This window comes from Cricetulus griseus, chromosome 6, assembly GCF_003668045.3.
Source record: "Cricetulus griseus strain 17A/GY chromosome 6, alternate assembly CriGri-PICRH-1.0, whole genome shotgun sequence".
NCBI classification, from domain to species: domain Eukaryota; kingdom Metazoa; phylum Chordata; class Mammalia; order Rodentia; family Cricetidae; genus Cricetulus; species Cricetulus griseus.
Window position 1 is genome coordinate 116,778,308 of NC_048599.1, and position 72,089 is coordinate 116,850,396.

Below are 72,089 nucleotides of genomic sequence, written 5' to 3' on the forward strand. Positions count from 1 at the left end.
GCTGCATGATTGCTTATTTTGTGCCTAGAAGCTGAATGTATGATATGTCTAAAACTGAGAGGAGACACATGGGTGGACCAACTGGACTGAACATCACCCCCATGCCTCACCCTAGTTTCTGTCATCATTATTCCTCTAAAAAGCCCCAAGATTAGTAGCTTGATGGTACTCCATTTCCTGGGTTCAGCTCCAGCTACACAGGACCTCTGCCTCCTTTCTTTCTCTTAAGTTCCCCATTGGTAAACTTCCTTCCAAAATTCACCCTCTGCGATCCATTAATCTCCTTCTTCAAATTCTCTAGATTAAATGTGGAGCTACTGACTCAGAAATCTTTCTGTGATTGTGAGATTCTGAGTTAGCTTCCTAAGTCCTGAATGAAACTCTTCCTGATGTGAGAAAGCCTCTACTGAACTTAGAGTCTCCCACCATCACATCCTTTCATCTGAGGGCTTACCAGCTATGTAACATCCTAGCCATCTAACAAATAGTCAGTGTGCTAGAATGACAACAAGTGATGGAGTCTCAGTCTCTGCTGGAGATGTCTCTCTGGGACAGGATTGAGTATATGCCATCACAGTAACATGTGTTTGCTGTCCCTAATAAAAAAATCATGTGGACTCATCCTTATGCAAATTACTAAATTTTTAAATCTTTTAAATTTCAGTTTATGTATATGGGTGTTTTTCCTGTTGGTGTATCTGTGCAGCACTTGTATGGCTGGTTCCAGCAAAGGCCAGAAGAGGTCATTGGATCATCTAATATTGGAATGACATGTTTGTGAATGAAGATATAGGAGCTAGGAAATGAATTCAGGTCCTCTGGCAAAGCAGCCAGTGTTTGTAATCACTGAACTCTCTATCCATCCTCTGAGACACAATTTTAAAGGAGATAAATTTACAAGCACATCTCAATCTCTATTCTTGATTTCTCATAAAAATGTTCTCAAGTGTATTTTCTTGGAGGCATAAATTTACTCATTTCTTCAAACACACAAATATTTTAAAATTTTAAATAGAATTTGTGTTGAGCTTTTAGAAAAGTTTAATGATAGAGTAACTTTGAAGGTTAATTAAGGAAAATCTGGTAACCCTCATAGGCTGAAAAACAGAATCTACTTCTAGGTAGAGACATGTCATTGTCTCCTCATCATAAGTTAATCCATTTGGGCCAGCAAACCAAGTGGCCAAGGTACCACCCACAGGAAGATGGGCTCACACTAATCCACTCTACAAAGTTAGGAGGAATAATTATGCTTTTAAAGAGATAATGGACTTTTCTTCCCCAGATTCCATAGTGCAGTGCCTTCATGCTTTAGAGGCTTTAGAGAAGTTCTGTTATGTTTGACTCTTTTTCTGAGTCCTAGCTCAGAATTGTGTAACTTTTCCCTTTTCTCCCCTTCTCACCCTTTTGGGTGTTGGCCTGAATCTAAGTATGCTTTTTTTGGGCAACTTGGGCTTCCTTATCATTTCTCCAAAGCTTTCCTCTGTGCTGTGTGGTTGCTTGCCTATCACATGGCCGACTTCCCCACAGGCAAAGGGTCCAGTTTCCTCTCTTCCTCTTCTGAGTCTTTCTTTCACAGGCAGGTGTAGGGATTTAGAGCTTGTTTGCCTTGGGGATTTTCTTTTAAACTAGTAAGATTGTCTTTGCGCTTCCTTTTGAGTCCATTATTAAATCATTTATAAATGATACCAAGAACCCCAAGTGGTCTGATTTGCTAAGTAGCATATGGTCATGTGATCATGAGAAGGCAGCCACAATTTCTGGTAGCACTAACAAAGTCGGCTTGGCTACACATTATCAGTGGTCCAACTGAAGAGTCCGATGCAGCCAAGCACAGAGAACTGAGTTGTTCAGTATGGAAGATCTAGTCATGAACTCAAGTTCATCATGGGGTGCTGACATGAGCTTTTGGTTTAATGGACCGAAAGAGCTATGCCTAACTGTTAAGTAGTCTTGGCCAACTTGTGGTTTTGCTCATCTTGGACATAGTTCCACCCCCTGCTGCAAGGTGTCTGATAACATTACAGACATGAATGAAAAGTCTTCCTGGGATACGAGTGTCTTCTCTAGCTGGCACCAGGCTTCATCTTATTTCTTCTCCCAGCATGAAATGCTTAAGGAAGTTCCAATTCCCTGAGAACTACTGTTCAGTAGTCTGATAGCTGAAGGAGGGGCACGAGTGTTTCTCTTTAGAATGTCTTCATTTCTTCCAGGATGGTTTCTTAGTGCATGATAAGTACAAGAGCAAGTGAATTCCCTTAATCCTGCTCTGGTGAAGTTTAGATTCGAGTTGGCAAAGAGTCATCATTTTGGAATTACCTAGTAAATCAAAATCAATTAAACTCTGAAGAGAAAAGTGTGGGTGAGGGAAAGAGTCATTAAAGGACTGATATGTTAGCCTGGAACTGAGGGCTCAGAAGAGGTCTTCGGTCCAATGGTTTGGCCTTGAGGAAGGGCTGAGAAATCCTGAAAAGAGAAAGAATGTATTCCTTTAAAAGGGAAAGGGAAGTGAGCCTCTTGCCTAGTTTCAACCAATCACCGCAGGGCAGACTGCATCAAAAATACCAGTATAGAAGGCTAAGGAGAATTCTGGTTGCAGCAAGGGAAAATTTCATGGGAAAATTATACTAGGGTTTTATTAGATAAGGTATAAATATACCACAGATATAAAGAAGCTGGAAAATTGGAAGCCCAAGACAAGATGAATTACACCAAGACTGTGAAATTCTTGCTCTTAGCACATCAGGAGAATTTGCTTGTTTTTCCCTTAGGTCCCCTCTCAGCTTCCTGAAGGCATACCATGAAATCTGTTGCCAAAGGCATTTACAATCAAGTTGTCATGTTTACAGGTCCTTGAAAGGCTGGTTTTATTTTTTAATAAATGAGAAACGATGCCTTTGTTTCCTACAAAATAGCTGAGGGTTTACTTGAACCAAATCTGTTTGGAAATGTTAAGCTGGTTACACAGAACTAATGTGCCTCAAGGTGGTCATTCTCTCTGGATTAAAGCCTGGGAACAATTGTGGCTCCTGTTACAAGGAAAATTACAATGGGCCATTATGGAAAAGGACAAAAATCTCTGTTCCCAGAGGGGGACTGACAAGCTGCAAGTCCCCCTCTGCATGCCAACACAAAAGCGTGATTGCTTCAGATTGTTTGTTTATGCAAATTGAAGGGCAACATTAATTCTAAGAGTGGGGCTGTCAGGTGGTGGGGAGGCTGCTGATTGGCTGGTTTTTGCTCCTGGGCTGGCAACCAAACTGACAAGCCCTATCACATTCCTTCTGAGCCCCAAAAACCTTCAGAAGGAATCTTGTTTTTAGATTTCAGAGTGAAAGTTTATGTTTTTAGGCTAGGTTTTGGAACTGTAGGACCTGCAACATTAGATCTTATCAAAGACAACTTCCTTACTTCCTCCATTGCTTTCCCTAAATCAGACCTCAGTGATCATCATGACAGATGTTCCTGTGACACCAAGTGGGACAGAGTGTAACGGGGACAGACCGCCTGAGAATGACCAACAGCATATCACTCAAACCAGCAAGGGCACAGATGATGCAGATGAGACTCAGCCATACTACAGGGATGAGCCCAGTGTTGAAGATTTACCTGCAAGAGGAAATCAAGAAGAGCGTGGAAACACTATAGAAAACATACTGCCCAAAGAGTCTGCAGATGAGAAGATTCTCCATGGTAAAGTATTTCCTCTTCTCAGTTGAATTGTTTTGATTTGCAAACCAACTTGGTTCCCCCACACTTTTTTAATATAAACTAGTATTATATAAGTAAGATAGACTGCAGAAATAAAGTCCTGTGTCCCAATAGGGGCTTCCTATCATGAGGACTCATAGTCTAGGTTTTGCTGGTAACTCTGTACCTGTTCTTTCTCTTCTGAACCCTCAGCACTTTCACTCAGAATAAAGCAGAATAATAGTAACCACCTTTATTGAGTTGTTAGAATAATTTCTAAATGTTAATTCAATGTTAAGTTCTGCTATTTATTGTTAAACCCACAGGACCATTGTTGTTTGAAACAAGAGAACTCAGAATTTTAAAATCTCCTTCTGTGCATGTCTAAAGAGCTCTGAATTATAGTTCTGTATATAATAAATAAATATATATACAGGATTTGTAATATGTATATTATAATGATATATAATCTATGTATATATGCAGGATTTGAGCATATATGTACATATATATATATATATATATATTATATATATATATATATGAGAGACTCTCATTGTGGAAGCAAATTATTAAATATACACAATCAAATTTTAAAAGAATCAGAAAAGTAGAATGATAATTTTTACTAATCATAATTTAAAGACATTACCTAGAATCAGAATTAATCGCCCATGAACCTTTATCCATATATGTTGTCAATGTTACAATACTTGTGTTTCCCCCAGAAAACCCAGAAGATGACGTCTTTGTTGTTCACAAGGCCATCAAAGATCTTTCTCTCCAAGAAGCAAGTGCTGAGGACATTGCATTCAGAGAAGGTAACAGGAATTCTAGTTTCCTAACAACTGTTCAGCCACATAGGATGACAGCACTACTTGTGGTGCTTGGTGTGTGTGCTCTTGGGAAGCAGTTCCAAGAAATGACTTCAAAATCTTCAAGCTGCTTTGGGTAGATATGAGTCTTGTCTTCTGCAAGTTCCACCTTCCCCAGCTTTCCAGACGACTCAAGCCCCAAATTGTATGGACTGGTCTGACTAGTTCAAATGGCAACATGATAGCCATGTCTTGATAGGCGAGCACCCTAAATCACACTTTTTTCATTGTGGTGCTCCAGATAGGTGTGGGGCAGCTTTCACGATGGTTCAGAAACAGGCTTAGTATCAACTCTCCTTTTGAAGTACAGTCTAAAGTAACTTTATGAAACGAGCTCCTCAGTGGGAAAATTATGTCTGAAAGAGGTGCAGAATCGTTAACTATTTCTTGTCAAAGAAACATGCCCCAGAGTGATGAGATTGATTTTGTGTTCTTTACACAACTGTGAGAAAAAAAGGTACATGGAAGTGTCTAGGTTACATTTCAAGGTGAGTCAGTAGACAAGGCTACAAAATCTTCTAAACATTTTCTTCTAAGGAGATATTTATGTTCAAATTGTTTCTGAGTGCAGTGCAGAATAGAATCTGTTAATTAATCACTAGTTCCCCCCTTTGAAGCTGCAAACAGCTTATCTCCAAATTGAAATCAGCATGTAGTGCCTAACCAATTTAGTTTAGGACCAACCCGCGAAAGCATAGGGGAGCCACCAATGGGACATTAGAACGCCGTGCAAATAGCAGATGCCAAGGAAACAGGGACGTGCCTGGGGATTTCAGAGTTTCTCTTTGCTTTGCCTAGACTGCTCCCACACTCTGCTGGCCAATATTTAAACAGTCACAGGAAAGTGTGGCTAGCAGCATCTGGTATTACAGAGATAGCAAGAGATGCTATCTCACCTGAGAGTAGTCTGTAAAAGTTAAGACACCCCCAGAGGAGATTACATAGCTTTTTGTTTTCTGCTCCAATCCTACTTTTAATGTGGCAAGTCTATCAAGGCAGGGCTCACCATTGTCCATTGTTTATCTGTCAGGGGACCCACTGCAAAAAAAGTTTCCTAGGATCTTGCCTTTCAGTCTGGTGGAGAGTAAGGGAACCTCTCTCTTTATGGTACATGGTGTCACCACTGAATTTGCCTCTGCTTAAATCCTTTCCTTCTTTTTCCTTTTTAAATTTATTTATTTATTTTACATCCTGGCTGCACTTTCCCTCCCTCCTCTCCTTCCAGTCCCTTCTTCCCACCTCTTACCCCCCTCATGGGAACAGTTCCCTCCACTCCTCCAGTGTTCAGGAAAGGGTAAGTCTCCCATGGATATTAACAAAACATGGCATATCAAGTTGCAGTATGACTAAGCACCTCCCCATGTATTAAGATGGGCAAGGTGACCCAGTATGAGGAGTAGGGTCCTGAAAGCCAGCAAATCCTGGAGTCAGATCCTGTTCCTGCTGTTAGGAGTCCCACAAGAGGACCAAGCTACACAAGTCTAACATATATGCAAAGTTTCCAGGTCATTTCCATGCAGGCTTTTGGTTATGAGGTCAGTCTCTGTGAGGCCCTGTGAGCCCAGGCTAGTTGATTCTGTGGATTTTCTTGTGGTTTCCTTGACCCCTCTGGCTCCTACCATCCTTTCTCCCCCTATTCTGCAGGATTCCCTGACCTCCACCTAATGTTAGGCTGTGAGTCTGCATCTGTTTCCATAAGTTGCTAGATGAAGCCTCTCTGATGACCATTGGGCTAGACACCAATCTAATGAGTGTAGCAGAATGTTGTTAGGCACCATTGCATTGACATTTTCCCCCTCCAGTCATATTTGGTTCTATCCCAGGGCTCTGGGTCATCCAGCCTATAGGTCCTGATACAGCACATTTCTACTCTGTGACAGAGGTACTGGTTTCAGTGCCCTTTAATTTCAAGATGGCAAACAGCTATAAAGTCTCTAAGAAGAATATGCCTGTTAAGCATATAAAGATTCCAAAATATTGAGGAAAAACACAATCAATTTTAAATTGAAGGATGAATTTTATTCTTGACAGTGTTAGGCCTGAGTCATATATATGAACAAAAAGATCATGATCATGCGTGTGTGTGTGTGTGTGTGTGTGTGTGTTATTTTAGTTTTTGGTGGGGGCATACAAAACAAAACAAAGCCTACTATGGTAGCAAATATCCAATGTACACTTGTTTACAGTGTGAAGAATATCAAGTGGAGGATTGACAGCAGCTGTTTAGGACTAGCGTGTTGGTAATTCATGCTTAGTTCTCTCTTTACAGTATGTGGATACTTGGACTCAGAGAAAAACAACAAAAGCCTTTGATGAAAGCAGATTTCTAGGGAGAACTGTGAAGGGAGAACAAAGCTGACAACTGTTTTTTGTTTGTTTGTTTGTTTTTTGCCTAGTTTGTAGGCTGTTCTTGCATAGAAAATGGATGGTGAAGCCATACACTCTAGCCATGTTCACTGTGGGTAGGTGGTTTTGCACAGAAGCCTGTCATGAGTGCATGATCAGAGAAAAGTATGCTCCCTTACAATTCATTCTCCTACAACAAGAAGTACGAGTGCAGTGTGTAAATATGTTCCAACTGTTTGGAAACCAGTGACTAGAAAGCTTTAAGCCTTCTAAAAGCCACAACATGGCATTGATCCTCTGGAAATAGAGTGCAGAGAGGGGTAGGCTGTCATGTGGGTGTTGGAACCGAACCTGGGTCCTCTGCAAGAACAAGTACTTGTAACAACTAAGCCATCTCTCCAACCTGCCTTTAGTCTTTTCATACTTGTTAATTTTTTGCATGTGAATATTTTCCAGCATGTATGTCTATGCATCATGTGCATGCCTAGTACTTGCAGGGGCCGAAGAGTGTGTGGAATTGCTTAGAACTGGAGTTAGGATGGTTGGGAGCCACCATGTGGATGCTGGGACTCGAACCAAGCTTCTCTGGAAGAGCAGCCAGTGCTCTTAACCACTGAGCCATCTTTCCAGCCCAAGCTGTTCCTCTTCTTTACCAATCAAGAGACAGGCTCAAATGTCAAAGCTACTACTCTGAGTGTAAGTAGACATGGGCAGTCATCATTTTCACATTGGAATAAAGCTTTTTCCCTCTGAGATACTGTTTGCATTCCCTGTAGGATGTATTTGTGGATGTGAGGTTAAATCCAAATATTTTACTGAGTGTGTACATGTACACACATATAAAATATATACATGTACACACATGCATGGTACAAATACATACATGCATACATACATACATACATACATACATACATACATAGCACACACTCACATATATATGCATATTTAGTTTTGGCAAGGGAAGCATTTTAAGTGTGCCTCAGAGAACAGTAATCCTACTAAATACACTAATCTCTGACAATAGAATTCCAGTCAAACGAGGTTGGGTTGCAGACATTCCTGAAGACATACAATACTTATTAGCATTTTAAAAACTTAAGTTTTGAGATATTAATGCAATTATATGAAATGCAGTGTTTTGACTGTGAAGCCTTTTTGATTGTTATCAGGCAGCCCAGAGTCACAGTCCATAAGGCACAAGTTGGAATCTGATTGTCCAGAAGAATGAGTTAGGGTATTACACAATAGCATCCCATCTGCTCTGAAACCCCAACACATCTCACCACTAATCCATTTTGCTACAGGGCATCCATGGAAGAAGATTCCTCTGAGCAGCAGTGACCTGGAAATGAGTACACAGAAGGAAAACATTTTCCACCAACCTCAGGAGCATAGAGAAGACGAGAACACGGTCTACCAGGCAACTGAAATTGAATGGCTGGGGTTCCGAAAAGCTAGTCAAGTTGACATACTGCATTCTAAATGTGATGAGGAACCAGAAGTTTGGAATGAAGAAATTAATGAGGAAGATGTTGACGATTGCAATGATGATGAAGATGAAGTTCGAGTAATAGAATTTAAGAGGAAACACAGTGAAGGTTCTCAATTAAAAGAGGAAAACCATGTAAGGCAAGACTCCCCACTAAGCACTCCCAGTTCCCAGCCGGGGACTCCCGAAGAGCAGCCCGTGTTAGGAAAGAAGGGAGATATCTCCAGGAATGCTTATTCCAGATATAATACGATATCCTATCGGAAAATCAGGAAAGGGAACACCAAACAAAGAATCGATGAATTTGAGTCGATGATGCACTTATAAACTAAGTGAAACTGAGAAACATCATGAGTTATAGAAAAGCTAACTCGGTTGTGCTGAGATATCTTCCTTGGCCATATTTGCAAGATGTGCAAGCTTAATGTCTTTTTCACCATAAAACAGCGTGGAAATAACCATATACAAAATTCATTCTGGTAACCTCAAATCAAAAAACTTTTGACTCATTCCTGGTTGTCTGCTCTTTAAGTATTAACTAATATAGCATTATGTGGTAAGCATTGCCCCAGAAGCAGATCTGGCATGGTTTGGCTTTAAAAGTAGCAATAGTAAGAGAGGCAGTCAAGGGAAAGAGAAGTTTTGACGTTAATTGTTTTGGTGTCTTTCTTATTTTTCAGGCCAATAGGAAGCCTGGAATTAAACCCCTCCTCCACTAAACATGGTTTTTATAAATTCTGCCAATGATGTTTTGCCTTTCTATTTATCTTTTAAAAAAATAATGTATCCTAAGTGGTTTTCGTTGGCATCTACTGAGTGAAAACTCAACAGATCGCCTTTCTAGGTGTCACCATTCAGTGAATTTCCTCACTAAAAGGCTGAGAAATTGTCAGTAAGAATTCTGTGTGCTAAGTGCTGGCTTTATGCTTTCAAAACGAATTCAATGCATTGTTAAGTTGATCCAGGGGGACGGGCTAGATGACTGGAGAGCTAGTAATAGACCAGAGAATTGTACTGGATAATTTTATTTTTGTTGCTGAAAACAAAATCTTGTCTAGCACAATGAAAATAATTAAAAATAAAAATGGCAATTTTAGCACAATTTTAAGGAAATGCCTTTCTCCAATACCACACTTTCTTGCATTAACAGTATTTCAAAGCCAATGTCTCTGCTTAGAAATGAGAGACAATGGCAGTCATAACTGTACTAGCTACTATGAAGATGGAAATAATTATCTTCGGCTATTTTACAAGCAGGGTGTGAGCGTGTATTTTTAGCGAAAACGCTGATAGCTGTGGGGAATATATACTTTATTGGACCAAAGCCCAAATCAAGAAGCTTAAAATTGCACGTGTAGAGCTTCACTCGAACCAACATGTCAAATAATGCCTTGAATATTTATGAAAAGTGTGTATTTATACTCTTGGATAGTTTATTCCACAAATTTTCATTTTATGCTTCTGTATATATTGCTCTGAACTTTCTGCTACCACAGATAAAAATATCTTTTGGCTCCAAATAAAAGACAATTCTTTATTGTCTGAATGTAATACAGTCTTCATTGTGCTATTCAACCCTTTGTTTGTTTCTTTCTCCATTTGGTGCAAAAGCCTGGGCTAGTCCTACTTAGATGATTGCTTATTTATGTGTAACAAATCCCACGCATTCTCATGTCAGGTTCCTTAATTCTTCCTGGTCACATAATATATTTCCATAGTATCATATACTATTATGAAGTGTTTAAAAGATTCAATTTTGAATTTGATGGAAGTGCTTCTTTTAGTCTTCAAACCGATTCTTTACAGCCTGCCCACATAAGATCTCTTGCCCTTAATATGTTGAGCCTGCTAATTTCATTTGGAAAAAAATGTGAGTTTTCCAAATAAAATGAGAAAATTCATTATTTATTGATAAAGTTGGGTAGGGGATTGATGGGCTAGGACAATTTTCTGTTTACATCCTTTGATCACTCCACAGAGATAACCAGTTTGATTTCCTGGGTTCCCAATGAGCCCTACCATTTTCTACTCAATTTCGAAGTACAGTTTTATGTCACAGGACTACATTATTAACCTACTCACATGAAAACTTGTTTGTTAGACATAATTGACAAGTTACCATGGAGTTGAAGTAGAATTAGTAGTATATGGCTAAAAGGCATGACAAACGTATTAGTATCTATGGTACTCCATAACCTCAGACTTCTTAGCTGTATTCTCTCACCACATAATTCATCAATTATAAAACATTCTATCCACAGACTGTTATAAGGTATGTTCAACTTGGAAACCATTCACGCTTACAAACAAGGTCATGAAGTAGCAGGACAGCATTGGTAACGTTCTTTGGTATTCTTCTACATTGCCATCTCCTATTACACACAGCAGGGCTACAGTTAACATCTGGATAAAGTGATGGTGGTAGGTACATATTTGGATCATGGTAATCTGGAGATAGCAAAAGTCTTGTTCCTATTTCATGGAGTACATATTTATATATTTTAAGTTCATGAGTATAACCATTACTTGATAACCATGCATGAAGATTTAGCGGAGATTTTCTAAAGTTCAGGGGTGGTAGAACTCTGGTACCTGATACCCAATAGGGATTATGTGAATGCTGGAATTTCTTAAATGACTTAATTCTTTTCTGTTGCCAGATGAATGGGGATTAAAGACAGCTTTACTTCTTTGTAAAAATTAAATTTAACTTACTGAACCCCAACTAACAATCTAAGCAATAGTCAAGAGACTACCTTAAATGCCCTTCTCTCGTAATGAGAGTGATGACTAACTTATATGCTATCCTAGTGCCTTCATCCGGTAGCTGATGGAAGCAGACACAGACACCCACAGCTAAACACTGAGCTGAACTCTGGAATCCAGTTGCAGAGAGGGAGGAGTGATGAGCAAAGGGGTCAAGTCTAGGCTGGAGAAACCCACAGAAACAGCTGACCTGAACAAGGGGTTGCTCATGGACCCCAGACTGATAGCTGGGAAACCAGCATAAGACTGTTTCAGACCCCTGAAGGAGGTCAGTGTGGAGGTCTGGACAATCTATGGGGCCACTGGAAGTGGGTCAGTATTTACCCCTAGTACACAAATGAACTTTAGGAACCCTCTCCAAATAGAGGGATACTCTCTCAGCCTAGACACACTGGGTAAGGTCTAGGCCCTGCTGCAAATGATATGACAGACTTTGAAGATTCCCCCATGGAAGGCCTCACCCTACCTGGGGAGCAGAAAGGCATTAGGATAGGGGATTGGTGGGGGGCAGGGGAGGAGAGGAGGAAGAAGAAACTGAAATTGACATGTAAAAAAGCTTGTTTCTAATTTAAATAAAAAAGAAAAAATTAAATTTACCTTTCATTTAATACTATATTTAAAGACATGGAATTTGCCAGGCTTTATTGGTATCTATCTATCTGTCTATCTATCTATCTATCCATCCAACATCTACCAACCTACCTGCTGTTAAATAAAGAATTACCTGGTCTGATTTGCTTTCAGTACAAGTGTGTGTTCCTTTTTTCAGGTTCCCAAACTTTTTTATTTTAGAATTTAGTGATTTTTTTAATGTAAGCAGCTATTTAGACCATTAGGAATGCCACTTCATAAAAAATTAACAGAACACCTAATTACTGTTAATGTTTATTATTTATTTTTAAAAATTTTAAATGCTTAATATGAAAGTGTGAGAACTTCTGGTGGTTTGATATATATTCATGCCTTTAATCCCAGCACTCGGGAGGCAGAGGCAGGTGGATATTTGTGAGTTCGAGGCCAGTCTGGTCTCCAAAGCGAGTGCCAGGACAGGCTCCAAAGCTACACAGAGAAACCCTGTCTCAAAAAACAAAAAGAAAGAAAGAAAGGAAGAAAGGAAGAAAGGAGGAAAGAAAGAAAGAAAGAAAGAAAGAAAGAAAGAAAGAAAGAAAGAAAGAAAGAAAGTGAAAGACCCCAAACCCCTAAGGGCCTCAAGATCCCAAGGAGCCCCCGAGACTCAGAAACCAGACCAAGAGCTGCAAAAGCAAGAGGGTTTATTGAACCAATGCACATTCGGGTGTCAGCAATATCGGGAAAGCTGCACACCACAGCATGGGGTGCAAGCTCCTTATATAGGAAAAAACCGCAGATCAGCATACAGGCAAGGAGCACAAAGTGATTGATTACAAAGTATGATCTCATGTTAAAGTGGTCACCCAGGTGTGACCTGCTTTTCTACAAAGGAAAAGTCACAGAACGTACCCTGGAAAGTCCTTGATTGTCTGTTGGCCAGCCAGGTGTGACCCATAGGGGGTTGTCTTGGCGATTGCCCCCGTCTAAACCATAGGATGTGCCCGGGGTTGGGGCCAGCTTCCTTGCAATGGGCCAAGCCTGTGGGAAACTTTTTGTCTCTGTGAACTAAAATCTTTCAAAACTTTTTCTCTCAGCAAACTAAAATCTTTCAAAAGAAAGAAAGAAAAAATAAGATTTTGCTTTAGATGCATAATGGCTCCAACAGTATGAAGAATACCTGTTTTTCTTTGTAGTAACTGAGGTCATGCCCTTAAGCTTTCCTGACAGATTGATAGTGTAATTTCTGCATTTTCACATGGGGTGCTACTTGTGGCATATTTTCTATTGAAGAACAGACATTAAGTTTTTCAAAGTGACCAAGGAAAACATTTAAGATAAGTAATTCTAGGAAAGTATGGAATTCTAGAGTATAACAAATAAGAAATGTGTTTAATGATATGAGAAAAGCAACCATTTCTCTTGAAGTCCAAGCTTTCATTGTTTTATAATAACAAGAAGGTTATAAAACCCAATGTCAAAAGTTATACTTTCCAATATTGAAATGGCATATCATGACATAATAGAAGAGCAAAATGTGTCTCCAACTCTTGAGGCACATGGGAAGGCAAAGCCAAACAATCGACACCACACACACACACACACACACACACACACACACACACACACACACACACACACACCAGAAGTCAATCACCCAGATAACTGGGAAAACACAATACAAACTTGTGACACTTCTATTTTTATTTTTCCATAGAAATTTAAAGTTATGCATTTAATTCTTGCTCTATAAATAACCTTAGCTGGTCAGAAGGAAAAGAGGTCACTATTTAGAATTATTAATTTCAATATTCTTCTTCTATAAGTTTGCCCTCCCATTAACAAACTTGTTAGGGAGATCAATAGAAAACCAACTCTCTTGATCTTTGCCTTGTCTGTCTGTCTGTCTTTAATGACCATTTCCTACAGTTAATTTGTATAAAACTAGAAAAATCTTGTCAGTTTTTAAAAGAATTAAGGTGTATGTGGAATCCTATAAACTTCCATAAGTGTCAGAGAAACTGTGATCATGGCAAGTCCACTTGAAATACTTCTTGAAGAGGATTCAGAGTAGAAAATGCTGTCCAACTCAGAAAGTTCCATCTGTCCCTTGCCATTGCTTTATTTCTTTATGTTGTCACAGATACTTAGGGTTTTTATCCCCTGCCAGTTTAAAGAAACACATGCACACACATGTGTCCATACACAAGGCATATATTTTCACAACTGCTGGTTTCAAACAGTTGAATGAATCTTAAAATGTATTTTTATTATGTTGACAAAAAATTAATTACAATATATAATACAAGGCTCTATCTGTGTACTTATTTATAACCAATATGTTTGAGCAGGCAAGTAGCCTTTAATATAAACAAATTAGTTTTCACTCATTGGAATGTGATTATTAGTAGTAGTACTGTTAGTAGTATTTTGGTTTTGAATTTTCAAGACAGGGTTTAGAAGCCTTAGTAGCTTTAGAGCCTGACCTGGAACTCACTCTGTAGACCTGGCTGGCCTTGAACTCATGTTCATGGCCTGCCTCTGCCTCCCGAGTGCTGGGACTAAACGTGTGTGCAGGAGCTCCACATATTCAAAATTGGTCTGCATGTTGGAAAATGGGAACTTTCACATTGGTTTGTGTTTTTATAAGAGAGGACTCACATAAACTTGCAGAGGGTCCCTGATAGATGAAAGAAATGTCAGCTATCATCTCACATTAAAACAGACATTAAATTTTCACTGTCGAGTCGTTTTTACTGTCTTTCATTCACAGGCACCAACATCTGAAACAACATCCACCAAGCCTCACAGAGAAACATATGCAGGCATTCCAACATCTGAACCACTACCCACCAAGTCTCACAGAGTAACATAACACTTTGTGTGACTTAAGCAAAAGGTCCATGGAATGAGTATTTGTCAAAAATACAATAGCTTTGGTTAGCATATCTCTTTTCCTAGGTAACTGGCTTGCAGCAATCACTGAAGACCCCATGTGGCAGCTGTAAAATCTCTACGACAGGATCTGTAAAGTGAGTTGAAGTTAAGATCTGTAGCTTGTGTTTTAAAGTGAAGGGTTTTCAATTTAAAATTTTATTTCCCATCTCTGTTAAAAATGAACTGTCAGTTTTGCTTAAAGGTTGGAAGAGATAAAGATTGTAAGAGAGTTGGGTACTGTGATTCACAGTGAAGAAGCTCTCTGGATTCCTGTTTGTTAGTTTGATCCAGCAGGTGGAGAAGTCCTACGTCATATGAAGGCTGCAGATCACTACAAGATCTATGAGGGTTGTCACAGACATGTATACTTCAGCTGCTCAATTGAGAGGCCTAATGTTGATTCCCCCTTTATGAAATGTTCAAGAGAAACTAAAAGGTTTTTACCCAACCTCATTTCCTTATCTTTAATGCAGCCATGTGCAACCCAGGGGCCTCACCAGAGCTCACCTACATGGATAACCCTGTTGCCTTAAAATGGAATGCTCCTGGCATTCAGTAGTGGAAATATTTTGGGAGCACCAAATAGAATGTTCCCTGAAATTTATCTATTGTTGATGGGATGATCACATCCTTCCTCAGTGTAAGGAAGAGACAGACACCTTCCTTATCATATGGAGGGAAGAAAACTGTATACAAGCCAATAAGATGAACACTTACAAAATCTAGCAGGGTGTGGACACTCAATGATAATTAGCTTCTTTTTTCCTTCATTTCTTATAGTTTTGTGGGTTTTTACATGAGCTATTGAGGCCTTTGCATACAATCTGACTTCTTGGCTGTGTTCTACATAAAAGAAGTATTTGAACAACAAGAAACAAGCTGGTGCTACCTCAACCCCATTATTTTGCCTGAGAGTTCCTTGAAAATCACTGTAAATGAAATTAGGACAAGCTAGGAATGTTGAAGTCTGCTCTAAGTGATGCCCATGACCTGTTGCAATCTTTAAGCCAACACTAGAAAGAAGGTTTTCTAATTTCTAGAAGAATGCTTCCAATGTAGCAGGGGAAGATAATGATGCATTTCATTTCGATCATGGCACGGGTGGTTTTGCAGTCCTGTGAATGACAGATAATTGAATGTCAGCAAGCAGAACTGAGCAAATTTGACGCTCATGATAAAACAGCACTGTAGCAACAACAGCTGTGTCATCCCACGGGAGAAGAGCAGGGAGCCTACACAACTGTTGAAAAGAGAAAGCCACTGTACATGCTGAAGGGTGAGGCAGCACTTCCAGTACTCAGGATGTTAGTGTTTTGATCGAATTAGCTCTGTAAATTACTAGCAAGGCTATTCCATGTTCAAGTTTTCAAGGTGTATAGGCATGTTTCTCAGAAAAGGCAACAACCTAAGGAAGTCAAGGGAGGGATAACCTACCCTCCTGCCAAAGAATTCAATTGGACCACAAAGTGTTCCATCAAGGATTTGTCATTACATGTAAAAGATGCTTAGTGGACTTTATATACTAGTTCTTGTCTTCTAAAAATAAATTTTGAGGACAATGCTTTAAAAAAATTTGGCAGTAGATCTGAGGATCAGTCAGTATTTCCAAGGCTAGGCCTACAGATTCCTAACTCATGACTAATTCTTTGCATTTAAGGGTAAGTGGGAAAAAGTATGGTAGAGAGTTTGTTAAAATTTGACCCCTATCTAAATATATCATGTTACAAACAAAGCCTTTGTTCTACTGACAGTACTCAGATGTAGCTGTATATAAGAAGTATGTCAAAGTGAAGTTGCTATAAGAAGTATGTCAAGGTGAAGTTGCATACATTGAGCAGACTACACAGAAGGTTATCTTGGGAAAAAATTACTTTCTTCACTTACAAAGGTGGGTCTATTCAGAGCACAACTCATCTGTTGCTAAAGGACTATTCTTTAAAGACTATCCTTGGATAAAATAGACACTCCACAGACCAGTAATGGGGGGAGGGTGTTCAAGGTATCTCAGTCACTTGAAAATAACATAGGTCACTCAGTGTTCTGTTTGGTCACTAACTCAATTAGTTCATTGGCAAAAGACTTGTGGCATTTTTTTTTCTTTCCCATATGGCTGTTTTGGAAAGAATTATCTCATTTTCAAATTATTCTCTTATCTCATCTCTAATTATCAGTTACTGGAATGAAACATCTTAAATATACAGTATATGCTGTAAATGTGTAAAGAAAATATGTTTCCTTTCCCATTATTCATTGTTAGTCATGCTTTTTTGTAACTAATTGGAAGATAAAACTAAGTGTCAAATAGGAACCCAGAACTAAAATTATCAGTTTTACCATAATATCCTGTGAACAAAGATTGGAATTCACTGGCAAGAATAAGCATGGCTGACCTGCAGGGGTGAAGTGAAACTTCAGTAAGGACGTTGGCTTATCTCCTTTGAAGGACCAGACTGGGCACTCTCAGAAGGCTGATGGAAACAACAGAGTGAGTCACATCTGGAGATCTGAATCTTTACCCTGTTCACCCCAATTGCCTATATAAGTTTTTATATAGGCAATTTTTCCCAATACCAATTTTCTTACCAAATGGATTACAGTAGACACTGACCCCTAAGCTTTCTTCTGCAATGCCTAAGGATTGGTCACATGAAAACTCAGTTTAGATGAGGAAACATTTAGCTTTCCATGGCTGGCCTGTGTTATCTGCAGGTGCATCTGAGGGTTTTGCTTGGTCTTTCCCAATCATAAGCATCACATTCCCTTTCTTATTGCTCCAGGTCTGTGACAAGTCTTCACTCAACTGTCTCCTCAAATTGCTTATCTTGTTTTCTTCCTTTTTAAAGTCCAGGTCTACTTTTAGCATATTTCATCCAAGTGAATATTGCTAAATCTAAAGTAGTGATTTTATTGTTTTCATGTTTAAATGTTTTATTATTCTGTATCATTTGTAATTTTACCAGCTCCTCTCACTTCACTGTGTGTTGCAATGTTCAATGATCAAGGACAGGTGTTAGTAACACAGTGTGTTGTGACCCAACCTCATTTCTTTATTTATCTTAAAAAATAAAAAAATCTAAGAAATTATTGCTATGGCCAGCTTTTTAAAATGTAGCATTATTAAAGAGCATAAAATGAAGGGAAAGAATAATACACAGAATTAATTACATTAAAGCTTCTTCTTTTCACTTAATTTTCCCCCTACTGCTTCATATTTAAAAGAAAACTTCCTGGTTACCAAGATCAACACCCCCATTAGGAAGGGATGTGGAGGGTTGATCAGTACTATACATTGTCAGGTAAACATAGAGATGTTTCAACAGGGTAGTGTCTCTGTGAGGCTAGCTGTGTCTTCCGGGTATCAGAATTCACACAGATGTATTTGATGAAATCAGAATCCAGTTGGTTTAACCTCTATTTGTGGCCCAGAAGAACTACTTGATTGAAGTCATGGTCATGACATCATTATGTGTCTTCAATTCTAGTTACTGGTGAGAGTACACAAGGAAGACTTACAGTATGCTCTACAGCACAGGGTGAAGCCACAGACACTTCCAAGGCCACCCATAGCTGAAGATTCCAGTCCAGTGGTGGCCTGTTTCCCTGAGTTATTATTTGGTGTTTCAAGAAAAATCTTCCACTTAAATGCTATTAAAATGGAAAATTTAAACTACCACAGAGAGAAATGCAGTCACCAACTTTGGTCTTATTTTCACAGAATCTGGTGGGTTAACCAGATAAAACATCCCTCTTTAGCCTTCATAGTAGTTTTCAAATTTCCACTTTTGGTATGGTTTCACTGGGTTACAAGTGGCCACTTTAAGGGTCTTCTGAGAAAAATCCCCTTCCATGCATAACAATTGCTGATAGTTTTCAAAAACAATGTGATCCACCTGAAGAAAAAGAGGATATGGGAATGAGCTAGTGACTAAACTTGACATATGAAGATATAATAAGCAAATTCTATTTTCATTCCCCCAGGAACTCTGAATTAAATTAGTGACATAAGCACAAGGTTTGGAAAACATCAAATTTGTCTCTGTCTCAAACTAATGGATCTAGCTTTTCTAGCTTTAAGATTTAATTCTGCAAGAAGAAAACAGTCATCTTTTTCCTAGTGATATGGCTGATAACTATATTATTTAAATGAAAAATCCAGTTGGCATTTAATACATTAGGTGAATACTTCACTGATGATGGCAAAGCAAAAGTCATGTAGTATGACAGGAAGCAAGTTTGTTAACTTATTAACCCAGCTCACATCTGAGAATGTTCATGTACATTAGCAAATGTTAGAAATGGCATATTTAGTTTGTGATCAGTCTACCTAATTTCTGAAAATATAGAATGCAAAATATCCATATTTAGTTAAAACAAGACAAAGGTATTTTAGATGACCTTAATGTTGTTCATTATTTGTTAAAAGTGAGAGATAATCTACTTAGAACCAAGCATGGCTTTATAATTTTTAATCATAAATCTCAATTTTCCATAGATGTTATCATGACCATTTTAGTTATTGATGATCTATTTTAATAGTTATTTTTTAACCCAAACAGGGGATACTGCCATGCTATTATGACCATTACAGAACCTTGGAAATATGATGCTTGCATATTTAAGGTCATTCAAAGTAGGTTTCCTGGAAACAAATCATTGAGCATTGTCTTCAATATTCTGTGATGAATGACAGAGGTGACTAAACCACTTCCTCCCCAACTGAAGAGACATAGGGACCAGCGATAGAGGCTTCCTATGCTTTGCTCCAACTCCAACACTTAGAGGCAAAGTCCAGAGTATCAGGGGAGGACTGACTTAGGGAGCACTTTACAATGCAAATTTAGCAGTATGGCATTGTTATCTAGAGTCAAATGCTAAAAAGAAAGAGATTCCCTTTATGCATAGTCTCTCTCCATTTTTCTTCTTTAAGACTTAGATATCCCAGGAACTGCTAGAGTTGTGTCTTGAATGCCACCCCTCCCCTGACAACTGATGTGTTACTTGGTCCCCAGGGTGAAAGGGGTTGGTGAAATCTTTGAGAGGTAAGGCTTACTAGGGACCCATTGGTAAAATGTCTGTGATAAGGACTTTGTGTTTTTACTACTCTCCTTTACTTCCAGGCCATGAACTGAGCCATGTTCAAACCTGTGTTCTTTCTGTGATGTGTTGCCTCACCAAAGGCCCCAAACAACAAGGCCAAACTATGATGGATTTAGACATCTTAATTATCTAAAGTAGTGGTTTCCAACCTTATTAATGCTGTGACCCTTTAATATAGTTTCTCATGTTGTGGTGACCCCAGCCTTAAAATTATTTTGTTGCTACTTGATAACTGTGATTTTGCTACTGTTATGAATCATAATGTAAATATCCATGTTTTCTGATGGTCTTGGGTTCAAGGGGAGAAGACCCATAGGTTGAGAACTTTTGTTTTAAGGTCTTTTTCTAAAATGATAGTCAGTTAATCCAGGGACTTAAGAGGATTTGTATAAGAATTGTCAAAAGAAAAAGGAAAAAGAAAAGAGAGAAAGAGACAGAAAGAAAGTCAGTATAGGCTACCCACATCTGTGACCATCAAGACACATCTATCTCAAGAAGACTGAAAGGCATAAGGCCTTGGCACTTAAGGCTTCCTGCTGAAGAGGCTGATAATCAAAGTTTTATGTCCCCTTTGACTGAAAGTTGACTCTGTGGTAAAGGGATTGCACAAATCTTTTGCTTACCAGTTCTAGGTGAAAGCCTGATGTGGATTTGTGCAGCCACTTGAGCCTGTTGTCTCTGTTATCACATGGGTGGAATCTCAGGGATCCTTTATCAGGGATGGCTGCCATGCACCAGTCTCCATGCTTAATAAGTCTTATCCAGGTATAATTAAACTGTTGAAGCTGTAGAGAATAGGCACAGGAAAGGGCATTCAGATAGCAAGCAGAGGCAGGGGATTTGGCAAAGACTTTTATTGGCAATAGGTGATACCATGATCTTATGAGTGTGTCTATTATTTAACCTGTCCACTGTCATATTTCTCATTGTTACATTGGATAACAAGACTATCTCTATTGGCTTCAGTAATGATTTTCAGGTGTCTAGTTCTGGAGCCCAGGGAAGCACTAAAATTGTGGTTCTCTTGCCTCATCCTCCCTGACATCTAGAATTACAGGGCTGTGTCATCATGGCTGGCTTTAAGTTGGGATTTAATTTAGATTTTTATGTTATATTAAAGAAATGGTGGCAAATCTTGCCACTTGAAGTGCAGTCCCTGAACCAATGTCGTGTCACCCAGAAATGCTGGATCTCAGCCCCATCATGGACCCAGTGAGTCAGAGTCTACCCTAACAAACTCCCAAGGTGATTTGTAGGCATATCAATGTCTGAGAACCAAGGACAGACAACAGAAAGGGAGGCCATGCAGTTACTAAGATAAGCTGAGTATCACCTTAGGTTGGGTTTAAAAGTAAAACCTAAGACTTCTAGGTGAAGTAAGGGACAGGGATTGAGGGTAAAGATTACTATTTCATTTCTTCTGAGTGTCTTAGATGAATACAAGTCAGGTAATAAACCTTATTGGTTCTGCCACTACCAAATTAACTTTGTCTACATTCCTGTCCTTGTTATCATCCAAGCAAACCACTAGTAAGAGAAACCCAGAAGGAGCAACAGGGCCAAAGTGTGATGGAGGTTCTTGGAAGGCAGTGACTCCATTACTCATATTTTGGTCTTGCCTTCCCAACTCATTGGTATTTAAGCTTGAGTTTCTGGTGAAATACTGATTTTACAGGTATGCTAATTTCCTACAGTGATAGTTTTACAAGATTAGATTATTGAATATTTTCATAAATTTTAGACTAATTCTGCAGTTGTTTTCTATGCTTTATGGCTATCTTCATTGAGAATTGTTAACAAGCAAATGCCATTCCTTTCAGTTGACTCCTTAAGCTTATCATTTCATCTCTTTCCTAATTTTAAACATGTTTTCTTGGCTCCAGATTCACAATACACAGAAGAATTATACTGACAGACCTGTCTTCTATTCTAGGGCCAGTTTGGGACTAAGATGTAGAAATGGGATGCACTTGAAAGTACAAGCCACAGTGCTTAAGTCAGGTCAAAGAAGTAAGACAGCAAGCTGAGACCACCATCACAAAATGATCTTTCTACAAATGTGTGATCTGCAATCCGGGGGCTGGTTTGTGCACATGAATAAGTCTTCTTGTCAGTCCTATTTAGCATCCAAAGCAGGTACCATTCTTATCTGGGGTGCAGATGCTGGAGAGGGAGGTATAGTCACTTGGATTTTCCTGGCCCAACTCCCTCTCCTATCCTCTGTCCTCTGATTTTGTGGTTATGTTGTTAAAATATTTTTCATCAAGGATTGTAGTTTAGGGGATGTCTATCAGTCCCTTAAGATATCAGAGGAAGAAAAAAGTTGGGGAGAGGAATGTAATTAGAGAATAAACTGGGTTCCTTAGGATGGCTGTTTGGAAACATGGTTTCTACTTTATCTCTTGATAAACTCTAAGATCTATCTATCTATCTATCTATCTATCTATCATCTATCTATTTATTTACATGTTTTCAAGACAGGGTTCCTCTGGGTAACAGTCCAGAACAGCTGTTCTGGAATTAGCTCTATAGACCAGGCTGGCTTCAAACTCACAGAGATCTGCCTGTCTCTACCTCCCGAGTGGTGATATTAAAGGCATGTGTCACCTCCGCCCGGGTAAACTTCATTACCATTGTTGTGTGCATGTGCATGTGTGATACTTATATGTAGGCATCCATGTCACAGATGCTCTGTAGAGGTCAGAGGAGTAATGTGGAAGTTCTTTCTGTACACCTTCATGTGGGTTTTGGGGATTGAACTCACATTGACAGGCTTGTGTAGTAAGCACCCTTACCCACTGATCCATGTTGCCAGCTATACATTAGGCATTTTGTCTTTATCAGTATAACCACCATTTACAGAGTACCAAGCATTAGGTAGTGCTTACCAGCCTCTAGAGTGTTGCCAATTCATTTCAGTTTTAGAGATAAACAACATCTTCGCTGCCACTTGCAAAGGTTTAAGATTTTGTGTAAGTTAAGCCAGTTTTGCAAGTCAAGACTAAATCCATCTTGGAGCAATGACTTCAACGCCAACAGTTCCTTCCCTTATGTTGCTTCTCTGTTTAGTGGCACTTCCTTACACTAGACCATTGACATTTAGAGATCTATGCTTTCTCCTGGACAGAGGTCATTTGTCAAGTAAGCAACAGCATTTCAGTCACTATTCCTGTCCACTAACTACTGAGAGACGGAGAACCCAAGCAGAGCCTACCTGGCTGCTCCCATCACAGTCTTCCAGTGTGGCTGTGGTATTTTCAATGGAAACGCACTTGCCCAAGGCCACATTAACAAGCTAAGAAGCAGAATACAAAATGCTCATTAACAACAAATACATCTTAATGCATAACAGAGCATTCAGACACATTTAGAAAACAGAGGGTAGACAGCCATAAGGTTGGCTAATTCATAGATTAGCCAAAGTTTGCAGTAGATGACTGTCTTGGTCGAAGCTCTAGAAGAGACACAGTGATCCTGTCACAGCACAGCTTCAATCTGTCAACCTAAGCCTGTGATTCAGCCACAGTGGCAATGAACATTCGCTTCTTATTAACTCTTTCCTGGAATGTTGAATGAAAGGGAGCAAAAGTTGATATAGGAAAACGGTGGTATAGGAAGATGGGGATTTGTTTTGTCCCACTTGAATTTATTTCAGTGTATATTTTAAAAGTCAGTACACACACCTCCAGTGTCAAGAGTGATGGGCTGTGCTCCTTGGCTGACCCCCCCCATACACACACACACACAGTGATCTGATCGCTTAGGCACTGACTCCTAGATAAATTGAGTCCTTCGGAGAACAGTAGACTCTAGCCAGCCTATTCCCTGTCACACTCTTCCTAATGACTCAGTCAAGCTACAACTCATTACAGGGAAGTCACGGAAAACTAAAGCAGAGCCAAGCATAAAGGCCCTTCCTGGCAGACTCCGGTTTTGAATGAATTTACAGGGTCAAATATAGAGGAAACTTTGTGTCAGTCACCGTCTACTGCAGAGACTGTTGATTCCCTTGACCTCTGACATTCAGGGCAAGGCTAACAGGATGGTAGGTTAATAATCCAATTTAGGCTTTTCAATTTGCTGGAGGTGCTGTGTAGAGGAGAAATTATACATGTTCCATGAAAACCTGCTAAGCTTGGGAGGTGGTGATGATGTTTGTGCTCCTTCAGTTTTTATGGGGCCCAATACAGAACTCCTGTTGCAGGGTGCTGTTAACAACGGAGGGCATGTTGGCCACAGGATCACCAGATTTTGTAACAGGCTCTGTAGTGGGTTAGTGTCTTCTTGTGGATGTGCGCCTTAGCTTGAAGATAAGTAGGCAGGAGTTCAAGGAGTCAGAGAATGCAGAAGGAAGCCTGGAGAAGGATAACTACAATCTGTTAAGTAGGAGGAATGCCCTCACCGAAACATGGGGCGGGGGGAGTGTGAGACGTGGGCATGTACCAGTCAGAGAGTTGGGACTGAGCTCTTCTAAACCTAAACTGACCCGTGGCCAGTGGGTACTAAGAAAAAGAGTTTATCTACTAGAACAGGGACATAACAAAGCTGCTAGATTCTCTCTGAGAATCTGAAGCCACATTTGGATTTGAAATAAAAATATACCTACATGCTTGAGCTAGGAACCCTCACTGACCTTCAGGGAATATAAGCAAACGTCCGCCGTTGGTTGGTTATTTCTAAGGTGTCTGACTCGGGGCTGGGGGCTGCGGGGGGCACACAAAGCAATTCTAGAAGGACAGATCTCCGAAAAACAAACAAACAAACAAACTCCCACATGCTCCATTTACAGCTTCAAACGGCAAATATGGGCACATCCACCATCAGCAGGTCTGAGCAGTGGCAGCTTGAAGAAAAGACGCAATAGCCCTCTAAGTTCAGGGAGCATGAACAGACTCGCAGAGGGTAGAGCGATTCTGGAGTTCTCAGAAAGAAACGGAAACCCTCATTGATCTTTGGATTCTATCAGGGAAGCAAGTCCCATGTCCTCATGGATCATTCAGAAATTATCCCACTATAAAATAAGTCTGGCCAACTCTGGCTCCAGCACAACTGAGCAAGTTGCCTTCCCCTGGAACTCCTGCGAGCCTTCCATGCCAGAGCACACAGCCTGCACTCAGGACATACAGTGTTTCCTTTCCCAGGTCTACATCTAACATTACCCGGACAGTGTTTAGGAAAGCTTAGTTAAGATGATTTTCTTGTTGTTGTTTTATTTTATTTATGTTGTTTCATTTTATTTTATTTCAAACAGTTCCTTCCTGCAAGCGTTGGAAGGCACTGGAGCATGAGCAAAAATTTCTTCTCCTGGATCCTTCATGCAAATCATTTCTATGTAATAATAATAATAATAAATAGTAATGTATTGTAATACTTTCTGTGCTGAATTATTTCATTTTCCCAATGTCAAAGGTGGAGATCTCCCACATTTAATTACTTAATTGTTAAATCTTAGGTGTATTATTGAGGCTATTTATTGATTATAAATATTGTTGACTATGAGAAATTGCCTACAACCAAAAGCTTTCATTGGACTTAAATTTCTAATGTGAAGGTTGAATGATGAGAAATTATGAAGCAAGAAAAAAAAAGGATTTTATGGTCTTGCAACTTTTCCTAACTATCATGGTCTATTGAATTATATTTGGTATTAATCAGAAAAAAAAAACAAAATTCAGTGATGTCTATATGAGGCAGCAAAGAATGGAAATAGAAGAAAAGGGTTTGCTGAGGTCGCTTTGAAATGCATGCGAAACATTTTGATTTATTACTGCGCAGGCATTTGTGTTCGCTTTTCTTTTCTTTTCTTTTCTTTTCTTTTCTTTCTTTTTTTTTTGAGGCGAGCTTTGCAAAAGATAGTGGCAACTAATAGGGGACTCAAAAGGTTGTTTGATTGCGCCCTCTGGTGGCTAGAGTTCAGTAATGCGGCCGCTGAGATTCTAGAGAGAAATTCAAGGATCCTTCTGTGGCCACCCTTGTTGGGAGGATGGAATTTAAACATGTCAGTGGCATGTTTAATGTGTCTAAGGTCAAGTTGCTCTTCCTGGTTAGTTATCTAAAATACCTGAGATCTACTTTGACCTACCCCAAATCCTGCTGTTCTCCTGTGAACTATACACAACACTTTGCTACACATAAACCAGGTCTAGTGTATTTATCAATTAAATTTTATAAAATCAGAACAAATGTTCAGACTGCTTTCCTGTTTTTTGCTACCCTCCTTTGATTTCCCTGGTGAAAATAACAGCATCGTTTTTATTAAGTCTTTTTATCTGGGGATATGGCACTCTGGGAGAGGGACTGTTTTATACATCTGTTTCCTAGAAAGATCCAGAGATGGATGTTCTGAAAAAACAGACATACTGAAAGGCAAGTTAGAGATGTTCCTGTACCCAAAGGGGCAGGGGCTATGAGTGGGAATAAAAGACCACTGGGAATATTTATAAATAAATATGAAAAGTGGCATAAGGGACTAAGCAAAAATGTTTGAATGAGCTCCAATCAGAGGCCACCACAGGAAGCTGCACTCCTGGGTGGACTCAAGGCCTTGACCCAGAGTCTCAACTTCTCAAAGTTTCTTGCACCAGGCCACATTCAAACTATTTGTCCTTTGTGAGACCTCCCTCAGTGCCTTAAATGTTTTTTATTATTTTCAACCTCTCAAGAAACCTTTTCAAAAACCCAAATTAAAGCTGGTATTATCATTAGCTAACCCCATTTATGAAAGAAGGAAGTAAAGGAAGAGAACTACCCACAAGGACCCACATGAACCAACTCTCGATTCTCTACCTACAATTCTCCACCTACATTTCTCCATTTATACCCTGACAATAACATTCACCTCTCCATATCTTGGCTGTCTCCAGCCTGCCCTGAGTTGTGTAGGAGCTGAGCCTCCACCTCAGGGCTAAGTAGGCACTGTGTCTCAGGCCTTGCTTCAAATATTCTAGAGGATTTCTTGATAGCATGTATTTCAAAGGAGTCCACACTCCTGGCCTGTTCCTTTACAAAAGCCAGCATATTCTTTATTCATACTTTACATACTTAGCGTCCCTGTCCTCCGTTCAATGTCAGCTTCCAAAATAAGAATGATGCCTATATCCTAAAGTGATATTTAGTTATGTCAGCATGACAGCCATATACTAGACTTTCTCAGATTCACCTCTAAAAACTCCCATTTATATTTTGCCTCAGTGACATTCATGCCTGTTGCTTAAAGTATATTACTTCATTCTTTTCTAAACGCTTTGACAGAGTTTATGTGTTGTTTTTGCAAAGGAAGATTTTTGAGTGACCACGTTGACTTACCACCCCACTAGCTCTCACAACTGGAGCCTTCAAATCAGGAAAGACATTTTCCAAGTACCATTTGAAACTTTTGCATTTCAGTCTCTTCCGCAACTCCCTTTGCTGGGTGAGGTTGCCCACATCCAACCCTTGGTCTATGAGGTGATCCCCATGGCCATAGAAGAGTTCTTTGTACTCATCAAGCCAGACCTCAGCTACCCGCACCAGATTCCGTTCCACTGTCTTCATGCGGTCTTTGGGGAAGGAATATGGATTGTCATTTCGGAATATGTGGCCCACTCTGGAGCAGGGAATGATCTCGATTTCACCACCACACATCCAGACCTGGGAATGAGTCAGTGAAAAGCACCAATTATCAAATGGTCATTCACAAATCATAGGCAAGTAATAATGCCACAGTTCTATCTGAAGACACTCATCTTCCTGCTAAAAGTAGTATTTATTTCCAACTTAGAAACATTTAGACAATAGAAAAGAAAACTCAGTAGGTTTATTTAGTCTCATGTATGGTGGACCACTTTCATTTCCTCTTCCAAGCCATCTATGTAAAATTTCTCTTTATCTCTTTTCCAAAGAACTCTTTATAGAATGCCAGTATATACAATATGTCACATATGTTCTTTTTTGGGTTGGATCAGGAGGAGGTTATGGATGTCCATTTGTTTACCTCCTTCTTTGGGAGACCTGTAGGTTTGTGGTATCCAACTCAAAACTATTCTTGGCCAGATTCTCCAAACTTATACCCATTTGAACACAGACCAGCCAGCCACATAAGGAAGCAGGTATTGGTGTTCTATTGTTCTTTCTAAGGCTTTCTTGGGCATGAGTCAATGATAACTAAGTCACTGCACACAGTCTTCAAAGATGTTACATTGTGCCACACAGTTGGCTTGATGGTGGCTGCACTGGAGAGATATTTTTGTTATTTGTATTCTCAAGATCACCACTTTGCAGATATTTGCACTGCTTCCAATGCATCAGAGAGCTATTCCAAGAGAGTCACTGTATGTCACAGATGAATCCCAAAGCAATTTGTAGTAAGTATGAATTCCATAGCTTTTGTGAAGAAAAGAAAAAAAGTAACTTCCCCATAATTAGACATAGAAACACTGTCGTTAAATATTAATTCTAATAGTTTTACAACAGTGGCCGATTCTCCCAAATTAAGTCTGGGAAATGAAACACTCAATCCATCGAAACTGTGCTATGGTGAAGTTTCTTCTTGGTTGCAGTCACATATGTGATTGTATTTGTAAAGTGAAGCCACTTGGGAATGATAAACACTTACGTGTATTTTTGTGTCTATATGTTGTGATGCTCGTATAAGAGTGTTTACTTGTATGCTGAGGTCAGAGGTCATCAGAAGGTATCTTCCTCAATTGCTCTCCATCTTAACTTTTGAGACAGTTTCTCTCACTGAAAGTGGAACCCACTGAATAAGAGTAGCTGGAATTGCAGATATGCACTGTGGCTTTCTGAACTTAGGCTCTCATGTTTGTGTGACAATCTCTTTAGCAACTGAGCCATCGTCCCTGCCCCTAGAATGATGAACTTTGAACTGTAAAAAAGAAAAAAGAAAGAAAAGAAACAGTATCGAATACCTTGAATGACAGCTCCATATTTTCTCCTCCCCAGACGTCCAGACCAGGATCATAAGTTCCAAGTTCATAAAAGTAACTTTTATCAATGGAAAATAATCCACCTGCCATGACTGGGCACCTACAAAAAGAAGGGATTGTGTTACACTTTTGTCCCATGCAACTTAACTTCTAGAGTGGGTCCTCTGTGTCTGTGTGGTAGTTTAGAGGCATTTCTGGATAGGTTCAGGGAGGTCTTGGGATGAAGCCTGTAGCTTGGCTTTAGAGAAAAGATTCTGGTTGTGGAGAGTGGGGGTAGGGGTGGGATGGTAGGGGGATGGGAGGGGGGAGGGGGAGATCTGAACTTAATTAGAGTTTGTGAAGACATGGGTGGGGTTAGGATTCTTATCTGTCCATTAGGTTCTGAGTTATCATAGATTCCTGTGTCAGGGCTACATCAGGTGCATTTCAAATTGAATTTGGGGGTAGAACATGGCAAGCTAACTTCTCAGGAAACTTTGTTAGCTTTGATAAGGTCTTATATAGAATTATAATCTTTTTGAGACATGTGCTCATTACTGTAGCCTAGGCTGCTCTTAAACGTGCTACCCTCCTGCTTCTGCCTCCTAAATACTGAGATTACACATATGTACCATCATGTCTAGTTGGTACCTATAAGTCTTGCTGGTTTTCAGAAGATAGAGTATAACTTTTTTAAAAAATGTTTTCTGTCTGTACAAAAACTTTTCACTGCTGTCTAGTCTTCGGTTTCACACACTTACCTTATTATGTCAGTTTCTTTAATTCCACTTTTTGCAACAACATCTGGAGGAATTGTTCTCCAGCCAAAGTTCATGGGCCATGTGAAGACACCTCTTTGAAAGTTGTCCACTGTCATGTAACTAATGCAGGACAAACAAAACAAATAAAATTGCAAATGCTACGCTTACCTGTCTCCATGGAATTCACTAACACAGTTTAATGTCAGGTTCGGGTGTGAGGTGGATGCTAATACGTGCGGTTCTACACCACCACCTCTTAGCATCTGTTCAGAGGAGCTTGTGGATATGATTTGCACTGGTGCTTAGCTGGCTCGATTGCTTGTTTTCACCTTACACTCATCTCTCACTCATATAATGGCCATTTTAGAGGAAGAAATGATAACTTTGGAGAACAGACAGAGTTTCCAAAAAGGGTATGACTAGAAACCTGAGAAAAATAAACATTTGGGAGTTCAACTATCAAAGGGGATGAAATTGATAATGATCATTTTGATTTATTAACAGAAAAAATGGTGTACTGACCAAATAGGCTACTGAATTGATAGGTTCTGATTGCAAGCTATCTCTCATGAGTCTCCCCCTACTTGGATAAGAAGGCCACACTTCTTTGGTTTTAACACAGCACATATGAGGACCAGCACTCTCTGCTGCTTTCCAGTGTCAGGATGTGGTGGTGTTACCTCATGTCCTTGTCATTGATGACTTCAATTACTGGACAGGCCACTTTCTTTCTATTTAAATAAACTCTTTCTAGGAGTGGCTCCAACCAGCCCACATTGCATTCCACATGAGAGTCTAGGAATGTCAACACATCACCTGTAGAGAAAAAAAAAAAAAGAAAAAAAAAACAACACTGGAAAATGCAGTGTGATACAGCAAATGCCACATAATACTATGAAACAATTCATTACATAGCTCATGATGGGGATCCAAATCTGCATTCACTCTCCACCTGGCCCAGATCTTACCTCATTAATATTCTCATTCATTTGTTGCCAGGACCTGAGGGAAGAAGCACCTGCTGAAAATGTAGTGTGGAATGTTATATTTTATTTGGGGGAAGAGGAGACTCTCCTACCCACGGATGCCTTTGCTCTACTTTCAGATATTTTGTTTTAAAAGAAAATCTCAGCATTTGCTAGATAAGAAAACAAGCAGCTCCCTACGTAGCTGGCTCCTGGTAGTGTTTCTAATTGTGGTAGGATCATCTATGAAAATTGTGCACCATGCTGATGCATAGAGGCTGAGAGGCAGGAGAAAATGGGGAGCAGACTGAAGTTATACACAAACAAAGTGTGTGCTTTGACCTATGGTATATTTCCAAGGTTCCCCTGATGCTCAATCTTTTAACAAATGGCCTTCTATTTTTACAAACTGTTCAAACTCAAATTTAGAGTAACTTAACCCAATCTTGGTGGTAGCCTGACACAATTTGCTGTTTTCTGGGGCTGAGTACTAGTGTGCTGGATTGTATAGAGATGGGGTTTATGAACAATAGCAGTAAAATAAAAATGGCCAACCTCGAAAAAAGCGAGTACCTTCTCTCCCCACTCTTTTTCTTCCTCCCACCCTTGCTCAGAGGCTGCCTCTGCACCCCTCCACCCTCAATAAACCTCTCATGGGAGCTCTGTTGCATGATGTGACTTTGTGATGCCCCTTGGCTCCAACCTGCCAAGGTACCTTCTGCTGTTAAATCATTAGAGGCATCCCTTAGTACCCACAAGGCGTTGGTTCCAGGCTTCCTCATGACACCATTCTCAGGTGTTGACCTTGCTTATTTGTATATAACAGTGTAGTATTTTCTGTATACTTTAAACCATCCCTGTGTTACTTATGATACCTAATCTTATGAAATAGTTGTCAGACTAGACTATTTGGGGAATAATGAGAAGAAAAAACAGTCTATGTATGTTTAGTACAAATGAATTTTTTCACAATGTTTTTAATCCAAAGTTGGCTGAATCCATGAATGCAGCACCTATACATAAGGAGGCCTGGTTATATACATGTATATGTATATACAATTTTCTTAAGTTTTAAAATGAACCTGATTTTATATACCGCTTACAACATTAATCTTAAATTTGTTTGTATTTGAGTTTCAACGGGGTAGTCCTTCAAAAATTAGAGATGACAAAAGTGTCCTTTTCAGTTTCTTGAGCAAAATTTCTTACTAAGAAGTAGTGAGCAATTAAGATGCACCTAGTTGGGGTTTTCCAGATGGAGATCTATGACCCTCAGGGAAGCATTCAATCACTTTGGTGGGACTTCCCATTAATGCAGGGAGGAAGATAGAATTCACTGCACATGCTGTTTGATGAAATTTCTTCTGTGATTACATATGAATTTACACATGTGACTGGATTGTGATATAAAGTTTATTTCTTTTTAAAAAATGATTTTAATTATTTATTATTTATATAGTATTCTGCCTGCATGTATGCTTGCACACCAGAAGAGGGCAGAAGGTCTCATTGCAGATGGTTGTGAGCCATCATGTGGTTTCTGGAAATTCAACTCAGGACCTCTGGAAGAGCAGTCAGTGCTCTTAACCTCTGAACCATCTCTCCAGCTCCCTAAAGTTTATTTCTTAACAGAAATAAACATTGTCAAAAGGGTTTGACATTTACTACATCAACTCTGAATCAATGTTCTCAGGGGTACTTATGAATATGAGACACAAATTCAATTTTTACATTTTGTTTGCTAAACTCAAAGACAGTATTTTGTGAAGAGAATTGCAAGCAATTGTTATTGTTTCTAACCAATCTCACCTGAAGAGAACCCAACTTCCCACACCACTGCCTAATAGTTGGGCTATTTGGGAGGTCATTGCTTTGCTTTCTGTGTAGGCTGGGAGAAATATCATTGGTAAGGAGCATGATTTTCATGATGTATTCATTAGCTTTCTCCACATGGATGTCTAATTTTCATTTTAAAGTCAACATGAGCTGTGTAAGAACTCAGTTATTCAGTTATGACATCAATATCCATCTGATTCCAGTTCAAGCGTGTGTTTTTTTTATTCCTCTAATTCCCCTCTCATTATTTCTTGTCTGATGGTGTATTCTGTAGCCTCCATGTGCAATGTAAATTATGAATCTGATTGTTCCTCCAACTGGTTTTGATCCTCCCTGGTCCAGAACAAGGTAATAGCCTCCCAACTGAATTCTCTACTTCTCTCATCTCTCTGATATCCATTTTCTATATGGAGGCCATCCTGGGCCTTTAAAATGCAAATCAGACAATTTAGCTCTCTATCCGCTGACCTTCACTGATTTTCTAACAGTTCTTACCTGACACACAGAACTGTACAGAAGTTTCACTTTTTTCTTCTCCTCCAAATGAACTTCTTGCCCCTCTCTTCTCTGGTCAGTTCTCATCAGCACCTATGAACTCCTTCTCTGTTTGAAAGTGCCAGGCTCACATTGCTCTCAAATGCTTGTACATGTGAATAGTCCTCAGCCACATACCAGCTTCCTTTCCTAAATTATTTAACTATGGCAATCTTTCATTATTCATAGGTGTTCTTCACTAAGGAAGTTAAGCTTGGAAAGACACTTAATTTGCAAACATAGTCAGCCAGGTTAGGATGATGGGGGAGTAAGCACAATCAATGTAAATGATATAGATTTATAAAAATTTCATAATGAAACATTATTCTGTCCAATGGACATATGGTAAAAGAAGTAAAGTCACTGCTGGGCACCTAACTCACCAGTAACACATGCGCTAAAGCATGCATAAGGCCCCGACTGTAATGCTTAGCAATATAATTAATAAATGAGAATAAATACAAATTTTAAGAAAAACAGCACGATAATGCCAACTTTGTCGTGATACAATTGTTACTCACTTAAAATTTCTATTAAAAAATGTGATGGTTAATCTTGGATGTCGACTGAATCAGAAACCACCCAAAAGGCAATCTGCTGGGCAACCTGTGAGGCAATTTCTTCAGCAAGTTAACTGAAGTGGGAAGACTGACCCTCACGTGGACATCTGCTTCCAGCGGCAACCAAGATAAAAGTAATGGAAGAAGAGAGCTTTGTTTTATGCCTGATCTCTCCACTCTTGCTGGCAAGTTTATCTACTCTGTGACAGCTACTGCATTTATTTCTTAATACCAAACCCAGATTCTTTGATTTCTGATGTGGACTGTAGGCCAGTCTTGCCTAGTAGTTTCCTCTGAGATTAAAACATTCTGTCTTGAAAGGATATGTGATAGGTAGGGTTTTAGCTAGGGGGAGTGGTAGGGGAGGAGGGGAGGGAGTGGGAACTGGGAGTGACATGTAAAACAATCTTGTTTCTAATTCAAATAAAAAAAGGTGGAAAAAATAAAAAAGTAGAATAAAAAAATAAACCCTTCTGTCTTGAAGGGAAATGTCTAAGGAGAAGATTTTCACAAGGAAGTGAAATAAAAGAGTGTTCTAAAGAGAGGGGAAATACTGCAGGAAAGTTCCCTAAGACAGGAATTAAACAGCTCAAATACCTTCAGGAAGTTCCTGTAACTGATCCAATTCACTAGGCCCTTTCATTATCAAAGTTTACAAATAGTGAAGGCTGCTGAGAGGAGATGCTTAGGCAAGCCCATTTACCAGGAAGGAGCAAAGGCCATAGAACTGTCTAGAGACAAAGACCAGCTGAGGTGCCTTGAAGAGGCTCAGACCAAGGGAGACACCACAAAAGGGCACTCTACAACCTTTTGAACTGCCTGCAGGCTGTGCAGTGCACTCCAAGTTCCTAGCTTTTGTGAGCTCTCACCCATGCTGAGGTGAGCTTTGGTGATGGCAGCTGTCTGTGAGTCATTTCTGCTCCTACAAGTAATCTCTCACCCCCAAACCTGTAAGTAAAACTGTTAAAACTCATTGGTTCACTAAATTGGATTTTGTTGATATCTTTATGGGCTCCCTATCTGAGGTGAGTAGATTCCAGGTTTCATCTCCTTAGGACAGAACAGTAATACAACAAGTTACTCTCTAGGAATTGTCTAGGCCTTCAGTGATGGACTGAGACCACTGGAATGCTCAGCCTCATGGAATGAGCACCTACTGTGTTCTCAGCCTCTTTTGTGTGAGTCAGCCATTGTTGAACTACCCAGACTGTATTGTATAAGGCATTCCAATAAATCTATACTATATATAATCCAGTCTATCACCTCTGTTCTAAAGAATCCTGCCTAATACACAAAGAGATCGAGTTTTATTTTAGCAAGCCTGTGGGATGATAAGAACATTTAGGAGGTCTAGTTACAAGAAAATAAGACTGTAGCAAGCAGCATGAGAATTTACTTTCTCCAAGCTGGTGAGACCAGCAATGCCAGGGCTTCCAGAGTAGAGTGGTGCCTACACATATCAAAGAGTGGTAGCCGGTGAGAATGCAGACTCTGGAGTCTGGTGTCTGTGTGCAGATGCATGCACTACCCTGATTAGTTTGAGAGAATGCTGGTAATTACCCAATGACTGTACCTGTTTCACAGAGGCACTGTAAGGATTAAGTCACTTGGTATGGAGGCTATAGAGTAACATCTGATTTACAAAATCTGCTATTACTGTGGGGCATAGAAAGATGTAAAGTTGATGCTGAATGTTTTATCATTTCTAGAATATTCATTGACATAAAAGATTCACCTTCCAGTCACCCCACAACACTACTACAAAGATACAAGGAAATTGGTGGAGTGCTCTTTGGAACCACAGAAATATCTGGGAAAAAGAGAGGCAGCTTCAGAAAAACAAAGAGTGAGGACCTGAGAATTAAACAATTCTGAAGTCTTCAAATACTTAGGGATACAGTTACAAAAATCTCAGGTTTAAATTAGCCCAGAGTGGTTAAATTCTAAACTATTTGAACACTTAAGAAGAATGATGGTCAGATATTCACATGGAATTTTCACAGAAACAGAGTCACAGGAGAATTTGACGGGGAGAGAAGGTTAGGAAAGGATAGGAAAAGAGAGAGGGTAGGAGAGAAGAAGGGAAGGGGAAAGAGACCTGGTCTTGGAGGGCTCTCTACTACACACAGAAGGCAGCTTAAGAAAGGAAGAATTATAGAAAGGCTGTTTTGTAAGCTCTCATTCTAATTACTGATTCTAGAAAGGTCATCAGTATATTCACAATCACTGTGTAAAATACGTGAGCATTAGGTTAATCTTCAGAAGCAGAGGATTAACCCACAAGTTATTTCCAACCCCCAAAGGAGAGATCTAGTTGTCAATATCATATTATAACCAAGAATGAGACAGCCTGACAGTATAGGAAGAAACAAGAAATGGGCAAATGCTGTGACCTGTCATCATATATTAATCACACTCAAATCATTTATCCTATAGGTAACACTAGGACTGAAAATTCAGAACATGGTCAATTGCACAAAGAACCATGGAGTTGCCTTGGCCTTGCTGCCTTGAGAGGCATGCATCATAGATTTTTCAGGTTAGAGTCCATGGCTTCTAGGGCACAATGAGCCTTCCAGTTCCTGAGAGACTGATGCACTCTCTTAGGCACTGATGCATTCAGGCCACTTTGTGTTTCTCTGTATGTTTTTAGAAGTTAAGGAAGCATGAAAACTTGATAAGACAACTGGTATTAGATTAATGTTGTGTACCCTGTATGACTTGTAAATTTCACCATATCCTGGCAACTACAATTACCATTATATTCTGTTTCTGATAAAGGTATAGAAATTCTGATTGCTCTCAATAAAATTGTCATAGCCTCATTTGTGCTGTGGCCCCTCCAACCAGCCTGATTTAATTCTTCACAGTCATATCAGGTGACCTTGGCCTGGTAAGTAGGTTCAGGCACTTAAAACAATTGCACAAATGTATCTCCTGAAATTTAAAAATAACACAATATGGCAATGCAATGTGTGAGGCTGTGTCAATTGAGAGATGCTTATGTAAGAGAACATCCTTGTTTTTTTTTTTTCAGTAATGCTCAGTGAAAACTCAGGTATGTCATGTCATGGTGTCATAGTGTCTGTGAATTCCTTTTCCAAGGCACAGAACATATGGCTAGTGTATCCATGACTCTGTGTGTGTGTATGTGTGTCTGTGACAAAACATGCTTTTCACAAGCCTAAAAATCAATAGTCATAAGAGATAAACATGTGTGCATTCTGGGTTGTATTAATTCAAATGCTGTATTTTTGAAAATATCATAAATGAAAGGAAACTTGTGATGAAAACAAAAGTGGGGCAGTTTCTTACCTGTTGCATTCTGTGCCCCTGCCAGCCTCGCTCTGATCAAGCCATGCCTCTCTTTGAGGCGAAGAATCCGAACTTTTGGAAACTGAGACATGTATTTATCCAAATTATCTTTTAGGTAGTCTATATCAGGGTAAGAGTGAACACAGAATAATTTAATTAACTACGTTTACCAGCAGTGTCTCCTCAATGTCAAATCCAAAACTATGTCATTCCAGTTATCAAACTGTACCTCTTGGGCCATAATTTTATTTGATGTCATCATATTGAAAATATTCCATGTGGGCTCAGTATTCTAAAATGATTAATTTCTCAAATCCAAGATGGAAGCCTAAATCACATGTACAACTTTGAAAATTTCTAAGAAGGCAGCACAGTTATAGTTGGTTAGGAGTTACCATTCTTGTTCTCACTTTTCTATAATGAATGGTTTATTGAGTATATTAAAGGGGCAGTGGGCAGAGCAACAACTAGAGTGCCATGTTTATACAGGCTGCTAAGGTCTCCATTTTTGGAGAAGGACTTGCTCTGTTTGAGTGAGTATATTTGTGGGCAGTTTCATGGCATAAAATTCTCTCCATGGGAAGGAAAGCAGCCCTGATCGATAGGCATAAAGCTTGAGGAAACCAGCCTGAGATGTGTCTGGGACTTCCAGTTATACAATCCCTGCCATGCAAACAAGGGCATCCCTGGTTATTCTAAGTTCAGTCCTGGTCTCCAGCTTTGGTAATAGGACTTAGGGCTTCAACTGCATGGTATCTGCTTCAAGCACCTTTGCTTTTTGGTTGGCTATAGAGGGATCTAGCCAAAGAACATTTTAGAGATGTTTGAGGATATATTTACTGTTACTTCTGTAGCTATTGACAGCTTGACAGCTATCCTGGGTAGAAATGGCTTTCAGATTTTTTCTTTTTTGAAACTGGATTTCACTATATAGCACAGGCTGAGTTTGAACTCTTGATTCTCTTGCCTCTGTCCCTAGGTATTAAGATTACAGGTATATGTCACCAAATCTGGTTTTTCTGGAATATATTTACAGCTCATTTTCTACTAAATTTATGCATGTGTGTAAGCATTTCTTTTTTATTTGCATGCTTGTTTTGAGACAAGTTTTCTTTTTGTAGCCCTGGTTGTCTTGAAATCACTATGTGGACCATGCAGGCCTTGAACTGAGAAATTTGCCTGCCTCTGCTTCCTGAGTGTTGGGATTAAAGGTGTGTGTGTCACCACCTCCTGGCTGTGTGTGTATGGGTTTCTTAAAGAGGACCCTGAAACTGTATAAGATTCAGGGTTTATACAAAACTCATCAAAAAGAGACCTCATCAATAGTTTCTCCTTGCTTGGTAGATGCCTACTATTTGTGTGCATGCTATCAAGATCACTTATTAGCATTTTCAGTTTTCTTCTGGCATCTTATTGCTGCTTGAGTTCACTATGGTTATGGTAGCAATAACAGAACCAAAAGAATGCATGCACATCACTGTGGTTACAGGTCAAGGTTCAGTTCTTTCTTAACATCACCATTCATTTGCTGTACTTTCTAGTTAAAAATACATGGGTGAAAATTTGGGAATTCACATTGTGGTTTTCAATTGGCCTGTGAGACTTCCTATATAGAAAGGTAATTTGGTAAAGTAAAGGGCAGAATAAAAACAATGGGGCCTTAAAAACTGTGGAGGGTTCTGCTTTCAGATTTCACTAGAACCATTATCTTTCTGATCCTTTGAAAATGTGACTTCTCCATGCTTAACCCACATGGGATCTTCCTTGCTCTTTTGAAGAAGCCAGGGGAGTCTATTTCTTTGCTTTCCATACAGTTTACCTTCAGCTACTGACAGTAGAAAGATGATTATATTAACAGGTGGACTTTATTCATTATAGTTCATCAAATATGACTTGTTCATCACCTTCTGGACTCAAGTGACAATCTTAGGGAGTGATAGCATTAAAATCACTGAAAAACATCCCTACAAGACAGAGGAGTCACAATGGGAATGGCTGAGACATCCAGCACAGTAGACCCCTGGATGACCAGAGATATTCTTAAAGATGCATTTGTGGTGTATATGGGTGTTTTGTCTGCACCTGTGTGTGTGTACCACACACATGTTGTGCCTATTGAGGCCAGAAGAGGATGTTGGATCCCCCTGGAACTACAGTTACAGTTTTGTATTGCCTTGTCAGTGCTAGGAATTGAACCCTGGTCCTGTAGAAGAACAGCTGGTGCTCTTAACTGCTGAGCCATGTCTCTAGCCTCAATTAGTATTATATGATCAATGCTTAGATTTATGTTTTCATGGCTCCACATGAAACAATAATTTGTCATTTACAATTACTTAAGCTTCATCAAATTAACCTCTACACCCAAACTACTGTGGCCTTCCATCAAGCTTTACCTTCGCAGGAGTAGCCCAAGTCAGTTTTCTTACCTTTAGTGCTGAAGTCATCCACCAGCAGAATCTCCTTGATGAGGTGTGGAGGAGAGCGGTTGAGGATGCTGTGCACAGACCTCAGGAGAGCAGACCACACCTCATCTACAAAGCACATGATGATGCTGGTGGTGGGGAGGTCATTGTGAACTAGCTGCTCTGCACACCTGGGCCAGAATATAAGCACAACTCAAGAGATCGACCACTGAGATCACAAAGGGCCCTAAATAATCTGAACACACACACACACATAAATATCTGACACCAGCTTATGTTTGTACTTAGATCATCTTGTATGCTTCAGCAATGGCATTTATTGCAATGACTAACAGACATGATGCCTCCTTTGGAGGTACAAGACTGAAGTGAAAATGATAGGGGCTTTGTGGGAGGTTAGAGTCTACTTTAATCCTGCCACCAAGATATGAATCTCAATAATAACCTACCTTTTCTTTCTGTGCCCCGGTTTTCACATCTGCCAAGCAAGGTGATGGTTCTCTAAGAGTTTCAGAATCCAATGAACTGCCTAGAAACTATCTACCATAGTTCCTGGCACAGGTTCGCTGAACGGTAGCTATTGCTACCATTATTAAATTATATACCAGAAGAGAGCATTCTGAGTTATTTAGTGTTACTAAGGAGTTTATGATTGCCTGTATAAATAGCCATCTGCCAAATGCCAAAAGAGATATCCTTCACGCCACTCAGCATATGAATGTATTTATGGTACAATGTGTATGTGCCAAATAATTGCACTCTTTCCCACTTCTCTATTTGGAAGTCCCTTGCTGTGATTACTGCAGAGTAGCCATACTTGATGTCATTTTTTCTGGCATAGAAATGAGAGCCAGGCTAAGAGGGAGCAGGTGCTTGGTGGGCTGCATCTGGCTGTGGTTTCCTACCGACTCTGCAGCTCAGGCTACCTCATTCTGGCATTTTCTGTTCTGGCCTGTGTCACTGTTACAGGGTAGCTACTAGTGGGACCTTGCAAATTATATCTGCCATTCTACTAACATACCTCCTCTAGGAATGTCATAATTAGTGATTCATGTAAATAAACACTTAAATACTCTGCCTTATTTCAATGTAAGTCTCAGACCTCTTTCCCCTTTTAATAGATGAATAGCTGAAGTCATGGACACACTGGCTCTTGTTTATGTTGTTAGTAAGTCCAAGATCTAGGACTGAAACTCTGGTTCCCCCTAGTTCTAGAAGTAACCATGGAAGCTTAAATCCTTAGAGTAAAAATAGTCAGCAGTCGATGCAGCATTTGTGAGAACCGGAGCTTCTGTTAAGTACTGTGGCTCAGTTTTGTTTATTTAATGAATAAGACACAGATAAAAGCAAATGCTCCATAGTTAAACAAACAACATTTGCTTGTTTTTTGTTTATGGTTGTCAAAGTACTGTTGTGAACGTAATTTAATTCAATACCATGGCAATTGCCTGAGATGCAATTATGTAATGCATTATCACATACTTCTTTAAATGCTGCAAAATGAAGCATGAGAAGATCAATGACTCACCCAGCATCATTTACCTGGTTATAATATACATGGGAAAGTAAAATGATGTAGTTTTCGTTTCATTGGTACCGTGATTTTACACACTAATAGAGTGTGGCTTGGGAAACAAATAAACATATTGTCACATATCACTTATCCCTAATTACTGGCTTGGAGAAATTGCATAACTTCTTTGAACTTTAATTCGACAACTACAAAGCAGGGATTGAAAACCTTTCTTGCTTAAATATATACATGACACAGAGCCTTTTTGAAAACTACAAGCAAAGCCACCATGGACTATAATTTCAGTCTTTTCCTAAATTGATTGGTTAGCAAATAACCAAAAGGCCTTGAAAAAAATATACATCAAGCCTTCAGCCCCAGAAAACAGAGTCAGAAAGTTTGCATAGAAATTGAGAATCTTTGTCATAAACAAAACAAGAGACAAAAGAATGTCTCACATGTCATTGACCCATTAGTGGGGATATAGGTTCTTACATAAAACTAACTCGTACCCTCATAATATTTGATTAAGCTTAAAAAAAACATTGGGGGCTGAAATGAACATTTTCAGGTGCTAGAAAGTCAAAGTACACATTTCAATCAGATGCCTTAATCTGAAGCTATTGTTAATGTAAAATAACAGACTGCCTAAATTAATCTTATTCTGTAAAAATAACACCTGCATTGGAATTTCTATAAAGTATAAGCATTCCTGACTATTACATAAGGATTATATTAATTACCTCTGGTTGCTGTAACACCTCAGATTTCTGCTCCAAGGCTTCACCTAATTTATCTACCCTCTCTTACATTTTGTTTCGAGCAGAAATAAGTTACCAGGGCACACATTCAAATTTGTGCTTGCTGTTCTCCTTAACAAATGTCCAAGTTCATCACCTCCAAGCTCTGCACATTTTTATGTGACACAATTTAGCCAAATTTCCTACCAGTCTGTCACACACATTACCACTTACCCAGTTTCCCATCACTTACTGTAAGCCATGAGGAGAAACACTTCCAGTGCCCATATTTTGACAAATATCTTCTCATGATGACATTATGTTCACACAGGTGATAGAAATGTCCTCTGCAGTGTGCCTCACTTTCTTCTGACCCTCACTGTCATCCTTAGAATCCATGTTGTTTCTATTAACATCTACAAACATTCCAGATGTTTTCTATCATGGTTGCCCAAATTCTGACAGCCTTTGCCTTCTATTTACTAATTGCCAGTTTTGCCACACAGCATTCACTTTTTTTCTTGTGTAAGGAATTGGTGAAGACTATGGATTAGGAAGTAAATATACCTTTGAAGGGCCATTTCCCTCAGTCCACCCCAAGGACTTAAGAAGTTAAAGTAGGAAATAGCTTTTATTTGGGAGGGCCACATTCTTATATATCTTTAAATGTGGGACTTCCTCTCCCACTAGGTAGGTTTACTTATAACTTAAAGAAATACTAAAGTAGCCACTTACTCTCATTTTTTCTTTCCTTTTTTTTTAAACAAAAAAACCTATATTTGGAGCTTCCTTAGTTTATATTTTTTGCAGAAATCCAATAAAATATTAATTGTAATACTTTGTCATGAATTTAATATTAATACTCAAATTTAGGGAAGAATTAGGATAAAGAAAGACACCAATTTCAGGCTTGCCAAGTATTAGTAAAAAATGTAGTAGGATGTGTAATCACCAACAGTTGAAGGACAATTTTGGAAACAAAATTAAATTCTGAAATTTATTTTCTAAGGGTAGCTTATATCTCTAAGGTGAGGTTTCAGTTCTCAGAAGCCAAGCTGGTGAGCAGCAAAAATTGGAGTGATGAGAGGGTAATTCACTGAAGAGGGAATGGGTGGGGCTAGAGTTCAATGGTTAGTCCAAGCCAGATGTAGGAACAGGCAGGGCTGTGTAGACTATTTTGTAAGAAATCTTTTAAATAGGAGACAGAGAGCTGCAAGGTGGAATAGGGGCTAATTTGTCATCCTTTTTCTCTCCCTTTCCTGAAGGATGAAGCCATATATTTATGGATGTGAGGGATGGTACAGATAGAATTAAGAGCTGACAAAATATATCAATGATTGTCAAAATTATCAATGGGACAGGCTTTCCTTAGGTTGGTCAACCTTATGGTGGCAGTTGATTCAACTGACATGTCTAGTTTCTTTGAGCCATTCTCGATATTTTCTCAGTCTCCTGAGATTTCATAGTCATCTGATTTTCACCCTTTTCTCAGCATTTTGTCTTTCAGTTTCTTTCTTAGCCCCCTTCCCAGTTCTTCATAACCACTAAGTAGGTTGTTCTGAGAGCTGGGTGTGAGTCTTTGTTTCATCAATGAGCACCAGCCCCATGCCCGGTGGAGAGCTATGTTGCCTCACTTGTGTCTTAGATTCAATATTGCCTGCACAGAGTTTCTCTGTCAAAGTCCAGCTGTTCTATTATTCTGTTATAGCTACCTAAATTTCTTTCACATCATCCATTTGTCAGTTTTATTTTCTTCTCTTGTACATCCCAGAGTTCTTGAATGTATGTCAAATCTGCTTCCTTCCTGTATTGCCACAAGCTGCTAGGACTGTTGCACATAATAAATATTTGATAGATCATATTGAATGGTTGAATGAGAGGACAGAGATGGAGTAGAGCTTAAATTTAAAGCTTGGAGAGAGAGAGAGAGAGAGAGAGAGAGAGAGAGAGAGAGAGAGAGAGAGAGAGATGTGGGGGACCAAAGTATTTCTGCTATGGAATATTTTGAGATCCAGCCTTTGGTCTCACTAAACATGGAGCACCAGAAAGCTCTGGCCCATTATTGTATTGTTAATGCCAGTAAGGCTACTGTTGTTTAACATGGCCTCAGGGTAATATGCCTCTTCTTTGCATCTGTATGTGCCTAAGCATCTGAATAGGCCCTCACCTGGGCAGAGGTGCTAGAGGTGTGTGAATAACTTGTGAGGATGGAAGGTTAGGAGGTTAGGGGCGAGTGACCAGAGGAGAGAGGAGAACAAAGAGAAATGGTTTTCCTTGTGGTATTGGCAGGATGGTTAAGAAACAGCAGAAAAGATGGCTAATAAAGAAATGACTCTAGTTCTACAACATGGAAATGAGAGCTCTCTGAAGATGACAAGATGCCTGTGTTTGATCTCTATCGCTGTTGGGTTGCTGGGAGCTTCCAGGTCCACACACCCCCACTCAGGCCGAACCTCATGGCTGTCATGGGTTAAAGCTGAAAAGCTGAGACAAGCTGGGTCACGACAGAGACAGAGAGAGAGAGAGAGAGAGAGAGAGAGAGAGAGAGAGAGAGAGAGAGAGATATTTTCCTTTGAGACAGAGGAGAAATGGTGATAATATATATAGGTAACTTCATGTGCAGGGCTGAAAACCTACATTTTTGTTGGGTAATTTTTAATCATCACACAGGACCTGTAGATTCTAAACTGTTTTTTTTTTAAAATATTGATTCATTTATATGCATGGGTATTTGCCTGAAAGCATTTCTGTATACCACATACATAGAGTTCCTTTGGAGGCCAGAAGAGGGTGATGGGTCCTCTGGGGTTAGTGTTATAGGTGGTTGTGAGTTATATATGTTATATATGGGTGCTGAGAATAGAATTAAATCTTGGTCCTCTGGAAGATCAGCCATCTCTCCAGCCCCATGGACATATAGGTCCTAATTGTGTTAATAGTCATGTAGAATAAACATATAAGTTCTTTATCTGAAAAAGAAGTATGCTTCTGGAAATATCTTGCTTTTTTTGTTACAATCCCTTCTCCTTCAATGAGACAGAAATTCAATGGGAAAACAGGAAGAGGTAGTTTGTTTTACTTGATTGATGCAAGAAATTTCAGAATGTTCTGGAATCCAAATGAGAAATCTTTCCTAGATATACACCCAGAAGACTTTCTTGTGCTTAAAACTGGGCATGGCTGGAATCACATAATACAGTGCTGGTTTGGGTGATCCAATGTGAGGTCACACACTTTCAGGAACTTGATCTTCTATATCAGTACACAGGTTAAACATGTGCCAAGTGTCTAACAAACCAGCACCCTTGCTGTTCACTGGCAGGCACAGCAGGTCAGAGCAGACAGCTTTCGGCACTAATAATACTTGCTCCTGGTACAAGTAGACACAGTCATCCAGTTTCATCTAAATTCCATAGATTGTAAAACCACTTCAAATTCTTCTCCCTTGACCCAAGTAAAGTGAATTACCTTTGTTTCAGATTTGTCAGAGTCTTGACCTCTGCTACTTTTGCAGGCAAGGGAATAGACACAGAAATCTAACTTACATGCATGATATTTGGGTTTGTAAACGTTCCTGGGATTAAAAATTTATCATTTTATTCCAAAAATTTACTACACAAACTAGGTATTTAGAACCTACAGGTACTGCTTTTTGCTTAATATTATTCAAACTCTTTTGCTTATAGGAGTCTGGGAGTGTAGATTTGGATCAGTACAGTAATCTAAAGACTACAGATTATGGAGGACTCAAATGTGAGGATTTTTATCTCCCTGAAAGAGCTGATGCAAGACAGAGGTAGGGCAAATGCTTGGGATGGGGAAAGACAATGAAGAGCTAAACTTAGTCCTCTGGTGGCATGGGCATCAGCCTGCCACTTAATCTTCAGAGCCTCAGATCATTTATTTGTAGGGTGAAGATTATGATGTTTGCATCACAAAACAGCCATGTTGGTTTAATGAAACTATGGATATAAAAATACTGGGCAGGTATCACCCGGAAAAGCCTATGTGAGAACTTGGAATAGCTCTCTCTTTAGACTCACTGGCTCTGACTTAAAGCTCTGCTCTGTCCCAAGAAGTCTTCAGTCTGAATCTACGAAGTGCCTGTTCATTTATCAAGAGACTCCAAAAGCCGATGGCTCACCTTCTCGGCTTCTTGTGCTCAGTCCTTGGCCACTGACTGGATTTGAATGGAAGCTATCAAATACTGGCCGCTTCAAATCAGAACACTGAGGGGATGATAACATTCTCTCTGTTCTATGAATTTTTCATTTTGTTCCAGCAGAGGCAAAACACATCATGTGGGTCAAATCTCAATCTTTATGGGTTTGAACAGAAGGTCGGGAGAATATGTTTCAACTTCTATTTGCAATTCAACGACAGCCTCCATGGGAGCCTTGAGCGGCCATCACTCCCTATACTCTGATATCTTCTGGAGCATCGGGAGAATCGAGTGGCCAGCTGAGGTGCTCTGTCTGGAATTATATTCTTTCCCGAGACTTTAAATTACTTGAACCCCTTTGCCTCTCGGTGATAAGAGGTTATACTGATATGAGGGTTTTACTTTTGTCTTTTGTTCTTTTTAGGGTAAATGATCCTTGACATTTAGCTAAAATCACCTGACTGAGCTCTCTGGGCCAATCCCCCCGCATACACACACACATTAAAGCCTTCAGCCGGACCATGCTGCAGTTGCAGAAGCAAGTATGTGTCATCAGAAGGAATGGACTCAGGCTCAGAAATACATCCCACCAGCATCAACGCTTTGCCACTTTAACAATAGTCTATTTTGAGCAGGCAGCTGTCAGGGTGAAATTGGGATAGAGGCAGGAGTTAAGATGACAGAGTTCTAGGATGGAAATAGTGCTGGGGGAAGGGCAGGGCACCTGGTAACCATGTTTCTTGCCTGCCCCACTGTGAGTGACCTTGAACAGAGTCACTCCTCTCCTCACACCTGCTCTGGGATATAGGTAGTCACCTTGGACTTTGCACCCATTGTCATTATCTCGTGAGATTTTCTATGCAATGTTCATTTGCCTTTTCACCTCTGACCTATGCATGAGGAAGAGAGGAGTCTTAATTTCTCCAAAAGTCATTTGAATATAACGTATCAGAAGAGGTTATGGAGACTGTAGAAAGAACACTCCAATTAAAAGTTGGGGACACTTACAACTTACAACTAACAGATCTCAAATCTGTTAGTTGGTTTTGCTTTTCTCACCAGTAAGGCACACAAGGCAGTTTCTTGTCCTTAGTGCTGCTGGGAGGTGGTTAGTACAAAACACACACACTCACACACACACACACACACACACACACACACACACACACACACACACATATATATATATATATATATATATATATATAATACATATACATCCATCACTGTCTGGAATATAATATAATATAATATAATAAGAATGTCTTGTGAGCAAGGGATAGATTTCCCTTCACAAAGAACCTTGACAAACCAAGGAGGCCTAGGCCTATCATTATGAGATAGACTAGCTGGGGCAAAAGAGAACCGGGATGGTGAAGTACAACTATTATCCAGTGAGGGAAAATCAGAAGACTAAGCATTTGTGTCTAACCTATCACTTCTGAGCTGTAAACCCTTGTTTTGGTGTGTGTGTGTGTGTGTGTGTGTGTGTGTGTGTGTGTGTGTGTGTGATTCTTCATTTGTTAATAAGGAGATATCATGGCTGTTGAGGTTGTCAAATGGGATAAAAGACATGACAGATAAAAGGTACCAGCTGCTTGGCCTGATGTACGGGCTCTTGGCCAACAAAAAAAAAAAAAAAAAAAAAAAAGAGAGTATGATATGTAATGAAGTCTGCAGTCACTGCCTGAATTACCTGCCATAATATCAACACCCAAGTTCTCTATAAGTAACACTGAGATGACAGTTACCATATCAACCTTGAAAACCTTTGTTCTTAGGATAAATAAGAATTAAAGTGGCAAGAACTTTGCAAATGTTCAGTTCTCTATCTCAAGTCTCACACACACACACACCACATAGCATATATAAAAGGCAAGCCCATTTAAAAGGTACTTGAATTTTACATAATGAAGTTTTTTCCTGGGGAGTCTAAATAGCTCCTTTTAGTTTTGAAAGAAAATAAAATAGAACCTCTAAACATTCTTATTTTAACCTAAGTTTTCTTATCCATGGTGGTGGGGGGAGGAGACCCCTTACCCTTTTTGTATAGTTCTGTTGGAGCAGGTCAGCCAAAGAACACAGAGGGAATGGTGTTCTGGGACAGCAGGACCCAGGGAAATATTACATGAAGAGTTTGATAAAATGAGGCTGATGGTTGAATATGGCTCTGGGTTAGATGTCTGAGAAAGCCATGAATGGGTTCAAAGTCCTGTACTTACTAAGTATGCTCTCAAGAGTATTTCTAGGTCATGGGCAACATTTAAAAGGATGCACCCATTATCTGCCTTAGCTTCCTCAATTTTGTGTTAATTTGGGCCTGTATAGTGGCTTTTTTTGTTTCGAATTAATGGCTGGACTGTGTTTATATTTCTCTCCTGTCTTTCTCTTTCTAGTGAGAGATGAATATGACAGATAGAGGCACCTGAAGACTTTGGAACTATCTCTCAGCCATATTTTAGCCTTTGTTATGTTATGTGGTCTAGCTTCTGCCTTTTAAACACATATTTCCTCTTATTTTCTTTTGCATATGACTTTTTTAAAATTGTTAGACATAGCCCAGAGCCCTCTCATATAGAAACATGTCTGCTCATAAATGCAAGTGTCTGCATGCACAGATACACAAATAATGAAGCAGCATGGAGTGCTTTCTCCCATAGGTGTGGAATCAGGCTATGATTTTCCTCGCCACTGATAGTTCTTTGCTGGCTTGGAAATCTCACAGCTGCGCCAGGCTATTGATGATGTTATCCAGTCACTATTAGTCACAAAATCACCCCCCACCACACCAATTCTATTATTCATCCAATATGATACAAAATCTTGAATTTTATTTAACTTTAACTTTCTCTTTTCTCTCAGCTTGATAAACATCAAGTAGCTTGAGATTTGGGAGGATATATGATCAGCTATTTCCTGCCCCGCCCTGTACCTTTCTTCTTCCCCAGTAACATGTGGCTATCTTGACCTTCCTACAGTCAACATTAAGATTCCAGAAAATTTTCCCTCAGTAATTCTGGCAGGTTTGTAGGAAATGCCCAGTGCTAGCTTTTGATTTTTGTTAAGTGCCAATAGAAACCCTTCTTTTCTGGGTAGGAAGGAGCCAAGGTATTGGTTGACAATCCTGGCTCTGAACTAAGACAGCAAAGATGGATTTTGATGGCTCCAGGGGAAAGTTTGGCAGAATTCTATAGAACAGCCAACATTCAGGTAGGCTGTTGAGTAATGTCATGATAAGTAGACATAGATAAGTGAATCATGACTAAGATTTTTGAAATTTTGTTTCATGTGTATGAGTGCGTGTACCTGGTGCCCCTGGAGGTCAGAAGAGGACATTGGTTCCCCAGGATTCAAAGTTACAGATGGTTGTTAGTCACCATATGGGTGCTAAGTTTTCAACCTGGGTCTTCCACAAGAGTGACAAGTGCTCTTAACTCCTGAGCCATCTCTCCAGCCCCAACTCTTATTGTATTGTTATAACTAAATGCTGGCAGCAAAAAATTCCTTTAAGTATTTTTCCCAGTTCAAATTTAGGAATTGCACTCTTAAATAAGTTCATTTTTGGAGTTCAATCTTAACCAAAGCTTTAGGCCAGAGAAGGACTTTCCCAAGTAGAACTGGCCTATTTTAGATAGAACTTTGTCCCAGCAATACATAAGCATGTATCTGTGTGGCACTAGGGGGTGTGGTAAGTGTGCATGTGAAGTGTGTGTGCATGTGGTGTGTGTGTGGATGTTGATTGGTGCTGATGCAAACACACTTCAAGATCTAAGAAGAAGGGCTTCAATGATTAGGTTTTTTGCTTGTTTGTTTTACTTTTAAAAGATTGAATATGGAAGTGGAAAGTGATTGTCAAAAAACATTTGACTTTATGTATATTTTATAAGTATTCTAGGTGAAATAAAATTCTATTTACTTCTTGATGAAAAACATCTAAACAAAGCAATTCCCTCACTTGAAAATCAAAATAAAAATAAATAAGTTAAAACTAAAAGAACAAAAATGATCTAAAGAATAAACATGAAGTAATTAAAATAGGACTTAGTTACCTTAAACCAAATGATAATATATACTCCTCATATTCAACATAAAAATCAGACAGCAACTATGAATTTATAAAGTGACTTATAGGCTTCATTTGAATTAATACCTCTCATTCACTTATTGTTTAGCAATAGTATTAGTTTTCAAAACTCGATATAGAGAAATATGCTTTTAAAGTCCATGTTATGCAAACCTTTGCTTTTGGAATGCCCAGCCCTGTGCTGTACCCTAGGGAAGAATGAAATAAAGTTGAAAACAGTTTCTACAGAAGCCTGAAACTTCAGCTGGAAGGCCAAAGGATGCTCTTGTTAGTAAGAAACCGAAGTGCTTCAGCAAAGATAAGGCTGCATCCATTCAACACTATTTTCCAATAGTGGTCACAGCTATGTCATGGCCCAGGCCGAGGTAGGCTACACTAGGATTCTGAGTGATATTGGATTAGTATGTGACAGAGAAAATGGTAAGGCCATGCAAACAGAGTGCAGAGGGATACTCTGCACTGTGAAGAGATCAGCAGGGGATTGTCAGGAGCAAAACGTATAGAAAACATAGTCATGTGAGCTGGGAACATGGCTCAGCAGGGAAAGCTCATGCTCTATAAATACGAGGAGGAGGGCTTAGGTCCCCAGATCCACCAAGTGTTGGGTGCCTGTAATCTCAGCACCAGGGAAGCAGAAATGCAATCCTCAGGGCAAGCTGACTAGACGAGATGGGTCAGTAAGCTGTCGTTTGTGCAAGAGAACCTGACCCAATAAATGAAGCAGCGAACAACTGAAGATACCCAATGTCAATGCCTACACACACACACACACACACACACACACACACACGTCAACATCCATGTGAATATGCATACACACACGTACATATTATCCACAGTCTTTTTAAGTGTCATGAGACTGGCTTCCCCTATGCTGAGGGCCCACCTTGGGAGACACAGCATGTACACCAGACTAGATATCTACTGCCATGGGGAAAAACCTAGACAACCCTAAGAAAATAGTATGAGCAATGCTGTTGGCAGAGAGGTGTCCTTTGTTTTTGGATAAGACCTCGAGACTGTGTAGCATGTTAGAAATGTCTTTCTGGGGTTTAGAAGGAAAAGGCTTAAAGAATTGGTTTGGAAAAGAGACTGATTTTAAAGCTAAAGTAGGAGAAGTTGTCCTGGCAACCCTGCCTGTCTCTTCTACTTAGTGTCAACCTTGTCCTAGCATATCAGTTCATTTAGCCTTAAACCATTAACTAGAAACTAAACATTATCTATTCTGAGAAGAATGAAGTCAAAATGAACATTGCAAAACCTTTTTTTTTTATCCCCTTTCAGTCTATATTCAGCAGAAGTTATGATATGGCACTTACTGTGTTAATTAGTTTGTAAGAGCAATTTTGTTTTCAAATATAAACATCAGAGAGCTATTCCTAAAGTTTTGAAATCCAAAGGTTACAGTGGTCCTCACTTTATCTAATTACAAGGCCTAGCTCTGAAGGGACCAGCTCCCCATTTCGGCAGCCATAACAGCCGAACAAATGCTTGTCTGACCTTGCCTTGGTCACTAAGAGGTCAGATGCCTGCCTCGTGGCAATCAGAAGTTAGCTGGTGGTGCTATGCTTTACGGCTCTGGGTGTGCTTTATGGACAAGTGCACAGCAATGACGTGCAGAGCATAGCAACCACCCTGGGAGGTCCTATGGGCCATAAAAACCAGTTGGCCAATCAACACAGGGCAAGCCCTCCAAGCCTGGAGGCACACCAATCCTGAGCCTGTGCATACCCCTAGACACTCTCCTTATGCTGCCCTATAAGATCTCTATACAGCTGCTTTGAGCTGTCTTTCCTAGCCATCCTCCATGGTGGGTGGATGAAAGACCCGAGCTAACATGGGGTTAGCTCGTTAAACAACAATAGTTAAACAACAATAAAGCCTCGTGCAGTTTGCATCAAGCTTTCGAGTCTGCCTAGTGATTGGGGTGACCATGGTCCTGGGCTGAGATCCTGGAGGCCTGAGCTTCCGGGGGTCTTACAGTTCTTTTAGCACCTCCACATGCATACATGCATGTATTTTCTTATTATGTTTTGTAAGAATTTTCTGAAGATGACTAAAATTTATTACCTTAAATATTATTATATTCACAAGTAAGACATTTCAGATACATTATGATCAAAGCTGAAGAAAAATATGTTTAAAAGAAACACAAAAATCCTTTCTTCCAAATCTTGCCTACCCAAAAAATCCCACATGTTTTTCATTTGTATTTTCTTCCAGACATTCAAGTGAATGCATGATTTGCAAATATTTATACTCACAGTTTGAATAAAAGAAAAGAAAAATCAGTTATTCTCCTTTAAGGAAGCATAGCACAAAAGGGCCAGAAATCCTCTGGGGGGCGTCTCACATGTAAACTTCCTGATGGCTAGCTTGTCTCCATTGGATTGGGGTGGGAGACAGAGCATCAGCCAGGCAGCTTTCCAGGAGACACACCTATATTTAGCCAAGGTGGTTTGTGTGGCAAGAGGGAGAGGACTTGGCCATGTGCTCTCTGACTCATCATCTCAAGCACACGTGTCAGTTTCAGGAACAGCTGGACAATCTCCTGCAAAGGACAGAGTCTGATTGTAGCTCTCCTGGGCTTCAGGACTCCAGTTCCCCAAACTAAATTATAAATTAACATGCTCTGGCAGCCAGAGAACCTTCGATAAATCAGCTGAGTGATAACATTAGTGCTTGCTTTTGGCCTCACACACTGTTCCAAATTTTTCTTACTTGGAGCTGGAGCCTGTGTTCTGTGCTCTGCCTGACTCTTCGCTGGGCTGGTAGCAATCTGCGGGCACATTTAAACAAAGCTGCCTTCAAAGAGACTTCATTTTCCTGTATTCCTTGTGCGAAGTTTTAGTTAGTGTGCAATACTGTAACACGCAGGATTTCAGGTTATAGCTGGTCTAACATAGGAGAGAGAAGGGGAATTTTGAATGTGAATTTTAATTATTTCTCTTCAAAGAACTAGGTCAATGATCATAGACCATTTAAGCTCATAGGACTGCAGTTTCCTCATTTGGGAACGTTACAGTATTTTTTTAGGATGCATCTCTGATTTGAAGAATGTGGGTGGCACAGTGCCCCAACTAAACTGTCCAGTGGTACATGGCCAATGGCTATGTGTCAATGGCTAAGAGTCTGAACTTTTTTCTTTGTGGCTGACATCACAGTGAAGACACTACTATTGATACCATTAGTAAAGGTTCATCTATACTTGCCTTCTTTAGGACAACCCTGTCCAAAAGCTTGCCCCAACTTCCTATGTTCAAAAGAAACATTTTCTGAAGCACCCAAAGAAAACCATTGTTTATGTACCACACATGCTCAGAGTCTCAATTTTGTCATTTGTGAATTCCAGCTTCCAGGCTAGCTCGCTTGGGGAGTGGAAAATCAAATTGCAATTAGAGCTATATTATTTAATTAATGGGTAATAAACATATGATTATAAGTACCCTCATTTACAAATGCACCAAAAAGAGTCACAGCCTGCACTTGAATTGTGTCCGTGACAGGAAACACCTTCTGATGATCGAGGTAAGGAGTTTAATTTTTTGGCTAACTGGATCATCAGGGTCCATTTGGAATCTTTAGTAGTGCAATACTTATGGGCAAGTGATACACTTCTAATAGTAAGAATTAGAAAGACACTAATTACATGAATGCCCTCAGCTATTGTCATGTCATAATGCCTGCCCTCTCTTTTCTTAGGCTCATGAAGTTCACTACATATTTGTAGACTCCTGCAAATTCAGAAACTCTGTTCATGGGACTATTGTCAGCATGATCTTGAAACCCCTACAGGTGTTTGCTTATTGATGGCCTTTTTCCAGCATTACTGTTCCCAGTGACTGAGTACATGAAGGTCTGCTATTCTCACCAACAAAAGGACTTTTTAACTTAGAGATTAAATCATCTCCTTTCTTGTCCTTGTCATCATTAATCATGGGTATTCATATTTTAAGAGTTAATTTCAGGAAGAGTTAATTCACCTTATGAGTGAATATACCAACATTTTGCAGATACACTCTGAACAAGCTTGTAAACAATGAAAACTTCCAACATGATAATTTACTCCACTGTCACTGTAATAATTGAATTACGCTTGTGTTTCTTTTAATACACACACACACATATATATATATATGTATATATATATATATATATATACATATATATATATATGATTATGAAGTAAATACCTCTACTCATTTAAACAGATTTTTCACAAAGGGAAGAAAATGGAACCTAAGGAGGGAACCCGAAATGAGAGCATAGAAAGAGAGCACAGTGCATTTCTGCTATCGAAATTTTTTCTGTGTTCATAGTAGACTATTTCCCTATCATCGAATAATTATTGTCAAATAGCTCAAATTAATTCTATAGGTGGCCAAAATTCACACAAATTGAAATTTCAATAAAACCTTTATATACAGGACAGCCCAATACTAGGTTCAAAGAAAGAGAAAGAAACGGGTCTTACTCTGCAGGCCTTGTGTCCTCAATGGCTCTGTCCACTGGAATCAAGTCACTAAGGTAGACATTAAAGTTTCCTTCTTTCCATCTTCGTTCTGCCTCCTCCTTCTTTCCAGGGGGAACAACTACAGGGCGCCCAAACTGACCCGGAGCATTGGGATCCCTCGGAGAAAGGCTCTCGTCGATTCTCAGCACACGGTGCCTTCCATGGTTTTCAGGGGTGTTTGTGTGGCTTTGCTGGTGTCCCGCAGTCTGGGCCTTGGCAGTCAAATTGCTTCTTGCTGGATAGAGTCCCCTGGCTAAGGCAAGCTTGGCTTGAGACACTGCTCTCTGTGGACCTAGTGGAGTGGAATATGTCTTGCTTTGATTCCCCGGGATGTGTTTCCCTTGGCTTGCACCCAGTAATTTAGGAATGACAGTTTGGGTTTTAGAGTCAGGCACCTCTTTGGTATCTGTGCCCAGGTCGTCCTCTTTGGTTATAATCACAATCTGGCTTTCAGAAAAGTTAAGTTTCTTCCCTGGTGCCACTTTGGCCCTGCCATCTTCTGGCAAGCCTCTCGACTCTGTCTCATTCACAGACTGCCTCTTTAAATGACCTGTATCAGCAACGAACTTAAAAAGAGGTAGAACTTTATGGGGTTTGTGCTTTAGTCCTTTGCTCTGAGACTCAGTTTTCTTTATGGCTATGGCTTCCCCGTATTCCAGGATTGGTGGACTAACAAAGTGTGCCTTCGATTTTGTTCCTGTCTGTGATTGATGCTTTGATGGATCAATCCTGACAATGATGGCCCTATTCAGAGTCCCCTCAGATGCTGACTTTGATGCATTACGGCTGAGAGTATGATTCTTTGGGGCCTCTTGGTTTTCAGCAAAGGTTTCTGTGTGTACTGATATTTTGGTCCGTGGGGTTCCTCGTAAAGCTGTGAAGGGGGTCCTCTGCGATAAAACAGTTGTTGGCTTGGGTGTCATGTATTGGGAGGAGGCTTCAGGCTTGCTGTCTCTCCCCTCTGTCTTCTGCATGGTAAGAGACCCTGGGAATGTTTGGAGATGTGCAGGGTGCCACAAAGGCACAGCTTTCCCCCTTTCCAGGGAGACCTGCAGTTTTCCTCTCCTCTGGACTTGATCCATACTCTCTTTTTCCTTGAGTGTATGAGCCTTTACCTTTCTAAAGTTCTCCTTGCTCCACACCTGGTTCTGGGGCAGCCTCATTCCTGTGATGCTGGAGTGAAGGATCTTCATTCGGTCTGGCTGGACTTTGAATCCCGTCTGCTCCCTCCTCCTGATGTCTTCTTTGAGTATCCCAGTGCTGATCTCACTGAATGAGAGGCGGAGAGCTGCCATGTCAAAGAGCAGCCAGATGACAGAAGCTACAAATATAAATGCCAAGACGCGCCCACTTCCTCGGAAAAACTTTCGGATCTTGTTCATTGTACAAAGACTTGCCTTGCAGCTTGCCCTCCGAGTCTGCTTACCTGGAGTGGAGAGAGAGTGGAGACAGTAGCAGCAGCAGGAGCCAGGCTCCCGCTCTCCTGAACCTAGCAGGAAACAGCCATCCAAGGGGGAAAAGCTCAGTTCCTACTGACTGCCTGTCACTCTCTGCCTGCGTGGCATTTCACAGCAAAGCATCTATGCTTGCTCACTGGCCCTGGTTAAACCCTAGTGAACACTGGCCCAGGGTGGTTCCTAGAGCAGTCAGCTCCAGCCACAGGACAGTTCACTGCATCTTGTCTGGGAGGGCCATGGCCACCTTCCTTCAAGCCCAAGAAAAGGTGGGGCTAGGATGGTGCTGCCTGCTGCTGCTTGCTTCTCTCCTCCCAGTTCCCTGCATGCTGTAACTCAACACCACTTCTCAGAAGGAAAACATTTCAAGCCATTACCCAGAAAACTTCATTCAGCTCTCACCTTCTGTGCTATATGAGAGAGTGTGTGTTTTAAGGGCAATTAGACAGAAAGTAAACTAACGTAGAAGGCATGTGTTCCTGGTTTGTGACCCCACCTACCCTACTCCTACTCATTAACCCTGTGGTACCCAGATGCTGGAGAGCTCTGCTGGATCAATTAATTCTTAACCTTAATGTTTCAGCTCCAAGAGGTTAATGGCTTAAAGAAAGGGCATCTTACAGCCTCATTGCAAGAGAGCAATGTTCAGCTATTCAGAAGGTTTCTATAAACACATGAATAGGTACAGAAATATTTCTTTGTAGGTCAGATACTCTTTTTACACTAGTCCATCTTTTTTTTCATTCTTAGACTTAATGGACTGACACAATTTGTCATATTCCTGTAGAATATTCAAGACACTTTGCTATGATCTGTGTCTCCACCCAAAACAGTGTGGAAAACCTAATTGCCAATAGGGTGATATTAGCATGCAAAGAAAGTCTTTGGAAGGTACTGAGATAAGGAAGAAGGGGCCCTCATACATTAGATTAAGGTCCTTATAAAAGAGCCAGTGAGATGCTTTGCCCACTCCACCATGTGAGGGCACAACAAGAAGGAATCTTGAAGGAACCAAGTGACAAAACCTTACTAGACACCAAGTCTGCCATTCATGGACTTCCTAATCTCCAGAATTGTGAGCAATTAACTGATATTGATTGTAGACCATTTAGTATATGGTATTTTTTATAGAAACTTAAAGGGATTAGGGCACTCACAAATCAGTATTTACCAAGTCATGGACCAGTAAACAGCCTGAAAATTGTGCCAAGACTTTGACTAGACTCCAAATGACCCTGAGAAATGGAAAGGCCAGTCATTTCCACATAGATTTAACCTCAAAACCACAGAATAGTCCCCTTCTACAGTTGTTTATCTTATTGCTGTCATCTGACAAAAGCCACTTAAGGAAAGAGCTTATTTTGGCTTACAGTTAGAGGGTGCAGTCCATCATGGTGGGGAAGCCATGGCACAGGAGGCCAGATCACAATGCATCATTTGTAGTCAGGAAGCAGAGAGAAAGACCAATGGTGGGATTATCTTGCTTTTTTGTTTTGACAACCTGGTATATCAGATTTTAGAATGGTACCACCCATGTTTAGGGTGGGTCTTCCCTCTTTAGTTATCCCAGTCTAGGAAAATTCCCCAGAGACATGCCTTGTCTCTTAGATATTCTAGACCCTATCAAGTAGACAATATTAACTATTACCACCCCAAATTCTGGATAACATATAAGTAGGAAGTAGAAATGATTTACTGTCTGCTATTATATTTTTAAAATTTTCCCAGGTCTTTTCAATGTGCAATCAAACTTGTGATACACTGGTATACCGGAAAATCTACCCCAACTCTGGCTTTAATGAGTACTGTCCACATGATAGTTAATTTCAGATGTTGGCTTGATTGGCTTAAGATGCAGATAGCAGATAAATTATCACTTCTGTGTATTTCTGTAAAGATACTTCTGGAATGGACTGGCATTGGAATCAGCAAACTGATAATAAAGATGTAGGTGGGTACCACAAGTTCAGAGAAGGCAAAGTTACTCTTCCTGTTCCAGAGACAAGACACTCATTCCCCCCAGAACTCAATGATCAGAAATTAAAATTCTCTGGCCCTTGGTCTTCAGGACTTACTCCATTAGTCTTCTCAGCTCTTAGGTCTTTACCTTTAGACTGCCAATGACACTACTGAATTCATCTGCTCCTGGAGCTTTCCAACTTGGATGATACACACTGTCAACCTCCTAGTTTTCTAGCTATGGCAAACATATTGTGAGATTCAGTCTCACCATCCATAATGATGAGCCACTTCTTTCACTGCAACCTTTGTTGTCTGTCTATCATCTCTCTCCTCTCTCACCCATCTTCTGTGTTATTTCTGTTTCTCTGAGTAACCCAGAGTGCCACACAAGTGGTAGTATCAGAGCTCAGTTATTTCTTCCATATATATCTGCCTTTATTCATCTGTCCTTATATAGCTTAGGCCCTATGTAAGATAAAAGCACATAATTATTAGCATTAAGAGTATCATAGGTTCTAATGGGCAGGGAAAGATAGGTACATTTTGGATATATAATATACAATATCTAATATGAAAAAATAACACCTGAATTCTGTGGTGGCATAGTTCAGTAGGTATGGATGGTTTTTAAAGAGTCTATTTATAGACTTGAAGGATAAAATAAGAATATAATTATCTCCTCTTGTTATATTGTAGTCCAGAGAAGAAATATTAGTTGAACTGTGCAAAACTGATAAATTAACAAAAGGGTAGAAATGAAGACTGCTGTGGCAGTGGAAGCACAGCTTTTGAGAACAACATACAGGCTCCAGCCTTAGCATGCATATGTTTCCCCTGCTGTGTCCTAAACAAACACGTAGCTAAGCTCTTTCCTTTCAGTATCACACTCAGTACTTAAATAGCATAGCAGAAAGATAAAATCTTGTTCTATAGACAGGAAATAAAGACAGACAGAAGCCTTACAGTAGAGGCTGGAAGGGCAGACTCTTGAATGCAGCACTGTGTGATGTTCTGGTCCATGTAGTTAAGTGTTGTGGAGAGTTGTTATCAGACTCAGGGCTTCTTAAGTTCTTCACCAAAGAAAATAGTCTGGGCATATAAACTAAAGCCATCTATTTTAAATTAATTCTTTGATATGCATATAATTTAACCACTTACTAAAGATGAAAGCAAATTCGTATACTAGTATGGTAGGCATACTTATTTTAATTTAAAGAATCAAATATTTGATACTGTTATATGTAGAACATTTTCGGATCTAATAAATATTTCTGTTTCATAATTATCAGCATGAATATATAGCAGCAAATGGTAGAAATGTGTATGCTGTTTATTTTTTACCAAACCAACAGCCTCCTGCACATTTTGTTTAACAGTGGCTGGTGTGCCAATGCACATAATAAAGTTTTCAACTAGTAGTTAGGAGGCAGAAATGCTCAGATACATATTAATTTTGTTTTTTAAAATATTGAATATAATTTATATGATAATTTACTTGAGAAAAATTACGATGTCTATACCACAAATTCCACAAAATATTGTTTACAATATTCATAAGAAAAATCATGCTATTAAGCATGTTTAGAAATACAGTACATAATTTGAGCTTTGTAAACCTTACAATGTTTATTATGTACTATATATACATATATGTGAACTAAAATCATCAATAGCATAAGTGTATCTGTAAATTTTAAAATACACAGGATGGATGTGTTTTGTAGTATCACTTTTCTTATAAAATTGCAATAGATCTTTTAACCTGTCTGGATTTTTTTCCGTAATAATGTTTTATCACTTCTGTTTTTTAAAAAGAACATAATATAATTACATTATTTCCCTTCTCTTATCCCACTCCTTGCTCTCATCAAATTCATGCTTCTTTTTTTCCACTCTTGTCACATGCATCTATGTATGTATATACATATATATATATATATATATATATATATATATATATATATTCCTAAATAAAATTTTCTCAATCTGTATAATGTTACTTGTATGAATGTTTTTAGGGCTGACCATTTGGTATTTGTTAACCAATTGGTGTGTTCTTCCCTGGGGTCTCAGTGTTTCTTAGACACCTGTAATTATTTGCATAGGATTGGGGCCTTATGGTCTTTTCCCCATTCATCTTATCATGTCTATTGTTGTCTTTATTTATCTCATGTTTGGGCAGTCCTTTTGTTGAGACTTATTGGTGTGGTTTCTGATATTACTTGGAAACACAATTTCACAGCAAACTCCCTGAGTTTAGAAGGCTGTTACAATCTTTTCTCTTCCTACTTTCTGCAATGTTCCCTGAGTGGGAGTTGTTTTGTAGATGTGTCTATTGGGACTATGTTCTCAACTCTGAATTTTGATTGGTTATAATTTTCTGTAATGTTTTCCATCTGTTGCATTGAGAAGTTTCTTATAAGGGTTGAGGATTGTATTTAACTGTGGGTAAAAGGACAAATATTTAAACTATAGTTACAAGTTATGATGGTTAGTAAAGTGATAGCTATAGGTTCTGTTCCAAGACCCATGACTTCACTAACCCTGGGTAGTTGGGTAGGTTTGCAGTACCAGACATGATACCATTCCTTCTTATTGAGGCCAACAATTGACAAGTGAGATTTCATAAACTTTAAAAGCTTCTGCACAGCTAAAGAAACAATCACCTGGATAAAAGAAGGTCACAGAATGGGAGAGAGTCTTTCCCGGCTATACATCTGACCTTTGTCATATTAATATCTGGGGTATATAACAAACTCAAAAGAAAAGAATAAAAAATGGACCTGGGACCTGAACACAATGCTCAAAAGAAGAAAAAGAATGGCTAAGAAACATTTGAAAAAAATGCTCAGTATTCCTAGTAATTAGGGAAATGCAAATCAAAACAACTTTGAGATTTTATTCTACCCAGCCACCAAGGCAAAAAACCAACAAAACAGGCACCAAATGCTGGAAGGGATGTGAGAAAAGGGGGCCTCTCATTCACTGTTGGTGGGATTGATAGCTGGTATAACCACTATGGAAATCAGTGTGGATAATCCTCAAAAAAGATAAAAATCAATCTACCATATAACCTAACTATTCCATACCTACTATTCCACAGATACTTGGTCAGCCATAATTGTTGCTGTTCTATTCAGGATAGCTAAGAAGTGGAAGCAACCTAAATGTCTTTCAGAAAATGAATAGATAATGAAACTATGGCAATACTCACTATGGACTACTATTCAGTTGTAAAGAAAAAATAAAATCATTACCTTTGTAGGTAAATGAATGAAACTAGAAAAAGTCATATTGAGTGAGACAGAATAGACCCAGAAAGAAAAATGTCACATGTTCTTTCTCCAAAGAACCATCTTCACCAGGACTTCCCTGACCACAGTGGTCTGGTCCCACCTACTTTAATCATTAACCAATAAAGTACCCTACAGGGCTTGCCTATAAGCCATCTTCTCAATTCCTGTTCCTTCCTATCAGATGACTTTCCCTTAAGTTGGTTGTCAAAAATGTAACCAACACAACCTGAAAGAAAAAAGAAGCAGGTGCAAGTGGAAATGAACCTGAGAGGCAAAGAAAAAAGGTTGGTGCTCAGTAGTCTTTTCATTATGTGCATTTGTTTACGTAATTACATAGAGGCAGAGGTATTGGACTTCTCTGTTGTGAAGCTCCTGAGTGTTTTCTTTCACCCTTAGAGCTGGGCACACATGACAAAGAGTGTGCACACTGCTCTGACTAAGCCAAGCAATCTAAGTAGAACTCTAAAGAAATCACCTTATTTCTGCTAGGTGAATGAATGGGCTGAACTGTAGCCAGACAAAGAGGGAGCACTTGAAGGGAAGAAAGGACTTTTAGCATGTAACTTGCATACATATGTACATGACTACTCTGCCTGCCTATTTGTGTGTGTGTGTGTGTGTGTGTGTGTGTGTGTGTGTGTGTGTGTGTAATATGACAACCAAGGTGGAAATGAAGCCAGGCTTCTAAAGGCATTGGCCATGCAGCCAGGCATATTGCCTTTTAGAGGACAGATCATATGTTTCACATATGTTTATTTGGGGTAACAGAGGACTCAGGGGCAACACAACCATTTCAGAATTTTAGAGGGATCTCGTGTGGGAGGTTTTAACTCATTCCATATGGTTCCAGAGGGTGGGACAGAGGCTGAGACATAGCAGATGTCTGAACTAAATGAGACGCCTTTCTGACAATTAGTACAAAACAAAAGAGATATGGATTCCTTCTAAAAGTAGCTAATGATCTGCCTGCTCTTGGAAGTGGCATGTGGCAGAGGATGATCAGCCATCTGTCACAAAAGTTGTAGGGGCGTGTCATGCAATTTGGTGAGGTTTGGACAAGCTCAACAATTAGAAGTCCACCCCATCTTCTTTGGGAAATTCACAGAGTCTCTAAAATATAGAAGTAAGTGTTGACACAGGATGTGCCACAGAGTGGCATTGCTTTATACACCCATTACATTTATTCATAAAGATATATGTAACTATATATGTATCTTGAGGTAAAAATTGAAGCTGATATTAAACCTCAGAACAGGTTCATGGTACAGAATAGAGTGGTGAAGAACATGCATGGCAATCTCTAGCTCTTTGAGCTGGTCTCTTTCGATTCACAGACACAGGAGCAGCTCAACAGGCTACAGCATCCATTACTTCTGTTTTCTCTTTTGCTTCTGTTTCCTCCATTTCTTTCTCTCACACTTAATGCTTGGGTTTAATGTTCTCTTTTCTTTATCCTGCCTTTTGTTCATAAGTACTGGAGCAAAAGAACATTTGTCAAGAAAGCAAAGAGGGGGCATAAAAATACAATTATTCAATCCTTGGCTGTATATGACTTACATAGACTTGCTGATGTGTGTGTTTGCACGAATGAACTCTTGGTGGAATGGGATACTGCCTGTGAAATCTTGTTTTCAATATTTTTAACATGTACAATTGCATTCACAAGCAGATGTTTGGAAATGGTGAGGTTTGGATTCTTATTATGCCTGGGTGCTGCTACCAGCATTAAGTGCGAGAAGGGAAGGGATCTTCAGTACCTTGCAAAGTGCTGGCTGATCACACTCAAACACCATGCCAATCCAAATAACAACAGAATTCCAGTGTAGAGCCCAGAGCAACTTATGGAGATAGACTCTGTGTTTCTGAATGTGCCTCTAACCTTTGTGCAATAAGGTTAACGAGTACCCTCCTTACAGTGTCATAGAGATAACTAGCTTCATACACATAAGCTCTTAGAAAGGCATAGACGTAAGACATTCAAAAACATTGGCAAGAGTTTTGATTTTTCTAATATTATTGTGTATGGGATGACTCAAATTAGCATTTGATGTTGAGTATGAAACTTCTTCTCTGATTCAAATAGTATACAAGTAAGATGAAAAAAATGACAATAACCAAAAAAGTATGATGGAGCAACCCTTGAAGTTATGAAGCTGCTGTACTATATCACTACAGACAGAGCATGCACTGACATGAACAAGATTGAATTCGCCTGATGCTCTGTTTTCTTGCTGCTTGTATATGCAAACAGATAGCCAATCCTTTTCCCCATCTTCCCACTCTTGACAAAGATAAGATTCCCAAAAATTCTGTTCTAGGGGCTGGGTGTACACAACTACATCTACCATACATGAGGAACTGTGGAAATTAAGGATGTTCTCCTGTGTTGCTCTTACATTCATAGAGAATTTTTTGTGGTTGTTTTTTTACAGATTGAATCAGGAGGCATTTTATGATTCTGTGATGTTGCGGAACAGCCTCAAACTTCAATGATTACAATGTCAGAAGCCAGTCTAGGAGGCATGTTTGATTAAGTAGAATCTGTTAAAAGAGGGTAATGCCTTAAAAACTGCTTTTAAAACAAAAATCCCTGACATCAGTTTGTTTACTTTTCATTTTTAATTTGTTTTATGAAAACAAAGTTGAGATTCTTCATAATTATGTGTGCTTTGGTTTAATGACAATATTTTCAATTGATTTTCCCCATCTGTTTAAACAGTTTCCCCTTCCCATTTGACCAGCTCATTTGTAAGGAAACACAAGTACATATGCAAGATGCAAACAGAACCATACAAATCTCTCATGTTATGATTACTATATTTGTGATGACTATGTATTGAAAAGTATCAAGACTTTTGTATAGCTTATTGTACATTCATTGATCAACTTTTACCACACATAACTTTCTTGTGTTAAATTGACTTCATACAGCTGTTTATAAAAGTACAGACAGACAGACAGACAGACAGACAGACAGAAACACACACACACACACACACACACACACACACACACACACACACACACACACACTTTCAGCATGTGCCTGTTGTGGTCTCAATATTTATACGGGTTGGGAATGGGCAGTTTGGATTCATCTTATGTGTTGGGTATATGAGAATGTCTATATGCTTATATTAGTTTGTAGGAAACTATAGCCAGTATAGTAACCTATAATATATTCCATGAAAGGATGGAGACAACATATAATATATTAAAATAAAATTTCTCAACCTAATACTCTAGTGAAAGATGCTGAAAGCAGGAGAGGATGTGATAATTGAAGACGAGGAGGGCACAGTTGCCTACCTCTGGTACAGTAGTTGCTTATGAAATGTTAGGTAGCAATTAATGGCAGTTGTGATTTTATTTGTATTGAAATTTTCAATAAATCAATTATGTGAAGTAATGTAATTTGTCTTTACTAAAAACAAAGGCCTCAAGATTAAAGTCAGTGATTTGCTGTACAATAAATAGACAGACATCTACTACCATTCTCAGATAGAAAAATACTACCCAAGTGACTGACATATATCCAGTTCTCCCATGAAAGCTTAAATAAGAAACATCCCCCACAGGCTCAAATATCTGAACACTCATTTCCCATTTGGTAGCACCGTTTGGAAAGGTTGAGGTGGTGGAATCGGGCTGGTCGTAGCACATCACTGGAGGTGGGCTTTGAGATGATACACCCTCTCACTTCTTCCAGTTTATTATCTCTGCTTGGTGTTTGTGAATGAGATGTGGCCTCTCAGCTCCTCCCTCCTGCCCCTATGCTTGCCACTTGCTTCCCTTCATCCTTGCCACAATGTACTATAATCACGCAGTGACCACAAGCCAAAATAAACCACTTTTTCTATAATCTGCTTTATGTCATGTTCTTTTATCACAGAAATTTCCTAAAATGTACAGGCTTGGAATGTACTTCAGTAACACATATTATTTTGTGAATTGGCTATAGGCATCCAGTAAGCTTTATTATAAATAAATGTGTTCACAGACACATTTTCAATATATAGTTAGAGGAATCATAACTGTGAAGGCACGTTGACATACACTTCTATTCTAGTCTTTGGTCTGAGCACTAGAGAGGTTGAGACAGGAGAGATGTTCATTTGGGTTTAGTGAGACTCTGTCAAGAAAACAAGGAACATAAAGTTGAGGTGCCAAACTAAAGTATAAAAATGATGTGTTGTATGCCTGCTATTCCAGAAACATGGATGAACACATTTGTGCCTTTCCATAATATCAGAATTTATTGAATAAGAGTGAATTTACAGGATTTAAAGGTTTTAATAACAGAATTTTATTACAGAATGTCACATTCCTTGGTAGCCTGGCTGAGGCAAATGTAGTCCCTCCCCTTTTTTTTCTATTTCTCATATTAACATTCTTACCATATAATACACACACACACACACACACACACACACACACACACACACACACAAAATGCATGTGGGCTATAGAATGAACACAAGCTCGAGAGGCCACAGCAGAGTTCAAAATGTTTCAGCAGTGGGCTGTGAGAGTCAGGAAGACAACGAACCTGACCGGTGGTATGAGGTTGACCAGGATGAAGCTTCTGGAGATAGGATTTGAATTTGAGACTGAATCTGCAGAGTTCAGCTGCCAGATGAAAGGCCAAATAGTCTGATATCAGTAAATGGCTCTGAGGCAGATCCAGACATGTGACTAGATGGATCAGTAGTCAATTTGCTGGCATCACAAAAAGGAAAAAGGACCAAGCTTAATCATAGTTCCAGGGACATCCAGGAATCCTCTGCTTGCTGGTACTTTATGTAAACACTAGGTATCAAATGGTAAGTTGATGTGGGATCATGCCATTGCTGGGTTATATCTCCATCACCATGACCTATGGCGTGGGAGTTAGAGTCTTTCTTTGGTCTAGTATGTCTGGTTTCCCTGATATTTTAATGTGTCCCTGTGTCCTTATAGTCTTTATTTTACCCTTATAGTCTCAATCGACTTATAAGGTGGCTCTCTTTCTATTCTCAGGAATGACTCATTTATTGATATGTGCTTTATTCTTCAAATATTTAGAAGGGACCATGTTATTTTGAAGAACTATGAACCAATGAGTGATAAATGATAGGAAGTGCTTTATGCCACAGGTAACAGGTGTGCACAGAACTTCTGCTTATATTGGAAAGATCAAGGGAAAAGACCAGTAAAAAAGACTGAATAAAATTATCAGTAATAAAGACTGAATAACAGCAATCTAGAAAGTCAAGGAGATTGTTAATTTCAGTATGAAGAAACAATGTTCAAAGATTCAGAGTAGTGGGAATGCGGTACATGTGACAGGTCAGGGTAGCAGGAAGAAAACCTGGAGTATTAAGAGGGGACCAGTTCATGCCATTGCTTATATAGGCTACTAACAAGAAAAAGAAGAGGCCCACCAGTATCCAGTTGGGAGATTTACCTGTTGCCCCTTCAGGATCAACAACACGTGGCTTCCTACATAGATATTATTTTGCAAAGTCCTTGTTACATTCTCTGACTTTGTGCTTTAGGACAACCTCTTACATGGTCACTGATGCCACAGAGCACCCTTGTGTTCTGGGTAGCACTCAAACTCCTAACAACTGAACCTATGGTGGAAATACAAGAAAACATGTAACAGAGCTGGTGAACTGGCAGTAGCCAGAGATTACGGTGCCTCCCCATTCACACCTTGTTCTTGTTCTGAGATCTGCTAATGTCTCTCAATAGCTATATTTGCTTCAGGAATGAAGAACCATCCTGAATTTTTCCAGGGTCTCAGGATTTTAGCTCTATGAATTCCCACTTGAGAGATCTTTGTAGGTGTGAGTCACATATGATGGGTTTTCCCCTTCTGCCTCCATCTTTCATAACAAGTCCCCGCCAAACCTGTCAGGAATACTTCAGTGGCGGGTTACATTACCTGTGATATTAATCTACCCTCTGAAATTAATGGCTTCTGATGGCTCAATAGCTTGCTGCTCCAAGAATATGATTATTAAATATAGTGTTTTTGTGCTATTTTCTCATTGTCTCACCTTTCTTGCCTATATCCAACTTATATTTTTAATAACTCAAATATACTTCTAAACCATCTTCAACATTTTCTTTCTTCCTTCCTTCTTTTCCTTCTTTCTTTCTTCCTTCCTTCCTTTTTAGAAAAAAGGAGAACATTAAAATGACAAGGAAAACAACAACATTCTTTCTCTGATAAAGAACTTGGATTTTTTTTTTTTTTTTTTTTGCTTTTTGTGTTTTAGGTCAGCTTGGATCAAACTCAGAGCAATCCTCCTGCCTCATCCTCCTGAGTGCTGTGCTATAGGTGTCATTGTCACGTTCAGCTTCTCAAGAAATCTTTAATGTTAAAACTGAATATAGGTCTGCAGGGGTGGAAATGTATCAATGCAGACCCATTGTTGTGAGCAGAGAACTCTGGTTTCTTTTAATCTCATTCCAAAGGCTTTGATTAGCAGTAAAACAAAAAATGCAAGACATCCAAAACAACCCTGTACAATAAAAGAACTTCTGGAGGCATCACAATCCCTGACCTTAAGCTATATTATAGAGCCATATTCCTGAAAATAGCTTGGTATTGGCACAAAAATAGAGAGATGGATCAATGGAATTGAATTGAAAACCCTAGTATTAACCCACACACCCACGAACACCTGATTTTTGACAAAGAAACTAAATTTATGCAATGGAAAAAAGAAAGCATCTTCAGCAAATGGTGCTGGCACAACTGGATTGGGACATGCAGATGATTGCAGATAGATCCATATCTATCACCATGCACAAAACTTAAGTCCAAATGAATCAAAGACTTCAACATAAATCCAGCCACACTGAACCTCTAAGAAGATAAAGTGGAAGATACCTTCAATGAATTCCTACAGGAGACTGCTTCCTGAACATAACACCAGTAACACATACATTGAGATCTACAATTAATAAATGGGACCTCCTGAAACTGAGAAGCTTCTGTAAGGCAAAGGACACAGTCAGTAAGACAAAACGACAGCCCACAGAATGGGAAAGATATTCACCAACTCCATATCTGACAGAGGGCTGATATCCAAAATATACAAAGAACTCAAGAAGCGAGTCTCCAAAACACCAAGCAATCCAATTAAAAAGTGAGGAACAGAACTAAATAGACAATTCTCAATAGAGGAATCTAAAATGACTGAAAGACACATAAGAAAGTGTTCAACATCCTTAGCCATCAGGGAAATGCAAATCAAAACAACTCTGAGATGCCATCTTTCTCATGTCAGAATGGCTAAAATCAAAAACACCAATGACACTTTATGCTGAAGAGGATGTGGAGAAAGGGGAACACTCTTCCACTGCTGGTGGGAGTGCCATCTTGTACAGCCACTTTGGAAATCAGTATGGCGACTCCTCAGGAAAATGGGAATCAGTCTACCACAAGATCCAGCAATTCCACTCTTAGGAATATACCCCAAAGAAGCACATTCATACAATAAGGACGTCTGTTCAACAATGTTCATAGCCACACTATTTGTAATAGCCAGAACTTGGAAGCAACCTAGATGCCCCTCAACTGAAGAATGGATAGAGAAAATGTGTTACATTTACACAATGGAGCACTACTCAGAAGAAGAAAACAAAACAAAACAATGGAATCTTGAAATTTGCAGGAAAATGGATGGAACTAGAAGAAACCATTCCGAGCGAGGTAACCCAATTACAAAAAGACAAACATGGTATGTACTCACTCATATATGAATTCTGAACATTGACCAAAGGATTACCAGCCTACAGTCCTCATCACCAAAGTAACAAGGAAACACAAAGGACTCTAAAAGAATGCATGGACCCTGGAGAAGGGGAAGGAACAGCATCTCCTGAGCTAATTGGGAGCATGAGGGTAGGGAGAGGAAGCTGGGAGAATGAGAGGGGGAGAAGAGGATGGGAGAGGAGGAAATCGAGGAGCAGAAAGGTTGAGTCGGGGGAAGAATAGAGGAGAGCAGGATGAGAGATACCATAACAGAGGGAACCATTATAGGTTCGTGGAGATAATCTGGCACTAGGGAGATTTCCAGAGATCTACAAGGATGACACCAACTGACAATCTAGGCAATGGTGGAGAGGTTCCCCAAATGCCCTTCCCCTATAATGAGACTTATGACTTCCTTATATGCCACCCTAGAGCCCTCATCCAGTAACTGATGGAAGCAGAGGCAGAAACCTACAGCTGTACACTGAACTGAACTTTGGAACCCAGTTGCAGAGAGGGAGGAGTGAAGAGTAAAGAGGTAGGGACCAGGCTGGTGAAACCCACAGAAACAGCTGACCTGAACAAGGGGGAGCATATGGACCCCAGACTGATGTCTTGGAGGCCAGCATGGGACTGATACAGAACCCTCAACGTGGATGTCAATGAGTAGGCCTCTGTCCTCTATGGGGCCCCTGGTAGTGGATCAGTATTTATCCCTGGGGTAAGAAGGGACTGTGGGAGCCCATCCCACATGGAGGGATGCTCTTTCAGCCTGGACACATGGGGGAGGACCTAGGCCCTTCCCAGGATGATATGATAGACTTTGTTTAAGCCCCATGGAGGGCCTTACCCTCCCTGGGGAGCAGAGGGAGTGTGGAGGGGTTGGATGGAGGGGAGGGAGAGGGAGAAGGGATTGACATTTGAAGCAGGGTTGTTTCTAATTTGAACTAATAAAAATAATCTCTTGGGAAAAACAAAACAAAACAAAAAAAACACCACACACCAAAATTAACCAGACCCAATGACCAGAAAGTATTTTATTATTCCTATAACATATTTTAAGAGCTGAATAATATTCTATTCTATAAATGTATGTGTTTATTATTCATTCAGTATTTGATGTCTGTTTGCAATTTCTGGCTATTATGAATAGAGAGAGCTGAATATCTTTTGCTTCCCTAGGAATCAGGCTTCACACACACACACACACACACACACACACACACACACACAATCACACACACACACACACACACACACCCAAAGTCATCGACTAAAATATGCCATTTACACAGCTCTTCATTCCCTTAGCATAGATGTCTTCTCAAAGTTCAGGATGATGATTAAGCTATGGGGACATACTATCTGAGGACTCAGAAAGTTTTCTCTCACACATTGTGAGTGTGAAATAACATTATTAAGATATATGAGATCCATCTCCATGGTGACAAAATCCAGATCATTTGGATTAAAATGTTTAAGAAGAAAAATTTCCTAAAGTATTTTGAATTCTAAATCTGGGCTGGATGGGTGACAAAAGGAGGTAAGGCTAAAGGTAGGTTGTGGGAGCAGAGTGAGGCAGTTTTTAGAGATAATTTTGGAAGGGAAATTTGCTCCTAGAGAAGCACTTTAGATGTCAAGGTTGATGAAATAATAGAATGCACAGAGAATGCAAGGGGATTGGAGAACATAAAGAGAAGGGTTAATAAGTGTCTTATCCAAGCTTGATAGAAGAAAAGATACATAATGAATAACTGAAGATATAATACAGGGTAATTATTAAACCGATAAGTCATCAAGTCAAAAGCTTAAGAAACTGTACAAAATCCAAGTAATCACAACAAGAAAGAGTCAAGCAAAACAACAGAAATTGGAAGACAATAGTAATGTCTTCATCATAACTGAATAAACAAATGTTGCTTTCTTATGAAAACAAGTTGACTGAAAATTGAATTCTCAAAACAAAACAAAAGCAAGCAAACAAATGAAATAACATCATCTCCCATGGAATCAGGAAACTATGCTATTGTCTCTTTAATAAATCATAAGATAAAGAATTGGGAGCAAGACATTTTATAGCTAATGAAAAATATCTTCAACCAAACAAGATAAAACATCTTCGGAAAATAAACTCAAATCCAAAAACAACACAAGAGAATGATGCATACCAGACTATCCCAACTGGAATTTTTGGAGACATTTTTAGAGGCAACACTGCTGACTAGAGACTTCAAGATCTGGAACAGAACAAGGGGCCAAGAAAATAATAAGGCTTTAAAATGTATCTAGGCCTAATCAAACCAACTACACAATTCAGTAGGAATAATAATGTTGTTTTGCTAACTTAAAATACAAAGGGATTTACAATATCAAACAACATGGGCATACAATATGGGGGCGACTAGGGACTTGAATTAAAATAGTTCAAAGTTCTTAAATTGCTCAGAAGATGAGAAAGATTAACAAAAGATGTTTTGATACATGAAGAATGTACATTGTAATTTCTAGGATGAGCATAAAATTATACAAAACTTTTAAGTTAATAGATTAGAAATATTTCTAAAAAAAAATACCACACCTTTCCTTATGTACTATTTAGGACAGCTATACCCTGCTGGTGCTGGTGTAGGTGCTGTGGAAAACAATTGTTGCTTTAAACATGATGTGTTCTCCTGCAATTCCACTTTGAGGTGTGTATCCCAGCATACCTGGAGGCAGAGTTTCATTCAGAGTAGTATTTTTGAGCATCACTTATAGCAACTGTTCAAAACAGCTAAAATGGTCCATTAATAGAGGAATATATAGGGAACACATGATAATAAATGCACAATAGAGTACTATTTAGCCTTAGAAAAGGAACTTTGTGTGATGGCTCAATTGGTAAAGCACTTGGCTTGCATGCACAATAATTTGTGTTAAAGTTCAGAATTCACAAAAAAGTTCTACTCAGGGTGATGGTAGTGCCTATAATTCCAGTGGTGTGGTGGTGGAGACAGGAGACTCACTGGACAGTTTAGCCTAGCTGATAGTCTACAAAGCACTGAGAAACTCTGTCTCTAAGTGGGTAGACAGTATTCCTGAGAATGAAGCCTGAATTGGGTTCTGCATACATATGCACATATACTTGCTGCCCACTCCACCCATACTTATACACTCACATATACAAGCATCAAAAACAACAACAAAAGAAACCTTGAGGACATAATGCTAAGTGAAATAAGTCACAGGAAGTAAAAGTATTATATGGTTTCACTTAGTTTTTAGATACAGAATAGCCAAATTATAGCACTGAAAGAGTAGTTGTTTGCAGGACCTGGTGGGTAAAGGCAGAGAAGGTTCCATTTTATGGATATAGAGTGTAAGTCTTGCAAAATGAAGAGCCTGGAGTAAGTTAGTGGCGTTGATTGTACAATACAGATGTATTTTACTTTAAAAATACTTATTTTTTATCTTTAATTATGTGTATGTGCTGGGGAGGGGGACAGAGATCAGGTGCACACAAGTCTTCAAGGGTACCTGCAGAGGTCAGAAGAGAAAATTAGAACAAC

At 39.5% G+C, this 72,089-nt stretch overlaps 2 protein-coding genes across 2 annotated transcripts; one reads left to right on the forward strand and one right to left on the reverse strand.

The window, feature by feature from the left end:
• The first annotated feature begins 3,449 nt into the window (after positions 1-3,449).
• Ermn (ermin) lies at positions 3,450-9,083 on the forward strand. Its single transcript, XM_027420404.2, has 3 exons — positions 3,450-3,693; positions 4,419-4,511; positions 8,219-9,083. The coding sequence occupies exons 1-3, from the start codon at positions 3,453-3,455 to the stop codon at positions 8,728-8,730; spliced, it is 846 nt and encodes a 281-aa protein (XP_027276205.1). The 5' UTR covers positions 3,450-3,452; the 3' UTR covers positions 8,731-9,083.
• Positions 9,084-18,422: 9,339 nt separating this feature from the next.
• On the reverse strand, positions 18,423-55,461 carry Galnt5 (polypeptide N-acetylgalactosaminyltransferase 5). The gene is made up of 10 exons (XM_027420060.2): positions 54,041-55,461; positions 39,071-39,237; positions 36,645-36,764; positions 30,115-30,250; positions 29,435-29,554; positions 28,677-28,794; positions 27,076-27,399; positions 22,985-23,065; positions 20,394-20,555; positions 18,423-18,563 (listed from the first exon to the last, which is right to left on the reverse strand). Exons 1-10 carry the CDS (start codon positions 55,459-55,461, stop codon positions 18,423-18,425), a joined length of 2,790 nt encoding a protein of 929 aa, XP_027275861.1.
• Positions 55,462-72,089: the final 16,628 nt, after the last annotated feature.

What these genes read in the sequence shown, in the direction of transcription:
- Ermn (XM_027420404.2), top strand. Translation starts at nt 3,453, where the DNA reads ATGACAGATGTTCCTGTGACACCAAGTGGGACAGAGTGTAACGGGGAC. An exon ending in AGATGAGAAGATTCTCCATG is followed by an intron (nt 3,694 to 4,418) that starts GTAAAGTATTTC and finishes TGTTTCCCCCAG; the next exon opens with AAAACCCAGAAGATGACGTC. An exon ending in GGACATTGCATTCAGAGAAG is followed by an intron (nt 4,512 to 8,218) that starts GTAACAGGAATT and finishes ATTTTGCTACAG; the next exon opens with GGCATCCATGGAAGAAGATT.
- Galnt5 (XM_027420060.2), bottom strand. Translation starts at nt 55,461, where the DNA reads ATGAACAAGATCCGAAAGTTTTTCCGAGGAAGTGGGCGCGTCTTGGCA. An exon ending in AGGGGCACAGAATGCAACAG is followed by an intron (nt 30,251 to 36,644) that starts GTAAGAAACTGC and finishes TTTTCTCTACAG; the next exon opens with GTGATGTGTTGACATTCCTA. An exon ending in TTGTGAGAGCTAGTGGGGTG is followed by an intron (nt 23,066 to 27,075) that starts GTAAGTCAACGT and finishes TCTGCTTCTTAG; the next exon opens with CTTGTTAATGTGGCCTTGGG.